The 70,788-nt window shown below is 29.7% G+C and overlaps 7 protein-coding genes, 1 long non-coding RNA gene and 6 other non-coding genes across 21 annotated transcripts in view; 3 read left to right on the top strand and 11 right to left on the bottom strand.

Annotated features, from left to right (window-relative positions):
* The window catches only part of LOC109810676 (mannosyl-oligosaccharide glucosidase GCS1), a 12,363-nt gene extending 10,858 nt beyond the window's left edge, over positions 1-1,505 (top strand). The window contains exons 17-22 of one of the 4 annotated variants that reach the window (XM_020374192.3): positions 53-109; positions 233-382; positions 494-585; positions 694-803; positions 875-938; positions 1,020-1,505. In XM_020374192.3, the coding sequence (XP_020229781.2) occupies positions 53-109; positions 233-382; positions 494-585; positions 694-803; positions 875-938; positions 1,020-1,164 (618 nt within the window). In that variant the 3' untranslated portion in view covers positions 1,165-1,505. Of the gene's footprint in view, positions 1-52; positions 110-232; positions 383-462; positions 586-693; positions 804-874; positions 939-1,019 lie in introns of those variants that run through there. The other 3 variants (XR_014431736.1, XR_014431735.1, XM_083068827.1) reach the window with 3 other exon arrangements.
* A 3,452-nt stretch (positions 1,506-4,957) lies between these two features.
* Positions 4,958-14,535, bottom strand: LOC109810674 (Zn-dependent exopeptidases superfamily protein). Of its 2 annotated transcripts, XM_020374189.3 has the most exons (21): positions 14,005-14,535; positions 13,768-13,853; positions 13,488-13,589; positions 11,671-11,777; positions 11,454-11,554; positions 11,276-11,363; positions 11,054-11,142; positions 10,810-10,949; positions 10,554-10,719; positions 10,305-10,428; positions 10,016-10,112; positions 9,625-9,754; positions 9,222-9,281; positions 9,000-9,118; positions 8,636-8,760; positions 7,449-7,673; positions 7,081-7,241; positions 6,410-6,573; positions 5,798-5,880; positions 5,380-5,465; positions 4,958-5,310 (listed from the first exon to the last, which is right to left on the bottom strand). In XM_020374189.3, exons 1-21 carry the CDS (start codon positions 14,212-14,214, stop codon positions 5,167-5,169), a joined length of 2,607 nt encoding a protein of 868 aa, XP_020229778.2. In that variant the 5' UTR covers positions 14,215-14,535; the 3' UTR covers positions 4,958-5,166. The 2 variants fall into 2 exon arrangements, with proteins under 2 accessions (XP_020229778.2, XP_082924952.1); XM_083068826.1 differs by lacking the exons at positions 13,488-13,589; positions 13,768-13,853; positions 14,005-14,535 and adding an exon at positions 12,601-13,475.
* A 6,445-nt stretch (positions 14,536-20,980) lies between these two features.
* On the bottom strand, positions 20,981-23,326 carry LOC109810724 (Galactose oxidase/kelch repeat superfamily protein). Its single transcript, XM_020374267.3, has 2 exons — positions 22,658-23,326; positions 20,981-21,750 (listed from the first exon to the last, which is right to left on the bottom strand). The coding sequence occupies exons 1-2, from the start codon at positions 23,191-23,193 to the stop codon at positions 21,123-21,125; spliced, it is 1,164 nt and encodes a 387-aa protein (XP_020229856.1). The 5' UTR covers positions 23,194-23,326; the 3' UTR covers positions 20,981-21,122.
* A 677-nt stretch (positions 23,327-24,003) lies between these two features.
* Positions 24,004-25,263, bottom strand: LOC145954498 (uncharacterized). 2 transcript variants are annotated; one of them, XR_014431737.1, is made up of 2 exons: positions 24,812-25,263; positions 24,004-24,140 (listed from the first exon to the last, which is right to left on the bottom strand). It is a non-coding gene; the product is annotated as an uncharacterized LOC145954498 (long non-coding RNA). The 2 variants fall into 2 exon arrangements; XR_014431738.1 differs by lacking the exon at positions 24,004-24,140 and adding an exon at positions 24,298-24,579.
* A 12,262-nt stretch (positions 25,264-37,525) lies between these two features.
* On the bottom strand, positions 37,526-38,339 carry LOC109810707 (signal peptidase complex subunit 1). 2 transcript variants are annotated; one of them, XM_020374247.3, is made up of 3 exons: positions 38,193-38,232; positions 37,987-38,075; positions 37,526-37,894 (listed from the first exon to the last, which is right to left on the bottom strand). In XM_020374247.3, exon 3 carries the CDS (start codon positions 37,892-37,894, stop codon positions 37,613-37,615), a length of 282 nt encoding a protein of 93 aa, XP_020229836.1. In that variant the 5' UTR covers positions 37,987-38,075; positions 38,193-38,232; the 3' UTR covers positions 37,526-37,612. The 2 variants fall into 2 exon arrangements, with proteins under 2 accessions (XP_020229836.1, XP_020229835.1); XM_020374246.3 differs by lacking the exon at positions 37,987-38,075 and having other exon boundaries at positions 38,193-38,339.
* Positions 38,340-40,824: 2,485 nt separating this feature from the next.
* On the bottom strand, positions 40,825-44,729 carry LOC109810741 (Ribosomal protein L22p/L17e family protein). The gene is made up of 7 exons (XM_020374286.3): positions 44,623-44,729; positions 44,474-44,510; positions 44,311-44,351; positions 41,471-41,701; positions 41,289-41,391; positions 41,142-41,209; positions 40,825-41,030 (listed from the first exon to the last, which is right to left on the bottom strand). Exons 1-7 carry the CDS (start codon positions 44,623-44,625, stop codon positions 40,968-40,970), a joined length of 546 nt encoding a protein of 181 aa, XP_020229875.1. The 5' UTR covers positions 44,626-44,729; the 3' UTR covers positions 40,825-40,967.
* Positions 42,169-42,297, bottom strand: LOC114916648 (small nucleolar RNA snoR74). Its single transcript, XR_003805228.1, has one exon. It is a non-coding gene; the product is annotated as a small nucleolar RNA snoR74 (small nucleolar RNA).
* Positions 42,487-42,615, bottom strand: LOC114916652 (small nucleolar RNA snoR74). The gene has a single exon (XR_003805232.1). It is a non-coding gene; the product is annotated as a small nucleolar RNA snoR74 (small nucleolar RNA).
* LOC114916651 (small nucleolar RNA snoR74) lies at positions 43,095-43,223 on the bottom strand. Its single transcript, XR_003805231.1, has one exon. It is a non-coding gene; the product is annotated as a small nucleolar RNA snoR74 (small nucleolar RNA).
* On the bottom strand, positions 43,412-43,541 carry LOC114916650 (small nucleolar RNA snoR74). Its single transcript, XR_003805230.1, has one exon. It is a non-coding gene; the product is annotated as a small nucleolar RNA snoR74 (small nucleolar RNA).
* LOC114916647 (small nucleolar RNA snoR74) lies at positions 43,770-43,898 on the bottom strand. Its single transcript, XR_003805227.1, has one exon. It is a non-coding gene; the product is annotated as a small nucleolar RNA snoR74 (small nucleolar RNA).
* Positions 43,996-44,123, bottom strand: LOC114916649 (small nucleolar RNA snoR74). Its single transcript, XR_003805229.1, has one exon. It is a non-coding gene; the product is annotated as a small nucleolar RNA snoR74 (small nucleolar RNA).
* Positions 44,730-47,275: 2,546 nt separating the features above from the next.
* On the top strand, positions 47,276-51,035 carry LOC109810684 (Exostosin family protein). 2 transcript variants are annotated; one of them, XM_020374218.3, is made up of 6 exons: positions 47,276-47,410; positions 47,510-47,550; positions 47,864-48,517; positions 49,035-49,331; positions 49,525-49,620; positions 50,191-51,035. In XM_020374218.3, the coding sequence occupies exons 3-6, from the start codon at positions 47,936-47,938 to the stop codon at positions 50,611-50,613; spliced, it is 1,398 nt and encodes a 465-aa protein (XP_020229807.1). In that variant the 5' UTR covers positions 47,276-47,410; positions 47,510-47,550; positions 47,864-47,935; the 3' UTR covers positions 50,614-51,035. The 2 variants fall into 2 exon arrangements, with proteins under 2 accessions (XP_020229807.1, XP_082924954.1); XM_083068828.1 differs by lacking the exons at positions 47,276-47,410; positions 47,510-47,550 and adding an exon at positions 47,574-47,686.
* A 10,432-nt stretch (positions 51,036-61,467) lies between these two features.
* Positions 61,468-65,980, top strand: LOC145954497 (flavonoid 3',5'-methyltransferase-like). The gene is made up of 3 exons (XM_083068825.1): positions 61,468-61,612; positions 62,245-62,377; positions 63,631-65,980. The coding sequence occupies exons 1-3, from the start codon at positions 61,472-61,474 to the stop codon at positions 63,954-63,956; spliced, it is 600 nt and encodes a 199-aa protein (XP_082924951.1). The 5' UTR covers positions 61,468-61,471; the 3' UTR covers positions 63,957-65,980.
* The last annotated feature ends 4,808 nt before the right edge of the window (positions 65,981-70,788 follow it).

Raw genomic sequence — 70,788 nt, 5'->3', positions numbered from 1 at the left:
CGATGCTACCATAACTGTGTCCATGCCTAATTTGTTCTTGTTGTCCATACAGCTGCATTTTGATGATGCACTCGGTGCTTATTTTGATTTTGGAAATCATACAGAGAAGGTAAAGTGTATAGTTTATTTACATGTAGTATTAGTATACATACTGTTGCGAGATTAACACAATACATGAGTTCCTTATTCACATCTGAGAATGAGATTTTCTTTACACATTGAACCATGCTAGGTTCAACTTAAATGGAAAGAATTGGAAGCAGAACACAATTATGCTGCTCGCCAGCTTGTCCGGCATGTTTTGGAGAGGCCTGTATTGAGATTGGTTCCTCATATTGGTTATGTTAGTTTGTTCCCGTTCATGGGGAGGATCATTCCATCTGTAAGTGATGCACATTAATTCTCGTTATCATGACCGTTTATGCGAAGAACTAAGAATTTAATCCTTGAATTATTTCACAGATCCATATTTTAATATTACTGGTTCATTCAGGGATCATGGATTCTGGAAAAGCAGCTTGAGCTCATTTCAAATCGCAGCCTCTTATGGACTAACTATGGACTACGTTCTCTTGCCAAAACAAGGTCTACAACCTATTCTCTAATGTATATTTTAATGGATTTAATTTGAGTGACATGATTCAGCATATGTTGATTATAGTGAACCAAGAATAAATAGTTATTTTTACACAGTTCCTTGTACATGAAACGCAACACAGAACATGACCCTCCATACTGGAGAGGTCCAGTCTGGATAAACATGAATTACAGAATTCTTTCGGCGCTCCACCATTACTCCAAAGGTAATATGGACTGACGTAGGCAAATTATGTGCAAATATTCAACTATATTTATACCTTCTTGAATCTTGTAGAGAATGGGCCATATCAGGCCAAAGCTAAGGCCATCTATGAAGAATTGAGAAGCAATTTAATTAGGTATTGTTTGATTTTATTCGGTACCTTTTAAATCCAGTTTAAAGTTGGTTTTTTAAATAATATATTTCCTCCGTACTGCAGAAATATTGTGCGCAATTATCAAGAGTCTGGATTTTTGTGGGAACAGTATGATCAGACTAAGGGTAAGGGGAAAGGGGCACATCCGTTTACGGGATGGACATCGCTTGTAGTCTTGATCATGGCAGAAACATATGGCAAAATTTAGGACAAACACAGCTTGGAGAGGCTATGTTATATGATGATGACATGCATTCCTTCATTCCGTCTCATCTTTCGTCCATGAGTACCACCAGGGCAGGAAGGGGCGTGCAACGTCCTTATTTTAAATATGCACACTATATTTTCCAGAATATTTTATTTTTGAAGCCCTCCCAAATGCCAATATTATGGAAGAGGAACAGATCACATGTGCTTGGTAAAATATCCTCTTGCCATATTCCATCCACCCCAAGCTAAAATATGAGAACGTTGAAAGCAGAAAACTTATTTGATAAACGTTATGAATTACTTTTGCGGTAGTTTAATAAAAAAAATGTTTTTCTTTCATTTTTATCTTTCCAACTAAACCCTTCTGGATTAATCATGCATACTTTAGGGGGTATGTTCAAGAGAATAGTTGGAAGAAATTTTTAAAATTTACCCATTTTGCTTTGAAAAACCAAATGTGAGAGATTACTCAGCAGTTTCAGCTTCGTTTTCCCTTTTGTTGGTGGCAGCTGGCAGGGACATAACGTAACATGGTATAATATATTTGGTAAGTGATTTTAAGCATGTGGTTCGATTAGAAATTCAATTTTTAAGGAGCTTTTTATATACTCGCGCGACCTGAGATTTCATTGTGCCTCTGTTAAGAGCTATTTACGTACAAGCGATCCATATCTATAGGCAAGTTCAGCTTCCCCTTCAGTTAAGAGTATACAGAAACCTTCTCCCTCCAATGCCTCTACTATTCACATTACCACCAATCACAACATACAGGAAATTAAGTTAATAAAATTGCAAGAATATATATATATATATATATATATATATATATAATAGAATTGTCTTTTCCTTTGATATGCTTGACTATAAAATCATATCTGGAAAACCATTCTTTTAACCTGAGTATTTGTGCATTGGGAGGCACCCTGTTTTTGAATTCTAACATTCGTGGGAATGCAGAATTATCTAGTTGAATTTCGAATTATATATATATATATATATATATATATATATATATATATATATATATATATATATATATATAACTAAAAGGAGGGGTCAAATTATTTTAAGAATAACTTTTGTTAAAATTATTTTATTTAATTACTCATGGTATATTTTATTTCAATAATTTAATCATTAAAATATATAAATGTTTAAAAAAATTTAAAAATCATATGCTATTTTATTATATTGATTCAAATTGATGTATAAAATTTGTCAATTTAAATTAATGAAATAAAGTATTAAATATTTTTCAATTTTTTAAAAAAAATTTGTAGACTTGATTTTTGTATTAAGAATTTTTAATTAAATGGTTGAATTGTTAAAATTTAACATATATTATAAATTATTGAGTAGAGTAACTTCATTAAAAGTCTATCTAAACTTATTTCACTCAATTATTCATGTTCTACATTAAATTTTAACGATCTAATCATTAAATTAAAAATTCTTGATGCATAAATCAAATTTATAAAGTTTTAAAAAATTTAAAAATTATTTAATATTTCGTTTCATTAATTTAAATTGATAGATAGTTGTACTTTTATGCATACTTTTGCTAACATAGAATATGAGGTATTGATGAAAATAAGCATAACCGTAAGACTTTTACTTAAGAAAGGAGTGTGATCATGTAGAAGAGATTCATGCTTGAGAGAAATGGTGGGAGTTCAAGTGTAAAATGAGTTTCTCATTGATTAAAGTTAGACATGTTGAGTAATATATAAGTGATAGAAAAACTCACTATTCATTGATAGATTGTTTTCCAATATTTAACTCTCCAAGATAAAACTCTAACAAAAAGTAAGAGAATTTCTTTATATATATATATATAGAGAGAGAGAGAGAGGTGAGTTATAATAACACCGATAACTTTTACTTAGTATTACACTGCTCAATAACTTTATATCACATATGAATTTTGTAAATCTAACTGTTAAAATGAAATTTCATATCATTTTATATGTTATACCAAATTTTGTTAAAATTGAACAACTTGAAAGTAATCAAAGTATTCATATTTTAGTATATTTTGAAATAAATATATTACATCAATTTTGTTTTATAAGAATGAAGTATCAAATCATCTTGAATTAATATAAAATTTTGTATATATGATCTAAGAGTAAAGAACTTTTAATCTAACAGTTAAATTTACAAAATTTATATTTAATATAAAGTTATTGAGCGATATAATACTTAATAAAAATTACACCGGTATAATTATAACTCTCCTCTCTCACACAGACACACACATAACTTGATGCCAATGCCAACTATTAAAAGCTAATGACTAAGAATTCCAACTAATTAAGAGGAATGGAGAGGGCTGGGAGGAGGGGAACTTCAAGACAAACAAATGTCATTTTATCTCTGTTCACTATAGCTATTTGATTTTTTTTCCTATTAAAAATTAATCATGCTGACGATTTCCATAAAAAAAAAAAAGAAAATCATTTCATTCAACAATCAGTACCACAGGTTTCCTCAAACAAAGAGACGTTGCAGTAGAATTTGTTCTTTCTGTTTCATTCTTTGTTTCCAAGAAAGAATATGAGCATCAAAATATCTTAGGAGCTGCAAAAGGCATTAGACAGTTCAATAGTTTTGTGTTTTTAAATAACTCCCAAAAGTCTTTCCATTCATTCTCAGATCAACTAATTCTAAAACGTGCTCTAGAGAGCAAGGATACCTTAAAATGCGTTGCTTTTTCGATTAGTGGGAAGATGTGGATTAACATTCTGCTCCCCTTTCTTTCAATGCCTACTCTCGGTCAGATAATCTTAAGACTCCTAACTTCTGAGGCTTCTAAGCTATTTCCTATTATTCACTAAGGCTTCATACTTCATTGTGAAACAATGTTCCTGTATTTCTGGTACTGCTACCAGGATTAGTTTTTCTGCACTCATAATTTCTGCTTGCACAAGGTTCACATTATTTCACTGAGGCTCACATTGTTGATTGCATATTGTTTCCAGAATTTTTTATATCATCAAAATCTAGTATCACCTTTCTTTTATTCAAAAATATTGACTACTGGATACAGATCAACAAAATATTAAATATCGGTGTAAAAGCTAATGACTAAATGCTCATGTGTTTGAAGAGATTTCATCTATAAAATCAAGATCCAGTGCTCAATATAAATGGTTATGATTTGCAGAGATTTCAATATTATTTAAAAGTAAAACTAAATGAAAAAGACAAGTCCAATGAAGAGTGTGTTTGAAAAAATTGTAAAAGATCGATAATTTCAATAATCCATTATGTCAATAATTGGTTATTATTTTAATTGATTATAACTAAAATAAAATTGTTTGGATAAATTTGTTAATAAGTGATTTTAAGATGAATTTTAAATAATAATGAATTTTAAAAGACAAAAAAAAAGTTGAAAAATAATAATGAATTTTAAATTTCTAACTCCATAAAAACAACTTATTTTTCGAGAAATAAAGAACTCTTTACAAATAACTTTTGTCTCAAATACACCTTTTCCTATAAACATCTTTTTTTTCCACAAAAACAGCTGAAACGGGAATTAAATCTTATCCCAAATACACTAGAACATCATTTCTGCAAAATATCAATTATTGTTCAGCACCAAAAAAGCACTTCGGTTGCAAACCATTGGTTTAACTCTCATCACCAGCAATCATTTTCTTGACAACTTATTATAAGCATTGGCTAAAACTTTGTGCCATTTTCAGTCTAAAATAGGCATGGCTTCTTCTAAACTTGTTTGACAAAACAAATTCATGAAAGAGGGATTTATGACACTTCAGATCTAGTATCAAATTTTGCTTCTGGTTTTGCATCTATAAATTCGATGTTACTTTTTCTGCTAAGAACGTTTACATAAAGAATAAATTCCTATGCTGGAAGTAGGATTACGATACTTAACGAATAGTTATAGTGTCAATTCCTAAAGCTATTATGTACAAATTTGGTCTTGAAACAAGTTAAAATGTCCTTTCAAGACATAAAACTATAACTCTTAGAAGATATAGCTAGACATATAACTAGAATAGGCAACAACATCAACCCAGTCTGGGAAAAGATCCTTCAATCTCTTTGCTGGACTAACTAACTTTTGGTCTAAAACTGCTAGGTCCACTCTTAATGCTTCAGAGCTGTTAGCCTGACGTCATCAAACAAAATAAAAGTTAGTGTTATAGTAAAGAGAAGTTAATACAGCATCAAATTTTACCTCTAACCAGAAGGTCCAATTCCCATCACTGGGTCCACTAAGACGACATATATATGATTGTGGACCACCACCATAGGTTTCAGTTCCTGCAAATGTAAACTACATTAGGCAATGGTTATAAATTTATAAACCCACTTAGAATTGTGAGTCTAACTCAACTCCAAAATTTAGTTTATATGAAGACTCTTCTCCACTTATATAAACTATTTTCATTATATTACTACTTAATATGAAATCTACAACACCTTCTCATTATGAGAACTAGACATCTCAAATATTAAATTTACAAAATTAGGCATATATGAGTACCGGTAGTCCAATAATAACATGATAGTACTAATAACAATCATTAAGATAGACTCTAATATCATCTTATAATTTTAATTTCGGACCTAAGTGGAGGAAACAATTTTCATACCTGGAAGCAAATTATCTGCAAACGACCAACTTGATAAAGGACCAGTGATGTTGAGAACAGCAACCCAGACCTCTTCCAAGGAACTAAAAGGAAAACAAATCCAGTTATACATGAAAAAAAGTAAAAAAGTTAGGTATTCTACTTTTTAATTTTCCTTCAACTTTTTTTAATTCACACAAGGTGGTGTAGAAAACAGATTTAAGACCATTGAAAACAAAAGTGCAGTTAAAAACAGTTACAAAAGTTCTTTTGTATAGGCAAAAAATTTACGTAATGTTTACAATAAATAAAAATACTTTATGGATTCAAATATCAGAGTATATCACAAGCATATTTCCCTATTAGTACACCCACCATGGACACAAGTACATGTATAAGAATCAACCGAGTTGAAAAAATTAGACCACTAATCACCTTCCATCATTCCCAGGCATTGGCTGGTTATTGTATGATACCACATGGAAAAAGTTTTTATGCAACTAAACAATTAGTATAATCAAGATTTCCACACTAGGCCACCACAATGAAAAACAAGAAATCACATTGAACATAAATTGCATTTTTTACTATGTAGATTAACTATGCTGGTAGCAAGCACAATGATCCACTCACCCCAAATAAAGCTCCAAGTGAACTCTTCTTGGTCCCTTTTCAGAATTTAAAGATGGATTTTGAACAGACAACTTGGGAAAAAATTCATACTGTTTCAAAATATCATCCCTTTCTGCAGGGAACTTCAGACTGTTTGAAAAGAGAAAAGAAACTGGAAAAATTGCCTGCAAAGAGAAATGACTTCACATTAATTTCATGAATTCACAAGCCCTAGGAATGTATAACAACATAATCATTATAAAATAAAATAAAATAAAAATAGCATTTGTTTTTGTACTAATGAATATATAGGATAACAGCAGTATATCAAGTAGTTAATCCATCTAATTTAAAAAGGTATGACAATAAATGAACAAATAAAACGCTAGTAAAGACAGCTTTTATGAATTCAATTACTAATTTAAATCATCAAATATTTGTTAAATAACAAAGAATGAGAGCAAATAGCTGTGGCAAATCATAGAGAAGTTTTAACATATACTAATGCATTCTTAAAAGTAAGCTAACATCGTCAACTCAAGAATGTGCAACAACTGAAGAGTCTAACTCAACCTTGAACTTCATTAATTAAAGAACCAATTAGACATAAAAGTAAACATGGACAAGACTCTTGTTTCACTCTTTCCCATTTTAATTGAGTGAGATCAACATAATATTGGCATGCAACTTACCATCCAATCATTGCGTTTAAACAATGATGCAGATTCAAATGAAAACTCAGAAGTAATATTCAATTCCTTTGCCACTTCAGGTGAGTATTTGAAAAGGAAAAGTAAAGAATTGGAATCAGTCACAGAAAAATCATAAGTAGATTCCCTAATCTGACTTGAGCCTGTCAAACCACAGGAAAAATGTCAGAAATTAGATCAAAACGAGAGGGAAAACAAAAGGATATATGGGGTACTACAATGATAATGGAAAAGAAAAAATTAGAGAAACTTCTATAGGCACATTACAGAAACTAGATAAGTTCATCACTTAAGAGGGTATCAAGAAAATTATAATTTCCCACCCTACTGTCATTTCTGATAATCAATACCTTCAGTATGGAAAGTATGCTGAAAAACAATCCTCTTAGGTGCAGACATGGTGTAAGGAAAAAACTGAGATGATAACGCCAAAGCAAACACACTAAGATGCAGCAGAAATTGCACGATGGATGATCTGGCTAACCAATGCCCACATATGGGCATTAGAGGGCCCGTGCACCAACCAGTTACAATTCCAATTAATGCAGCCACAATAACATCAGGAACATAGTGCCCTGCAATAAGAAGTTATGATCAGCAGCAAGCTATGAAGCACGGATACTTCAATTTGCTTCACGTATCCGTATCTGATACGTATCCGATACGATACTCTTAGATACTTAACCGATACGTGTCAATGAAGTATCCTAGCTTTTAAAAATATTATAAAAGTTTTATTCAATTTTGATACTTTCAGATACTTCACTGATACTTATTAGTGATACATATCAATAAAGTGTTCAAATTTTTAAAAAATTATGAAATATCCATTACAGCTAAATAAGATATATAAGCATGTTTAATATAGAAACATAGAACTATTGGTCCTTGATGAACTGTAAATGAAAATTGTCTTCTATATAGATAATTTCAAGAAAGGAATGATATTGGTAATATTATTTCTATTTGTAAATAATAAAAAGTAATTTATGATGAAATGATTTATAATTTATTTACTTCTAGTAGTGTACAATAAGTATGTTTTTAATTTGGATTTGCAAAATAGCAATTATATATTTAATATTTACGAATTTTGATCAAGTACATATTTATTATATTGTATGAACATTAATGCATATAATGACACGTATCTTACAAGTATCGTATCTTATATATTTTTAAATAATCGTATCGCCGTATCGGATACGTGTCGTATCCGATACGCGTATCGTATGGGTGCATCATAGGCAGCAAGTATTTTGAGCATTGTTAAATTGTTAGCATTATATTGTTTTATGAAACAGGTTTATCTAAATAGTTACCAAGTGATGAGATACAATATAGGAAACCTCAAGTGAGATAATACCATATATACACATTTGATTTTAAAAAAATATACTGATAAATGTATTTATTCAAATGCAGTAGCATGAAGCTTAGTGATTCCATCATGATGGTCTAATTATCATCCCAGGCCTTAAAAAGGCAATTCATTATGCATTAATTTAATTACTGGGGTGTGTATATATATACTAACCATATGGTGGAGGAAGAGAACCCATCATTCCCATCTTCTCTATCAGAAACTGGGCAAGAATGCCACCAAAATAAACAGAATATGCAAGGCATGGAACTAGAGGTAATATGTAGAACATTGTTGACCTGGAGAGTAAAAAAATGAAATGAAAAATATTTTACTAAGATGAATAACAGATGCCAAAAGAAATAAGATTAGATAATAGCATGCATATAAAAACAGTGAAGATGCTAGACAAATCTATTGTAATGTAAAGGGAGTCAAATGACATTAGTGGTTGTATGACCAAACGAAGCAAGAAACATTTATTTGCACAAAAATAGTACACTCAGTAGTTACAATTACATAAGCATTCACAACCAACCTGAGCGACCGCTGTCCAAAAGATTTGACTGACAAGCAGAAGGATATCCATGCAGGAAGCATGGAAGCACACACAAAAAAAGTCACAAAACCTCCACTCAAACCAGCTACAAGATAAGCCTGCTTTTACAAAACTTGTTTAGCCACAGAAAGATATTCAAGAGAATACATTAAATCATGCTGCAAAAAAATCATATTCTGACTAAATATTAAATCTGCCCACCAAAGTTAATACAGCATAGAACCCAAATGCTCCCCAGAACCTTGCTTCATCAGATAGTGCCTGCAATTTATGTGTCAAATCAAAAAGTTAGGCTTAGGCAATTCGGACTACCAACAATACAAATTGAAATCACTCACAATGAATATGCCCAAATTCAGAAGACCATGCAAAATCATTTATAAAGATCACACATGAAGGCAGCAGAGGCCAAAGTAGATATGCCAATTCTATAGACACTATTTGTTGGAAGCCTTTCTATCGGACAATATATTTCATTTGATAACCAGCAGAACCAAGATAGTGTACAGTTTTATTAATGAATCATTTTGACAAAAAAATAAAATAAACTATCAAACATGGGTCACAGTAAACTTGTTAAACCAATTTCAATATGCTGCAATACCTCTTTCGATGACTTGACAATTGAAACGTCTTGAGAAAGAGGAAAGCATCTCCAGATAATTCTTGGAATTAAAAGTCCAATAAGTGCACAGGGTATAAACATCAAGAAAGCCAAGTATGGATGAGCGAACCTGGTTTTCATCAATTATGTTAACACATGATCACAGAAATTATTACACCTCAGATAATTTAATGGCCACAAAATAAAAACAGCACTGCTAAATCTTTAGATTTAACTACGCAGTTATCAAATACTTGGGTGCTTTGTTCTTCCACTGAATAATTTGATTAATAGCGAAATTTTTCGGCACTAGCTACAAGAAACCAAAAATTGCTCAAGAAAAAAATCTGTCGCTAACTAGAAGCCAAAAGTTAACTTTAAATGAACATACCAATTCATTGTCTGAGAAGAGAATAGTAATCTAAAAATAGAAAACACAACAGGAACAATAATTGCCAATATAATCCCAATTGCATGGAACAAAAGCCCTGCAAATCCAACAAATTATAAAATGTTATTCAAAGTGTCAACAAATAATATTTAAATTCTTCTACAATAACTCACCAAAAAAAAAATCTCCTAGAAAATAGGTTCAAGGCAAAAATTTAAGTGATTAACAAGAAGATCTGTAAGAAACATCTTATAAAGAATTAAGCAGCAGTAATCATGTAGAAATTTACCTTTTATAAAATCACATAAAGCTGCTGACCAAGAATGTGATCCACCATGTGTGAAGGAAATGACAAGAAAGAAGAAGATAGGAATACTGTGAAGAATTTTAGCTACCCTTTTGGAATAAAATATCTGAAAATCAATATCTTAAATATAAGAAAACAAAAGTGCAAGGTGGCCAATTTCTGAATATCGTATTGCTAGGAGTATCAGAACATCATAAGCAAAAGAAGGAATCTACAAACTTCAGTGCATACCATAAACCATGAGAAATAATCAAAGAATACAGCCCGCTCATCATTGAACGTGCTATTAATAACTTCACTAGAATTTGTTTGATAGGAGTTTTGTAGCTTAGAAGAATTAGTAAAAGTCTTGATTATGCTGAACAAATTCTCTCCGCGTGCTTGGATGCTTCCGGGTCTGAGACAGTAATACATCAAACATGTTTTTGTGAGGATAAAAAAATTCAATCAAATATCTTGTACCAAACCAAGCTCGCAAGATACATACATTAGTCTCTCTACTGTATCATAAGAGGTATGGTAAAAATAACCACCAAGGAGAAAGATAATGTCAAGTCCAGGAATATTTCCATAGTCTTGGGAAAATATTCGAAAATCTGTATCACCAGGAATAATAGGAAAAACATCCTGCATGTTAAAATAAAAAATTTGAATTAGTAAATACAAAAGGGGAAAACAATTGCTAAGCAGCATGATAGAGTATTAAGATATAGGGAGGTTAAAGGCAAAACCTGTGCTGCACTATTAGCCATAGGATATATTGCTGCTTCTGCATAGACATTAGAAGGCCAGGAACTGGGTCCAGATTGGCAAACTAAATCTGTTAATTTTAGCAACATTATTCAGTGAAAATGTCCTACATGGAACACATCATAAATTTATGGTGCACAGAGACCTTGAAGATGTAGCTTATTATCCTACTAATCATAATAGAAATTTTACATCACATTTACCTGGCCCTCCAGTCCCGGATGCCTCCACATTTATAAAAGCTCCAATTGTGTCACGCCATTTATGTGTCTTCATGAACCCATGTGAACCCTTATGCACCAAAAGTAAAACAACTCATCAGTTTCATCATGCTAAACTCCACTCATGAAAAACATTCATCTTCTATAGACAACATCCTACCAACATGAAAAGTTCCTCAGCACCATTAAAAAGGAAAATAATTGGGCGGTAGGGAGCCCAACCAGAGTCCACAATTAATCTTGCAATTTCTAGCATAGATGCTGAAAGGGGGGATTAGATGAACAATAAGATTTAGAATGCTCAAGGTGACAAGGTATAGATTTGCCAATATAATCTCTCAAATTCAATGAAAACTTCAAATGTAACCATTACTCACCAACGCATGAACCACAGTCACCGGCCCCAGGGGAACCAAGTGGACTATCAAAATGCCCATTCACTAAAACTGATGGATCAGTATCTTTGGAATCCACAGATGATATCCTGTAATAATAAAATAAAAATGAAATCCATGTTGAACTTTGTTTTGTTTATATGATGCACAGAAAATATGTGGTCACTCAAGGTACAATAATGAAATAAGAAAAAAAAAATAACACAAGTTTCTCCATAAATTAAAAATAGCTTATGCATTATGTAATTTATAGATATGAAGCATGAACTCCAACACGGACACTTGACAGGACACGGACATGGATGCCAAGACACGGTTAATGTCCAAAAAGTAGGACATGGGGACACAACACACATATATATAAGCTTTACAATTTTTATATGATAATGACCATAAAAAAATGAACCATATCTCTTAAAAGTAGGAACATCGAGCAATTCTTATGAAAATAAGTCTCAAAATAGATATATAAAAAAATGTTTGAGCATTGAAATATTTATAAATAAGTTGGTTTTTAAAATTTTTTTATAAAAGGAGTGTTAGATTAATGTTTAACTAAGAGCAAAAGTCAACTCACTCTCTTAACTCATTCAAGTGGTGTCAAAAAGGTGTAAGTTGAATCGAAGAGGTGTTTGAACCAAAAAAAAAAATAATTTTTAATTGTGACACGATATAATTGTGTCCGGTGCATATCAAGACGTGTCTGACAAGTGTTGTGTCAAAAACATGTTAAACACACTAACACAACATTCTATAAATGTGTCGGTGCTTCGTAGGACTCAAATTAATTTCTTCAAAAACTTATTTTTTTAATTTATGGAGAAGCTTATTTTATTTTTCTTTTCTATTTCTTTCTACTATAAATGCTTTAAGAGAAATTTATCGAAAGAGGTCCCAAGAATGTTATGTTACCTTATTATGTTCACTCCCCACTCTGAAGTTAATAAAGGTATCAGTTTCCAGGCCACATGTGTGTATCAGGATTCAGGAATAATATCATTTAAAAAAATAAAAGTAAACAAAGTAACCAGACAGTATGAGATTGCATCAAAACAGCACTGTTTATTGCAAGGGTAACTTCAGGTTACCACCACCCCATGTACAGATGTACTTCATTGAGTTTCACATTACATACATGAAGTTCTATTTTCTTTTCATTTTGCCCCCTGAACATTCTTTTATCATTGAAACTAACAGACAGATGTATGATTCTAACAGTGTTGTTGTAAAGTTATTAGCACGTGACCCTATTGATAGAACGGGATCACATTATAGAACCAAGCTTATCTAATAGCTTTTTTCTCATCCTTTTTCCCCTTATTGGATCCTATTATTTCTATTAGAAATGAACTAGGCCTAACTCAAACCCAAAAGCTAAGTCAAAGGGAGAAGATTGCTCAATATAAGGAGTATTCTGCCCATATTCCTAGCTAATTTAGGACATTTTACTAAACATTATTGCTGTCATATGTTACTAAATTTAGCTTGCTTTCACGTGAACCATTTGCTTACAAATTACTGAAAATCTCTCTCTATCCGTTTCCAATGAAATTGTGCTGCAATTCTTGAATTACAGAATACATTGCCGTAACATATACTAAGTTTTCATCTTTGGTGTTGATACTGACATTTTTTTTTAAAAGTAATCACTGGTTCATCTACGCGCTTGTAAAGTCAAATGTACCCTTTAAAGTTTAAACAAGGAAATTCGAGTATGAAATGTGAAAATTGCTTGAAGTTTAGGGGGCTATCTATCTACAAATCCCAGTACACATGACTGAATCCAATTCTAATGTTACCTCATAAGAATATTAGTATGATTTCTGTATCCGAGACCTATGTTGAAGCCCAAAAACAACATATTGAAGGAGCCACTTACGGTTGTCTCCTCGACGTCAATTCTGCGAGTAAAATGTTGGAAATAAAATCAAACTCTAACAAAAAATAAAAATAAAAAATACATCCTAAAACTACAAAGTGCATGTGCAGTACTAAATATAATTAAGTGGGCCAAAAAGGCAAAGAGAAAAAGAAGTGTGAGAAATAATATTAAAAATAATAATAATGAAGTGCAGCAACCTGACATTGGAGCTAGCTCGGTCCTTTATTGCATCCAACTGACCCTTAATATACTGTGCAGCCTTTTTCAATCCAGGACGCCCTTCCTATTATTAAATGCACCAAAAGTCAACATTCTCAAATTCATATCACAAACACACTTCGATAACGATTCACATCATGTCGCACAACAAAAACCCCTATTCGCAAACAACATAATAATGATCAAGTTTCACATTTGCAATTTATTTGGCTCACTTGGCGACCGTCGATCTCCTGCGACAACATACGAACGTGTTCGACGGTTCTGGCTTCGGAGAAGCGATCGAGCGGCGCGTCGTTGCCGAGAGGGTGGACGAAGGCCATGTGGATGACGGAGTAAGCGAGCGCCGACATGAGGCCGTACGCCACCGCCAGAAGGAAGAGGAATTTGAAGGCGGAGACATCCTCGGAAGAGCCGAACGGCATGTGGAAGAGTGAAAAGGAGAAGGTGGATTGTGTGTTGTGTCGTGTGTGTGTTTGTGTTTATGTTTGTGATTGTGTCGTGTGTGTGTTTGTGTTTATGTTTGTGATTGTGTTCGTAAGCGCTGAGTATTTAAGTATTTAGAATTTAATGAAATGGTTTTTGTTGGTTACTCTGTGTTGTGCCGTAACGTGAAAGCGGCAAGAGCGGCTAAGAGGGAACAAACATGGATTACAATTTTGTTTTGTTTTGTTTTGTTTTTAACACACTGAGTCTACGCATACGAATAGGATGGTTCCTGCTCGTTGCTGTTTGCCTTTTGGTTCCGTGAGTGAAAAACTTGACGCACCCAAGTTCGTGCGAGGTGCGTCCTTTTTGCTTTTTCACCTTTGTTTTCGATCTTTGGGCTTGAAAGTGATTGCATTAATGGGTTTTTTTGGGCCTACCGAGAATGTTACGTCACCTTTGGGGGGAATTACGTAACTTAATTCATTTTACGTACGGCTCAATTTAATTTATTATTCATTAAACTGATTGAATTCTAAATTTATAGGTCGGCTAAATCATTTAGGGAGTATTCTTTTTATAAAAAAAAATCTCATAAATTTTAATGAATTTTAAAAGATTTTGAAGGAATAGAATGACTTTTAAAATTTTAATAAATTTTAATCAAGATTTTATAATTAGAATTTTAATAAATTTTAACAGATTTTGATCATTTATATTATAATATTTTAAAAAGTTTTATAAATTTCACATTAAAAATATGAATTTTAAAGCATTAATTAAAGTATTACATAAATAATATATAAAAAATAATAAACATAATTTTTTTTTATTTTTTGACAAATAATTGACTATAATATCATCTTAATTAACATTTCTCTATATCTAAAACTATTATAATTTTCCATACATTGATATATTCTCTTTCATTCTCTTGAATATAAATAATATGTTCAAAATCATGGTCTTCATTAACCGATAACATGGAAGAAGAAAATTTATTCACTAATTCAATTAAAAATTTATAAGAACGACATTTTTTACGAAAAAAGGTTATGTAGTGTTATACATGCTAATATAAGTTCAATTCGTATCTTAAAAAGAAACAAAGAATTTAACTTAAAAATTGTGAAGTGTAATTTTAAAAGTATTGACTCGATTATATTTTTTAATAATGCATAACGTAAATTAAACACTTCATTTTTATTTTAAAGGTTATAATCATAACTTGCAAAATTTTGGAGATGATATAACACACATAGAAATGAAACGAAAAATTGATATCTATTTGAAAATTTACAATATGTTAGAAAATACTTACCTAATTACATTTACAACATATAAGATTAGTATGAAAAGTTAAAAAAAAATGTGTATGTGTGTGTATATATATATGTGTGTGTATTATTAAAAAAAATTATCTTGGAGTACTTTAAGTTTATTTTTCCTTGATAAAGCATCACTCACTAAGAACACACATGAATTTCAAATCAAAGTTACAAGTTACTAATACATTTTGTAATATCTTTCTGTAACGATTATAAAAAATCATTCAAAGAAAAAATCACATAGAGAAAAAAAATCATAAAAAAATTACCTTCAACAATATAGAATTGATGTGAATATTATAAAAGTCATACAACATGCAGGAGTCTCATCATATATTATACAAACATATAATATAAAAATTATATAAATAAAAAAGTACACAAAAAAAATCACCTTCCATAGTATGGAATCGACATGAATAATAAAATAGTTAAATTATAACTATTTTTATGGATATTTTATTCTTAATGGAACACTTTTAATCTAACTGAATAAATTATAGAAAATATTATTGTGGATAAAAAAAATTATTATTACAAATAAAAAGTAAAAAAAGAAAGTAATGAATTGCATAAAAAAATGATTAAAATATTGTATGACTGCTTGTATATTTTTTAGATAGAGGGAGATGGAAATATGACGAGAAAGAAAAGTCTAAGAAAAATGAAGAAAAAGAATGAAATACAGAAAGAAAAGTCTCATGAGTTTGAGTGAGATTGTTGGAGGAGTTTGGTATTTACATTTTTCACTAAAAAAATCTAACAAAATTCATTCTATAAAAGAATCTATCAAAACCTATAGACTTTTGAATACCATAAATTTTTTTATAAGTTTGAAAAAATCTCAATTGAATACAATTGGGTTTCATTGCACTCTTAAAAAAGTTTTAAAAGTATTGATTGAATACCTTCAAATTTCAATACCCTCTTTAAAAAATCTTAAAAGTACCATTGGGTTTCATTGCACTCTTTAAAAAGTTTTAAAAGTATTGATTGAATACCGTCAAATTTCAATACACTCTTTAAAAAATCTTAAAAGTTTTGATTGAATATCACTGAAATTTTTTATGTTGGAATTTTTTATGTTACTCAAAAGTTTTGATTGAATACACAAGACTTTTGAAATCATTTGAAATCTCAATCCAATACACCCCCTTAATTTATTTCCAATGGAAGTTTATTTTATGTAATTTTCTTATTTTTTTGAGAATATTGATCTTTGAAATATTAAGATGAAACTAAACATCTTTTAAAATATTTATATGAATAACATTCATACTTGTAATATTTCTAGAAATGCATAATGATACGTTGAAATAAACGTCCAATTTTAAATGAATTTGTTGGCTAAAGTCTTTTTAGGTTGTTGTTATCAAAAGAATCTTGAGTTTGACCTCATTCTAGTAATTTAAACTCATAGCATTTTTAGCTTACTCTTGATCGAAAATTTTTGACTTAGTCTCAATTGGAACATAAAACGTTTTCAAGGTTGACCTTGTCCACAAATTAGGTATAATACAAATTTGAGTTTACATTTTCCACAAATTTTTCAATGTAATTTTTAGGACAATGATCATTAGATGTCTTATCCCTTTTAACAATAGAGGCATCATTATATCTATGATTCTCTACCTTGAATAGCTTCAAAACTCTATCTAGATAAACCCCTTGGTGTTGTCCTCCCTTTACCCATCGAAGTGTCTTTTTAAAGGTAAGACAATGACAGCCCAACAAGAGTTAAAACGAACAATATCTTAAATGCAATGACCTTAATGATCCTTGCAAGCTTGATGTTGAAACAATAATGCTAGAAAGAAGGGCAATGACACCCCTCAAATCCAATGTCTCAATGACTAAACTCCATGATTGTTCACCCAGCGACACTTTACTCGACTCCCTATTAGTAAAAATCCTCTCATTGGTCAAAACCTCCATGAGTAATGCTTTTTGTGATGTTCAACTACTTTGAGGATCAATAAGTGTCATAACAAACCAACACAAGTTTTTTAGGCATAATTTGTATCCTACTCTGTCCATACTCATGCACTTTTTGATAAACTTCCCAAAAAGTCATTTATCCAAGTTAAACATGTTTAACTATGGAGTTCTTGCATGATGAACTACCGAAAATTAGAAGCATCTTATTGGTATTGAAAATATTAATTAATTCATTTTAATTCATCCTAAATTATATAGTCTCACACTTATACAACCTCTAGATTCTTCTCATTTCGATGTGCTCGAGACATTACAAGCCTACAACTTTCCACTTAGTTTATCCTCAACCACAACTTACTAGGAGAAAGGATCTAATCTGCTATCATTTACAACACCCTACAAATTTGATGTCTCAATGACTTCGTTTTACGACTCGATGAAATATCACTAAACTCCTCGTTAGTCAAAACCTTTTGTATGTAGCCCTTTTCAAAGTGTTTAATGCTAATAGGATCAATATTTGTCCCTAAAAACTAATACAAGACTTTTTTGGTGTACTTTTTTTCTTACTCACACTTTCAAAAAAATTTCAAAAGATCATTCATCCCTAAAATGCTCTAAGTCAAGAATGCTTAACAATCAAGTTTTTAATCGACACTACCAAAAAGTAGATGCAATTTTTAGTATAAATATTAATAAATTCTTTTTAAGTCATTATCAATTGTATTGTTTCATACCTATACAACCTCTAGATCCCTCTTATTTTGCAACATGAAACAAATCTCTAAAATAAATATAATATTTTTAATTCTAAATATAACATTCTAATAAAAGTTTTTTTTTTTTGCATCTAAACAATATAGGATTTAGAGTTTATGGTTTAGAGTTAACACACATAAAACTAAGAAAGGAAAGACACAATAAATAATTTTGAAAAAAGGTAGAATTATGTCACAAGGTTAAGTTACAAGAATATGGTAATCCATCAGAGGAGTCAGTGCCAATCCTAAAATTTTATGGAGTCTAAGAGAAACAATAAATAAGGACCCTTATATTTTTTTTTGGGTGCATAAATGATAGCAATAAAGTTAAAAAAAAAAAATAGGACATTGTGCATATTCTCCCAACTTTCACTATGTTTTTTTTGTGTGTAAAGATATGAAAGATTACAAAAATAATTGTAATGGGAATTAAACCTACATATAATAATATAAAAAAAGTGATAATGATTTTAAATTATTTTAAAAAAAATTGGGCTCCTCTTAGCCCTAAATCACTACACTTGTAGAGTAAGCCCATGCCCAAATCTGAGAGGAGTCAAATGAAATGAAGGTTCGGTTGGAATTAGTGAAGGATCCATTTTTTAAACTTACTTATTTACTAAAAGTGGTGGATCATTATTTCATCTTATTTTAATTCTTCTATACGACTACAATAAGAAAAAACATTCTTAGCAATGAAGATCATTGAAAAAAGATTCTGTAATAGGATGGAAGATATGGTCATTTACATTGAGAAGGAAATAACCGAAAACTTTAGTTTTGATTCAATATCGATGAGTACAAACATATGAAGGAATGAAGGGTAATACTTTAAGTAGATTTTTTTTATATTTATAATTTTATTGCATCATGTACTCACTTTTGTATGAAAGATAATGATAGTATATGTGAGTAAAAAATCAATCCAATTATATGTTTTGAAGTTTGAGTACATTAATATAATTTACTATCCCCCAAAATAATTGGTCAAACTCTGCCACCATTTGTGATGAATTTATGGTGAGAAATTCGAAAGCAATAGTAGAAATACTATACTTGCCTTGTGTGTTAAACAAAGATCTGGGAAATATGAATTATAGTCTAAGAAAAACTAAACGAAACACTTCTTTTATATCTACACCTCATCTATGCTTGCAATCTAATAATGTGTTTGAATATCTATCAATACACATTCTAATGCACTCAAAAGAAAAAACATGTCTCTGGATGGATTGAAATGAACTGACATTTACAATGGTATAACAAAAAATCAAGTATGTATCAAATCGAATGAACTGAGTTAATGGTGTCAAACTTTTAATGTAAATAGTTATTTCATTTATACCTCTCAATATGACCAATAAATTTATCTTTTTCCTTAGAGAAGATTTATCTTAACTTGTTAATAATATAATTGTGGCTAGTATATGGCATACATATTAAAAAAATAATAATTTACTTTTTTAACTTATTTAATACCTACTTAAATTTATTTATTTAAAAAAATAATAATTATTTAAAGCATGAAATGTATACACTAACAATATTTATCATCTCATTACAAATATAAATTGTCGTTAATTTTTATAATAATTATCGTGAATGATATATCTATCCGGATGTTATATTCTTTATTAAATGATAACATAAAAAATATTATAAGATTGTGTATAAAATTTAAACTCAACTAAAATGTACTCTCTTAAAAATTTATAACGAAATATATACTCTTTTGAGTTTCAAAAATAAAATGCACATGATATTAAATTGAAAGGAAGTTGATTAATGTTTTTCAATATATTTTTATCTAACTAATAACAAACATTATGACTTTGAAATAAAAAAATTTGATGTATTTTGTTACATCAAGTTAGATAATAACGATGCGTCTCTAGAAGAGGATATGAATCTCCATTCGGTTCAAAGTGAAGAAATTTTAAGGTAGTTAGAAGTACGAGAACTTAGATTCAATCCTCATTGCGACCATCCTTATAATCTTTCTTATCTTTAAAAAAAAGAAATTGTAGATGAGGAATTAAATACTTAGCATAAGTAAGAAAATAAGAATCTTCCTAGGAATGGGAAGCAACAAAAAAATACCACTTTCTATTGGTGTAATTGTATATAACTTTTATAATTATCCACCTTCATGTCTTCAAGAAAGAAAATAACTTTCTACAAATATTCTTTACTCGTTTGATTTCTTCTTTTTGTCTGCTAATTCGATGAACTTTATTCCTGCTTGTGCCTTATCATTTAGTTCTATTTAACCTATCACTATTCGAGCAAATTCCGGCCCCATAAAATTTGACGACGTGCACCCAATTAGAGAGATTGAGTCACGAGTGCATCAAGACTTAAGTTCTCACATTTCTAATATCACCAAAAGAGAACCCAAAAAAGAAAGGAACAAAAAGGAAATGAAGCTTGCCCAGCAAAATTTGTAGTGCTGCACAAATCAATGGTTATTACATGAATAGAATTGTAAAAATAATCCAACCATAAACCAAAGACATGATATGACAATGATGACATGATAAAACTAACAAGAACAACAAAAACACTGAATTAACATCATCCTATTATGAAGTTCATCATTAATGCTATCCAAAATCGTAGTAAAATAAGAAGTCTCTTGATTTAATAGTTGTAAAACTTGTCTTAAAACACGAGTTGACCTAATACATCCAGAATCGATTACTGCAACGTAAAATAATATTTAGTTAGCAAAAATCACGTCCATAAATGCAGAATAATTCTTAATTATCAACTTTGAAACGTTGCATGGATCTTGTCCATAAATAAAAAATAAAAATCCTAGTAAAGCAGCAAAGGTCCAAAGCTCTCTCAAGGTTTCTAATTGCAGAAGCAGACAACATTTCAGGCCTTGATAGTTACACAGCATAAGCACAAACCAGATGGCCTTATATCAGAAGTCTGCCATTCAGATCCAGGGGCTGCATTTGGATCATACAACAAAGTCTTGTATGAAGGCTCTTCCTCAAGTGAGAACAGCAACAACTTACCATCCAGTATCCCAAACCGAAAACCAATGCTTGAACTCCCTGTCAAAGGAACCGGAACCATTTTCCATGAATTGTCCTCAGGATTGAATATTGCCAACTTCCGCTGATTCTTCCACTCCATACAGAAAAGCTTCTTTTCCAGCACTGCATGAGCAGTGACCATGACACACCCGTTTTTCATCTCACACCAGTTGTGCTTCTTGGGGTTGTACACATCAACAAACTTGGAGTTTCCAATTGTAAATCTTGACCTTCCCCCCATCACATACAGCTTCCCCTCAAATCCACAGGCAAAGCAACCCCATCTCGGGCGACGAAGGCTCTCTATCGGCGTCCATTTGTCGGTATCAGGGTCATACACCTCTGCACTGGAGAGACTGTCACCGTCTGTGCCGTAGCCGCCAACAGCATAAACCAAGCCATTGACTTCAGCACAAGCAAAGTCATAGCGTGCCACATTCATGTTTGACAATCTGCTCCAGCTGCAATTGCAAATGCATACTTTAATAATAGCTATAGCAACATGTATCATGGTAACCCATACAATATCTAGCTAAATTAAACATAAGACATGACCATTGTTTAAGTCCTGCAACTTCATCAATAACATAAGAAAATAAATATAGATGTAAAGCACGCAATGAAAATGAGGCTGATGCATGATTAAAGCATATTTCATGTTTCAGAATTCATGTAACAACATTGCTAATGTTTTTTCCCTGGAAAAGTTAAAAATAACTAATCATTTTAAGGCCTTACAAAACTGGGAGACTAAAATCATACAACTCAATTTGTATCAAACCATTCCAAGGTTTCTTCTAGTTTTGACTTTATTTAGTGTTTGAGTGAAACAATTCTCGTAGTAAAAGACACTTCTTCCAAAGTTAAAATCTAATAGCAAAAGACTTCTAAGCATAGACTTCAGTTCTAATTTCTGAAACCAACATTCCTGAAATGGATAAACTATAATGAACCAGAGAACTAATAGCAGGATTATTTTAGGGCAAAACTTAGATGCAGTTCCTTAATCATGATAGGTGTTGTTTTTCAACCAAAATGAGAATTTTACCTTCATAATATGCATTTTACATTTAATGAATGTATATTAATAAAGTCTGCATTAAATGTAAATGCATATTACTGAGGTAAAACTTCAGTTTTATTAAAGAACAACCTCAACCATGCTTAAGAAACTGCAGCTAAGTTTTGTCCATTATTTTATCCCTGTAGAAAAAATTATAGGCTCAAAAAATCAATATTACAGGTTTATATCTCCCAATACAGTTCACAACATAATCCTCCATTAACTCAATTATATAGAAGGAATTATCATATCAAGTGTAATAAGTTCTCAAGGCATCCAAGTAAAGTTACAGTAGAAAAGCATACCTGTTGAGGCAAGAATCATATTGGTAAACCTCTGCTGAGACAGAGGTAGTTCCATCAATCGATGAATAACCAGCCATAACAAGGAGCTTTCCATTAAGAACCACTACCCCAAAGCCAGCCTTCGCTGGACCAGGCATCAGCGGAAGAGAACGGCGATTTTGACCGAGACAATCCATGACCTCCCACTGGCTCCCATTTCCTTCACTACCTGCTGTCAAGATATAGAGCCATTCCTCATGCATCCCAGCCAATTTTCTCACAGTTATGAATTCCTTGCTTCGAATAAAGCACCTCCATCTCTTACAGACACCACCCATTGCAGGGGAGTTAGAACGAGGCACGAGTGCAAGGCAGTGCTTTGAAACATCATCAGGCAGCCCAGGTAGGATGGGGCTACTACCATCATCAACATCATCCAGAGCCTCACTCACATAATGATTGCTTTTTGTGAGAGGCCGTTCATCATGGTTGGCCAAATTGGGAAAACACATATTTGGCTCAGAAAATCTCTTCTTTTCAGCCACAAAACCAGGCATTTTTCAATTAGCAATCACACATAGCATATATACCATGAAGATATAGAGAAATCTCGTTGTTGACCAATCAACCAAACAATGTGAAAATGTCTTACTGAGTACAACTAATTAAAGAAGCTCATGATACCCTTCACCAATTGGGATTCTACAAGACCAAGGCATAAAAGATGTCGCGGAACGAATCACATGAGCAGCATAAGAAGATGACTTTCTGTGCCTTATCCAGTCTGATTCAAATTCCATAACAGAAGTTATGCTCCTACAGTAATCCCTCTTACTAGTTTTCTGTCTGTTATATCTTAAACTTCCAGATTTGTATTTTCCCTCACACATTGCCCAGGTATCTATAAATTATGACAAAAAAGTTGTTATATTTCAAAGTTAAAAATAGAAATTAACCGATGTTCATCAACAAAACTGTAAAGTCATACCAGAGTGGGCCATAGAACTTGGCAAGCCTTAGCCTCCTGTAACTTCCATTCTCTTAAGTCCTATCAGCTGAATGAATCAAACTGAGGGGGAAAAAGTAGCACAAGATTTAGAAAATTTTGACAATTCAATTTAAAGAAGTTCTATCAGCAGGACTAACAAAAACAAATCAGAGTCCCTTTTACATATATCACTCGCACAAGAAAGCATACTAAATGTTTATAAACACCATGATCTAAAATTATAGTAAGGAATTATCAATTTATCGTCAAACAAAAGTCCACCTTCCGATGTTCCCAGAAAGGCCATAAACGCTTGTGATCTCAAGACAAAACAGGTAAGAAACTACAGAGAAGAACCAAGTGAGAAACTTTTAACAAGAAAAAAAAAAAAAAAATTGTCCCTATTGAATAAAATGCAGGGATGAATAAATCATGGTAAAACCACTCAATTGAGGACTGCGAGGTGTCAATTGTTCTCTTGCAAGAAAACCCAAATCCAAAGCAGCCACCGGATGCCTTTATAAAGAAAAGCCAACAAGAAATTATTTTTTTAAAAGGGAAAAACACATCCAAATCGACCAACCCAAAAGAAGAGAACCTTTCACCGCAAGAGATTCATTTTGATTTTTTTGGTATAAGGCTACAACTATCCTTTATAAGTCGCTTAACACCATTATCAATAACAAAACTCTCTTTTATCACATCTTTACATGTAGGACTCAAATTTAAGACTACTTTTGTTTGTTAATATACAAAAAAGCTTCTGTTTTTGTATGGATTTGCAAATGAGACTTTGTCAAGGGATCCTATAAAATTTGCAAGGGTCCATAAACCTCAGTTGTTGAGAACGAAGACGTGAATGAAAAATGAAAAAACAAAAGGCATCCAAACGAATCTGGGGTTTCAGAAATCAGGAACACACACATGTTTTGAATTTGAACATTGTCCTTCGGTTCTGAATAGAAGAGAAACAATTTTAAGACAATGAGTCAACTTGGCAACAAACAGGTAGAGGAAAACAGGAATACTATATAGCCATAATAAAACAAGTGACAAGTAAAAAGAGTGTTAAAAAATCAGATTCAAAATAGCAATTTGATAGATCTGTAACAAGAGAAAACGGGAATTGGAATAACAAGAGAACTAAACAAAAAAATGGAAAATAAAGAGAAAGAAGAGGAACTTACAAGAATAATAATGAGATGTTAAGGGAATGGAAGTGTGTTAAGAAGAAGATAGGAGTTGGTGGCACTCTAAGAAGCAAAGTAGAATTTATAGGATTTTTAGGTACCAAAAAGGTCGGAGACAAGATATTAGGATAACACTGACACACTCTCACCACGTCAGGACTTATTTTACAGTTTACACCCAACTGTTTGATAAATAAAGTAACTGCAGTGTCTGCAATTGGAATTTTCTACATGTGACATCTCCTCTAAGATAATTTTTCTTATTACTAGTTTTAGGTTTATTTGAATTAGTCTATTTATAGATAGAAAAAAAAAACGTCCCAACAACTCTGTAAACTTTATAATTGATACAGATGTGAATTGTAGCCTGTAAGTGTACAATATATTATATTCTGTTTCATAAAGTCTATTAAGAATTTCGTTTTGGTCAAAAAAAATTGACAACATAACACCCAAGAGGTTATTTTACTCTAATGATTATTATATAACTAATATTTTAATTTGCGTAATATATTTGTATGTTTATTATATATAATTAAAATTTATAATAATTTTTATATAAATTAATATGAATATGTAAATTATATTTGAATTAGTATACATAAATATTTTAAATAAATAAATTATATTTTATATTTATAGTAAATAGTTTGTATTAGGAAAAAAAATATTTATTGATATAGTTTCTTTAAAATTATTAATGTTTAATTCATAAATATTTATGATAAATACAAATTAAATTAAATAAAAAAGTTAAAAAAAATTATAAATCTTATTGTTGAAGAAAAATCTCCTAAAAATACTCTCCCGCATGATAGAAAGTTTCGTATTTAATATACAGGAATTAATTTATAAATAATTATGACAAACCAAAATCAAATTAGATAAAATAAAATTTTAAAAATTCTTTGAAAAAATTCTTTAAAATATTTATGCATAAGATCAATTTTATATTTTTTTTTTGTAAAGATAGGAAATATTACAAAGATAGTTGCAATGAGGATTGAACCTATTCCTCACATTTCTAAAAATTCTTGATTATGTTTTATAAATGTCAAAAAGAAAATATTTTAGGGTTTTTGATTTATGTCTCTTAGTTAATGTCAAAAAAAATTTCGTATGCATCTTATTGGATTTGATTATTTTGTCCCATTATTCCGTAAATTAAATGAAGCGCAAATAAAGTAAATTCTTATTAGATATGTATATAGAAAAAAAAATTATACTAACAGTGTATGTAGATTAAACTTATATTTTAAAACTAAATTACTTTTAAATTTAATATATTATGAAACATTAGTTAATATATAATATTTTTTTTGCATTCAAATAATTTTGATGAAAAAATGTGTGAAGAGTTTAAATATATATTTTTTATATTTTTCGTCACATCAATTATGTAATTTGTGATTACCTTCAAATATATGTTTATTATATTTTTATATTAATAGATTGTTTTATAATTAGGTAATGGCATTAATAATTCCTACACGAACATTTTTTTGAATATTATATTTTATGATAACAACTCCGGCCATAATTATGGTTCGTACGTGATCATTGATTAGTTTAAGTGATGAATATTTTTATCGGAATAGTAATTGAACGTTTTTTTTCCCTTTAAATGCACTAAGTTGGAATAAATTTGTTAGCTCATTGTCTGAATAATCACTTACTGATTATCTTACAATCATACTAATAATTTTATTCGAACACTTTAGGAATTCAAAAAAAAATGTCAAAAAGGGTAGGGTAAATGTTTGCTATGTTGAAACGGATATGACAAGTATGTTACATTATTTATCCACAAAATTTAGGGAAAATCAGTGTAAGTTTGAGTATGATTATTATAGCACCTATTCCACTTTGTACTCGCACCAAAATATATATGCTAAAATATCTAATATATAACTGTTTGTATTGAAAATAAATTATAATGAGTATGATTTTTATTTTATTTTTTGAAAAGGAGGGCTAACTTTTTTTTTTCTATCAAATTAACTTTTTAGAAAAATAAAGTAGTACATCTAGTTAAGACTTTATGTCAAAGACAAAGAATTTAATCTTAATTTTTGATTAAATAGTATAAATGTCAAATCATTTGAATCAATAACATTTAATAATGAGAATGAATTATAATTAATATTAAAAAATTTAATTTAATTTTTAAAATACATAAAGTAAAAAAGAAAGTTTAATTTTGTTAGATACATAATATCAATTGATTTTGTTTATAATTAATCATTGTAAAAAAAAATACTTATTATTTTTAATAAAGCTTTTTCAATTTTATTTTCATCCACAGTACTTGAACTTAAAAGAATTTTATTTTCATTCGAATAAAAATTTATCGATAAAAAAAATGTAATTTATATGCATCATTAATATGATATAATTTTAAATATTTATCCAATAGGAATTTTGCATATTGTCATATCATATTATTGAATAGAATAGAATGATGTTTACTATATGTATATATAAAAAATTTTCCAATAATACTGTATTTAAATCAAGTTTTAAAATTAATATATATTTCACTAAAAATAAATAAATTATATCAAAAGATTATATACTTTTTTAAATATATGCATTACTTCCAAAATATGATTGATCATATTTGTAATTATTGTTATTGTTAAACATAATTTAAAAATATATATTCAAATTTTATTTAATATTAATTATATTAAATAATAGGTTAAAGGAACTTGTCTTTTATATACTGATAGTAAAATTTTAGAAAAATTTAATAATAAGATTTTATAATAAAAAAATAATTATAAAATTTTGATCAACAATTTTGTAACTAATAACAAAAACAAAATGAGATTTGAGAAATAATATTAAATTATTAATATAAATTTCACCTAAAACTTAAGAGTTTTTTTTGTCACGACTGCATACAAATAATGAGTATAAATACAAGTATATAAATATTCTGTAAAAAAGTGGAAATTAAATTATTATCCACACGAGTATAAAAATATAAAATGAGATAAGAATATATTTTTTCAATGGTGAGTTTAGAGGGGGTAATATAAAACCCTAATTATACCCTTTTACTTTGTGATCCATATACAGAATATTTTATCTACTACTACAACTAATATTTTCCAACTTCAAGCAACCAAAGTTAAGAGTCAAATATTCCATCTTTGTCAATGTTCATCAATAACCACGGATTGATCTAGTCATGTGGTGATGAGCCATTGGTGGATATATATGCGCTATGTCTTATCTACTTTCTCCACTCTTTCCTTTTCATTGTTGACATTGTCACCTTGTTCCAGCAATTTTTTTTTTTACTTAAAATTAGTAACAATAATAATGCTATTAACGACCACATACATTAATTAATACGAAGTTGTTCAATTAATTATTGATTTTGAATCTTAAATATACTAATTATGTTAAACACTTAAGTTATAAACAATTATAAACAAGTTTCATTAGTTTAATTTAGTACAAAGTAGAAACCGATACAAGTGAAATGGTATGGTTGAATTCATCGAATTAGTTCAAATCAATAAACATCCTTAATTTATAGGTATTTTAAAAAACGACAGTTGTCTTAATAAATGCTAAAATCCAAGTGCACGCGATAACCAAATAATTATTCTCCTGAAGGAATATCATAAATAAAGTAAAAATTGATTATAGTTGACAAATTAATGTTTCTTGTTATAGTATTTATTTTTTATGATTTGCAAACTACAAGGCTATTGGATTTGGATTGGTATTCCAGCTCAGCTAAATGTGTTTATATTATCATTAGCTAAATCCTTCCTTAGAATGAAATATCTTGACTCCGAATTCACAACTGCAACACAATTCATGATGATGACACAGATATGCCCTTTTTTTATTCACAAAATTATCTATCAACTGAAACTTGGAAATTAATAATTTTGTGGTGCAAAAATTATCAAGATAACTATTATCTCTCTCAACAAAATCTTCACATATAAAGTTAAATTATGAGCTTGCTTTAGGGTATAATTATATGTTAATTGTATCGGATTTTCTTAATTCCTTCTTATGCCATTAAAAAATATTTTTACATCTTTTTAAAAATGTTAAATTGGTTGGTATAAAGAAAGTGAAAAGGGAGCACATGGTCAAACTAGTAGCTGGTTTTGCGTAAAGAAAGTGTAGTAGAAGAAAATAAATAACGATAACATTTCAATAAATAAAAGTAAGTAATAAATAAAGTGATATGAAATAATTTTATGTATATATAAAAGTAATACATCAACTAAGTTTCCAAATTACAGACATCAGTTAACTTAATTCTTAAAATTACGAAAATAACATTTTAACACGAAGTCGTAATAATAAAGACTAAAATATATTCAATAATTTTAAAGATTCAAATAATAGTTTTATTATAATTTTAAAAATTGAATTCACTGATACTCATTCTTTCAAGTTTCAAATACTAATTTAGCATATTAATCTTGAATATCCTGTAAACGTACACACATATACCAACAATTATAAGTGTACAGGATTGCTCTTTCCTTAAATAAAACCAAAGAAATTATGACAATTTTTGTTCATAAAAAAAAAAAAAAAAAAAACCTGTTCTGGTATGTTCCGGTGTCCCATTAAAATCTATGATTTTGGTTCTCTTGCTATTACGTGCCGATTAATAAAAACCATTCACTCCAAGAATCAGAATTCAGAATAATGTTTCCATTTTTGTGAAACAGAGGCCAATCAATGGCTGATTCTATAGATGACCACAGATTTTGAGATTCCAATTAATTGATGTGTTGAATTTGTATGGCAGCATGCGTTGACAGCTACATCGTAATTTGGTATAGTTCAAAGTGTGGTTCATCTTTGAAGTTAATTACTATGATAATATTGTTGCATATCAATGTGTGTGGTGAACCTAAGGCTCCCAGATTATTGGACATTGAACACTCTTGTGTTGTGTCCAATTAACATCAACTACTCTCGTGGATCATACTATTTACAACTACGTTTGTTGATGTAGATTAACACTCTCGTCCTGCTGTCTCCATCTCTATAATTCTTGGTGCATATATGCCTAAGATATGTTTGGAACACACATTTAATTATGACATGTTTTGAAATGAAGGCTTGGTTTGGATTTATGGGAAAAGATGCGATATAATATGGCATAAATTAAATTGAAATGTAATGTGAGGAATAAAATCAATTCAAGCCACGTGGTTGGTTAATCAAGAAATTTTTTATTTAGGTGCGTACCGGTACAGTTATAATTATAATTTTATTTTATATTTTATATTTTAAATAATTTATGTAAATAATATTTATGATATTTTATTCTTTCTTTAAATTTTTAAATTATTTAGTCATTTTATTTTTATTTTATATATTTTAATTTTATTTGTAATAATATTATTATATATTTAAATAGTTTAATTTTAATAATTTTTTAAGTATATTTTTTTATCTTTTCACTTAAAATTTTTAAATTTATATATTTTAATTTTAATAATTTTTTAAGTATATTTGTGTCCTTTGCTTAAATTTTTGAATTTCTATATTATAATTTTAATAATTTTTTATTTTTACTATTTATTAATTCTTTTCTTTTTTAATTTTTTATAACATTATTAAAATCTTATAATTTTAATTTTTATAATTTTATCTTACTTTTTATTTTATAAATATAATTTGAATTATTTATTTTATAATTAAATTAGTTTTTTTTAATAATTTTTATAGGTTTACATAAAAGAATGTATCGAAACCCCTCGATTTTTGAAGGTACCATAGCAACTCCCTTAAGATTATATTTCAATTTCAAAATTCAATCCACGTTTTATAAGAAGTTGCTTATTGAACTTATCCTATTTTAACATCTATAATAAAATCTATAATAAAGTGTTTATTTAAGGTGTATTCTTATTTTGAATTACAAATTATTTTTATCTAATTGAAAAACTATTTCATAAAACTTTGTCGTTCGACAAATAATACAAAGATGTTATAAGTTATCAAAAAAAAATTATCACTTTTGCCACCAAGTGTCAAATATTAGCCATTATAAATTAATATTCTTAAGTTGTTTGTCAGGAAGATCTTCTATTAATATTTCTAAATGATTATAATTGTCTCAGTAAATATATAAATTAATTCAAAAAATATTTAAATATGCAAGTGTTAAAATTAATATAATTTGACAGACTAATCTAATGAATTAAGTTTGACTAGACTCGTAAATTAGAAATTTCAAAGAAAATTAAGTCAATTCAATTGGTTCATTTTGTTGAATTAAATAGAATTATATTAGATTTATGAATTTTAAGTCGAATGTTATTCTAATTTGTATGCAAACAAATTTTAAGTATTTCGATACTTGTTCGTATAAAAATCAAAGATCAAAATTCAATCTTTAACTTAGATATACTTTATTTTTATAAGAGTCGTATAGTCAAAATGATGGATATCTTTTTTATAAAAAAGAAAAGGTGTCAATCAATATTACAAAGATAAAAAAGAAATTATAAATTATAAAAATGCTATATATAAAGATGCTCGAGACTAAAAATAATTGATGGGCAAGGAGTTTTTTCCAAGGTAGGTAGAGAGAAAGTCTTTTCTAGTTTATATTCAAGAGAGAGTTTTTTCTCATAGTTATTTAATCCATGCTTTTTTAGTTATGTAATTAAAAGGTGTTCGGTAAATTTATAAGACAAGATAATTGAAATTTAAAGCTAAAAAAAGTTAGCTTGAAACTAAGATAACATAATTAATTACTTGGCTTTTTTTACCATATAATTAATTACTTAGTTAGATCTTCAAATTTAATAATTATATATTTTAAAAAATTATTATAATTTTCAGATTTTAATCATCTATTATCTTAAAAATTAGGACAGTACTAATTTAGTTTTTTCTCTTTTACTAATATTTTTATTTAAGCGAATGAGATGATATAAATAAATTGTAATATTATTTTAATGTTTATATTATTGAAAAACGATGTTTGATGTTCTTATCGTATGTTTGACAAGCAATTTTAGCTACCTTCTCGCTTGAAAAGCTTATTCCAATTATATTTTAATAATTTGTAACCTTTTTTTAAATATTACTTCAAGTTACATTTTAGCTTCTGACTTTTAAATGTTTAAATTTTTTATTTTAAAATTATTTATTAAAATTATTTTTTTTATCCTTTTTATTTAAGATATAATTTTATTACTAATCAACAATATAAAGTATGATGTCAAGTGTGTTGTTTTTATTTTATTTTTAATGTGATTGAAAAATATTTTAAGATATTACATAAAATTACTAATTGAATGTACAATATGAAAAATATAATAATTGAAACTAAAAATACAACTAAAATAATTTATATTTAAATAAAAAAATTATAAGAGTTCAAAATTAGTTAAAAACTAAAATTATAATTAACTATAATATATTTTTATCCATTAAATTAAATTATATGGGTTTTTATATAAATATATATAGAGAGGGGTTCAAACGATACCGGTATAACTTTTACTCAATAATTTAATATTAAATATGAATTTTATAAATTCAACCGTTAGATTGAAAGTTTATATCACTTTATATGTGTATATCAAATTTTATTAAAATTGAAAAATAACTTGAAGGTAATCAAAATGTTCATATTTTATTAGATTTTGAAATGTATATATTATGTCAATTTTGTTTTATAAGAATGAAATATCAAATCATCTTGGATTAATATAAAATTTTATATATATGATATAAGAATAAAGAACTTTCAATTTAACGGTTGAATTTATAAAATTCATAGTTAATATAAAGTTATTGAGTGGTGTAATACTTAGTAAAAGTTATACCGATCTCGTTTGAACCTCGTTTATTTCAATTGACAGTTTTACCAAATATTTATAATTTAATAAGATAACTTGTTAACTTTTAACTAACAACCTTCGATTAACTTTTAAGCTTTTCAGTTATTTTTATCAAACATAAGCTATTTTTTTTTTCACAAATATTACTCTATTACTTTTGAAAATTTTAAATGTTGTAGCACTGCTTTATTTTGCAGAGTGATTTTTCTTTTAAAAAAATACATTAAATTTAATTAAATGAACATTTTTTTTGTGTTTAAATAGAATTTTAAACTTCGGGTTCGCCAGGTATATTTGAGCTAACCCCCTAGAAGCTACAAAATTTTAAATTAAGTTTCGTTGAAATAATTTATTGTGAATTAAAAACTTATTAGTATAGGATAGTTATACACATTAAATAGGCTAGCCCACGAGTTCACTTTTTTTTCCTTTTGAGACTTTACTTTTAAAATAATTGCTTGATTCAAATATATTGTAGTCCAAATGATTTATATCAATAATAAACATAATATATCATCTTAGTTTTTACTTTTTCTTTATTGTGTTAAATAAAAAGAATTTTTATCCATAGTAATTTTATATAATTCTAACAATATTGTCTCTAATAAAAAATACATGTGATTTATACTAAAAACAAAAATAACTAAAAATATATGTGTTTATTTTTCTTTTATACTTTTTAATGAATCCTTATTATTTTTTATTTTTATATTGAATAAGTATTGACCAATCGAAAACTGAAAGTCTCTGAAATACTTAAAATAATGTATAATTAATATAAAGAAATATTGTTTGGACCTTTCAACAACTAAATATGAAAGTATTTTTTACTATACTACACTCCTCGAAACATTTGACAACTGGTTACTTGTAAAAAGATTAAAACGAAGAAGGCATAGACTATGTAATATTGTATACATAACTCACATGACATGAGTCATTTAATTTTTTTGATTATATTAGGTTAAACTAAGATATTAACCAAGTTTTTTTTTAAAAAGTCTAACTCATTACACATCGAATTCTTTGAATTAATCCCACTTAACTTGATGCGACTCATTTTCAACGTATACAGCGTGAGTGGAGAAAAATTGAAAGTGGGCACATTGCATTGAATTGATGGAGGAAAGCAAATAGTCCAATGTTTCATTTTCATCATATTATGACTGCAACCGCCCAAGGATAAGGTGGCCACCCCACCCAGCTCCAACAATTCACTACAATATTTGACTTTTTCCTATACACACACACACTCTCTCTCTCTCTCCATATATATATATATACTCAGTTTTATTTATGGTTTTAAATTGTTGTAAATAAATTAAGAAAAACAAGTTTTTTTTTTTGTTTTTACTAACTTCTTAAATAATATATTTTTATATCTCTTATTTTATTAGTTTGACAATTCATATACTATTTATTATTTTTTTATTTTGTTTCGTAAAAGGTATAATTGAGAAAATAATATATAATGCTTTGTTAAAATTTTAAAATGATAAAAAAAATAGATAAAAAAACAAAGGAATTACTTATTAGACAAATTTTTTTTAAGAATATGTTTTGACTTTAACTCAACTAATTTTCTTAAGGTTACTACATTTGAAGTATTGTTTGTTTTGTTAATCAATGGATTATTACATTTTGCATCTGAAATATTAATTATTTTAACACTTAGGGGATTGTCACACTATTTTTCATATTATATATGTCAATAAATCAAAGAAATAACATGTTTATAAATTATTATTGACTTTGATTTGCGATTAATGAAATTTTTGAACATATAAGACATAATATTTATTAAACATACTAGGTTTAAAGCGTGTTTTATTTTTGTTTATTTCTAATAATTATAAAAAAAATTAAAAGATATAATTTTTTTAAGTAACCAAACCAATAATATAGTCACTTTGTCAATTAAAAATAAATCATTATATTTTATTTTAATTCTTTACATAAATCAATTGTTTTTTAATCACATTAGTTGAGATAACTTTTCTTCTTCTTAAATTACAAGAGTCATTTCTTCTTTATTTTAATTATTATTTTTTATAGATTATATTTATCTTCCAAAAAAAATTATGCTTAAGCTAAATTAGATCGTTGTAGGAGATAAAATTTAATTTTTTTAGTATATAGTATAAATGTATGTGCAAAACTTCAACTCAAAATTATTGACTAAATTGTAATAACTCCATGTCAGTTAATTCATGTTCTCCCTAGTAGTCAACTCTTCTAAATTCCAGCACTTAGTATATAGAATACACCTTTCAAAATTAAACGATTTGGAAAGAAAATTGATGTTTCTAATTCCTATCGTGATTTGATTCTTTTAAAAATTTCCCATAAAAGAACTCAATTTTAATTCTTAACTCTCTTTTGATGGTCCCTTTTGTTACCATATAATAGCAGAGTCCAACTTTAGATTTTAAAATATTGTTAGAGTTTCATTTAATCTTTTCGCTCACACAAGAATCTTTGTTTTGACTTAGAAAATTATTTTTAGTTTTAAGTAACCTTGGTGATAGTCGTTGCGTACAAAAGCAATTTCGATAAAAACTTATTTGCTCCAATAATATTTTCAAATTGTTTGACTTTAAAAAACAACATAATTAACAACCCTTTAAAAAATGCTCTTAAAGTGATGCAATTAACATATAAGTATATAAGGAAAGTGATTAATTTAAAATGTATGAGCATTTAATATTTGGGGGGAAAATCTTAACATAAGAAAAATTTAGGAAGGAAATGAAGAGAAAAAAAAAAAAGAAGACAGAATTGAATCAATCAACTTCCTTCAACCGTCTATAACAAATTGGACTTTTCCGAGTACGTCCTTTGAGACTCTTAACCATTGCTTTGATCTTTCTTGCATCGTTTCCAAGGCTTTGCTAGATCAATCTAATTAAAACAAAAAAAAAATCCAAAGAACTATGACCCCATGAATTAAATATTAATGACTTAGTATCGGTACCAATTTCGTTGATATCAAACTTGCATGAGATTTATAATATTTATGTATTTTAGTCAACCATCTAAGTCAGTCTTTATTATTATTCACAATCTCACATATATGATAATAAGATTTGTATTTAAAATCTTACGTATATTATTCTACTCAGGTTAATTTTAATCTTCAATCCAACCCATCATCTCTATAATGGTCCAGTAGATTTTTGATATGATTAAAGTTGAGTTGAAAAGGAAAAATCAATTGGGATCATAAGTGGCCCTATTACACCTATTATTGAGGATTAAGTGCAATATTATTTTAGGATTAAAATGAGATGAAATGTCATTTCTTTAAATTTGAAAAGAAATGAATGATAATTCGTAGTTGTTCTAAATATTATATTTTTATTAAATACTTTTATTTTAATCTGCTCATGAATACGTTTTAAGATACCCATTAGCAAAATCATTAAATTATTGTCATTTGAAATTTAACTCAATTTGGGGTTTGATAGGGTACTTGGTTAAATAATTAGTTATAGAAATTTATCATTAAACTCTTTTATAAAAATATTAGAAGTCATAGTTTTTTTTATTAAAAAAAACTAAGTATGTCCTAACTCAAAGTTAATGTTAATCTTTAATACTAAGACTCATTTAAAGAGTTGATTTTTCTTAACAAAAATATTTGTTCATATACAATGAACAAATATCAAACCCCTAAAATCACATTTATGTTAATTATGTTTTTTTATATATAAATTAATAGTTAGTAGCATTTGCCTTTAATTTCTATGAAATGCATTTCTCTCACTTTAGAGGAAAGCAAAAAACACTCAAACTGACAGCAAAACAAGAAGAGCACATTACCAACAAAAACTACAACAAAATTGCTTCTCAGTCTGCTACTTGCATAAAACCAAAGCTAGAAAACACCCTTTGGCCTGGAGATATAAAACCAATTTCTTTGAAATCCATAAACAATGATACACCCACATTTCAACCCAATCAATGAAAGTAGCACTAAAAGGAACAAGAAAAATGAGACACAGTTAGAGAGAAGACTGCAGTTATGGATTCAGAAAACATTAATAAAAGAAAATGTGTGAATTCCGTTAAAATTAAAGATCTTCGGCAGAATCCATAAATCAACAATGTATATCAACCATTAAAAGTATAACAAGCAACAAATCAATTCATGACTGTAAATAGGTTATATTTTGAATAGCTTATGATATCATTTCCATATGATCTCATGAGAATGATTAAAATTGTACACTAACACTAAAGGGTCAGCAGCTAATTGTTCCTCTAACCTCATCAAATCTGTTCACACTAGAACTCAAGAAATCTAAGCAGGCTCTCATACAGCATGATCTCATGTGATGTCCTCTAACGGTTCCCACCCATTTTAGAGGGGTATGTGACATGTATGATATCTTTCTCATGGGTGAAGGAGGAGTGGTACCTGTTAAGACAATGGACTAGGAGTCTAACTCATTTTTATGCACTATTATGGTCTTATCAATAGTGAATGTGAGATCTCTGACTTTTGCACCTTAGTTTCGTGTAAGAAAGGTTTAGAATCTGAGCCCAAAACCCATAGCCCTTTATGGCCCTATGATAGTTGTGTAAACAGGTTGCAGTGATCTACGGGCATAATTTAGCCTAAGTATTGTATTTGTTAAAAATTTACTCAACTACAGCCTTAGAATTGGCCCCACTGAAGGGCCTAATTCGTCAGCTATGCATGAACCTCATCCCAGTAGAACAGTCCAATATCAACAAAATGTAACATCTAGAAAACGAGGAAATAAAGGGTAAATGGCTAACCAACACAACTACACAATTGTTTGTAGTTGTACACTGTAATATGCAGCGATGGGGGAAAGGGGTGAGAAGACAATAAGATGTTAAGACTGCAATTTACTGTCAAAGCATCAAGTACTTTAAAGATATATCAGTGCCAAAAAAGTTTTTAACAATAAAAAACCTACTTCTTAACGGGTTTCTTCTTTTGAGTTACATTGGCAGATGGTTGAGGCTTGGGATGCTTTTCCACCTCACTTGGATCCAACCACGTGAGAGGATGGCGATTGAAAAACGGCCAATTGGGAACAGTGAGCAAAGTGGTGAGAACCACACCAGCAGCATATATGAGAATCATCATTTGGAAAGAAGCCATAACATACCCACTTGCAAATGCAATCACAGCAAATGAAAGCAGCATTATCTGCATCAGTTGCTCCGCTAACTTCTGCCCTTGCCAATCCATCTAATTAATAGGGGGGAAAAACAGCATCAGCAACCCTACATGCTAATCGAGATCATAAAATAGAATACTAAAGTGAATGATTGAAAAATTACGGCGAAATTTGAAGTATTCTAAGGAATTGTCTCAAATTTATGGATCAGATCTGGGGCGTGTGATGTTTGATAAAAGGCGTGATCTAGGTCTATACTTTAAGAAACAAAGATCGTATAAGCATGGCAATGTTTAGTGAAATAAAAACCCTAAAAGAGTGTCGTTTAGTGAATGGTAAGAGTAAAAGGGGAAATGAGAGAAATGATACCTTTGGAGAAGAGAGAAGACGAAGGTGGTGATTTCGATTGAGCGCCCCAACGCACACAGTGAACCGCCGAGTTTTAATGTCACAATTTTAACGTCCACTTTATACTTCCACAAAATTTCCACCCCTTTCTTCCAAATTCTTAATAATAAATTTAAGGTTAATTAAACTACTAACTAGAATTACAAATTCTAAAAAATTTAAATAGATTTGTATACTTTATAATTTGTCTTATATCTTGCTCAGACTAAAATGTTGTTTTTAAATTGAATTTCCGAATTTATAAAATTATCAATATTATTTTTAATTAAATCCATAAGTAAATTTTTCTTAAAGTCCACACAAACATAAATATTTAATTAAAATTCAAATAATTCAAGGAATATTTTATTGGTTTAATCATTTAATAAGTTTTTAAATTATTCAAAAAAAAATTAGATAACTAGAAAAAATTGTGACAAAATTTTAACGAAATCTTCAGTAAAATATAATTGCAAAATGTAAGATTAATTTCAGTTTTGTGTTATTACTTTTATGTAACACTGTTAAGAAAAGAGACACTAGTGATTGTGTTGTACCTTTATTAAAAAGTAAAACAAAAATTAAAATAAATGGATAGTTATTTTTTTTTTTACATTGTTGTTTCTTATAGTTGATTAAGGTTCTTATTTCTTATAATTAATAAAGGACACGTCTTTAAAAAGTAGAAATTAAAATTGGAGATATCTCTTTTATATAGTTATAGATATTTATTTTTATTTTTATGACTAAACACTTTTTAAAAATTATTTTCATTATTATTTTACATAATGCAAATTTATATAGAAAAAATTAATTAAATGAAAATTCAAATACTATTTATTTATTAGAAAAAAAATAGTTACATGAAAAAATAATTAAATGAAAATTCAAATACTATTTATTTATTACTAACATCATCAACTTACTCTATTTAATACATAAATTAACTAGTGCAAACTTATGAATAATACTATCATTTTTTTATTTGTATGTATGTAATGTTAAGTTCAAATCATACTATATTTATAATTATGACTAATAAAAAAATTAGTATATATTATTTTAATTTAATTAATAATATGCATTATCTTAAATGAAAAATATGTATAACTTATATATATAAGAGAGTTCAAACGATACCGATGTAACTTTTACTAAGTATTATATTGCTTAATAAATTATATATTAAATGTGAATTTTATAAATTTAACCGTCAGATTGAAAGTTCTTTACTCTTAGATCATATATACAAAATTTTATATTAATCAAAGATAATTTGGTATTTCATTCTTATAAAACAAAATTGACATAATATATTTATTTCAAAATATAATACAATATGAACACTTTGATTACCTTGAAATTATTGTCAATTTTAACAAAATTTAATATATACATATAAAGTGATATGAACTTTCAATCTAACGGTTGTATTTACAAAATTCACATTTAATATAAAGTTATTGAGCGGTGTATAACTTAGTAAAAATTACACCGGTATCGTTTAAACCCTCCTTATATATATATATATATATATATATATATATATATATATATATATAAACCAAAAATAATAATGTCAATTGAATAAATTAAAAAACTTAAAAAAAAATGAATAAACTTTTCTGGTAAATCAAAATTAATTCAACATTTTCACGCTTTCACGTTTTGGGCTTAAAAGATAGAACATCACAATACTTAATACTAATATGTATTTAATTTGAAAATGTTATTTGTGATAAAAAAAAATTGTCAAAATGCACAACTACCTATATCTTTTGATTATTATTTTTTTTTGAACTAGCAGTTTTCTTAAATAAGATTTGTATCTCTTAACTAAATTACTAAATTTGAATCCTAATTTTAAACATAGAATAAATTATATCAGAAAAAATATTTATTTGTCATTATTAACTACTCACAAGATTTAGTCACTATTTTTTTACAAGTGAATGTTTCGTATCAATACTATCATTGAAAATAATAATAATAATAATAATTTTTTATACGAGTTTCAAAAATAGTTTGGTCTTTTAAAATATTAAGCATTTGTACATGTTAATTAATGCACCATTGTAATTTGCAAAAGAAAATTCCTATATATTCACTGCACTGTATATATATGTACTGCTTTATATAAAAATTGCTCTATATTTATTACTTAATGAATCTTTTATCTTATAATTGCTGATAGTTTAAAAAATTAATACAAATGTCGCAAAGAAAAAAAAAACGCTACCCTCGAATAAGCTTAAAAAATTCAAACAATTCGACAAGAATAATAAATCTACCTTACCGATACTCATTTTAACATGAAAATGAAACTATTTTTAAAGGCAAATCTTATGAACATAAGTTGTTAGTGTTTATCGTAAATATTAAATATTTAATGAAGTTACAACAAACTCTAAAAATTTTAAATTCCATTGAGAATATATTTATTAATATAGTAATTTTGAAGAAATATAATATTCGTAAGCGTTATGCTAACAAAAATTAAAAAAAAACTCGGTACCACTTAACCATCGATTATTGTACTAATCTTTAGAATCCTAATGTTAATTGTTAAATATTGAATCCGAGAGAAAAAAAACGGCAATAAGAAGTCCAAAAAGACTAAATAAAATATTCCAATTAACTCAAATTAATTCGAAACACAGTATGAAACTTGTTCCAAACAATAACAGGAAAATAAAATAAACAAAAATCTCTTGAGATTATCTAGGAATATTGTGCCTCAAACAATTAAGTAGAAACTTAAGACGAAGCACCACTTCGGAGAGCTTGGGACTTCTTGCTTGTTGTCAACTTAGTCTCGGGCTACATACCAACAAAGGAATAAGATTTAGATATAAAACAACAAACTTATTATATTATTAGAATCATCGAAGAAGAAATGAAATGAAAACAACAAACACAAGAATCAAATACCTCCTTCTTGACAGGTTCTTCCTTTTCAGATAATATCAACTCTATGTGGCATGGAGATGACATATAAGCTGCCAAAACAAACTCCATAAATAATAGTGTTTAAAAGATAACCCCCGTAAAGCATAAACATCTACATTTGAAACATACGATTGATTCTTCCATGGGCTCGGTATGTTCGGCGTCTTTGCTTCTGTGCTTGATTGACTTGAATGTGAGAAATGTACAGCGCATCAACATCCAAACCTTTCACCTGATAGGAAGCAATTTCAGTTAAAAGTGTTCGAAAATAGAAGGAATAATATAATATATATATATAGGCACAGGCATACTTCAGCATTGCTCTCAGCATTCTTAAGCAAATCGAGGATGAATTTCGCTGATTTAACTGGCCACCGTCCTTGGCCATTAGAGTGTCTATTCTTAGCTTGGGCTGTCCTTCCAACGCCACGGCAGAAACGTCTGAATGGAATGGCCTGTTTATGTGCAAGAACATCTTCCAAGTATCTTTTAGCCTTAACCAAGGGCAGCTTCCTGATTGCAAAGGCAGTTTCCCTAGTGTTCTGTAGGTACAATTTAAAAGGTAAATTCTCATGTCTAGAAAAATAATATAACCCAGAATAAAATAAAATTAACAGTATTTTTCTATCATCAATAAAACTTCAATAACTTGGGAGAAACAGATATATTAACCCAATAATAACACTACCCATGCAGCTGACAGATACAAGGGAGTTGTGCCCTAACATATCAGACAAATGCTTCTATTGGGTAAAAAATCAATTTTGTAATGTTTTAAAAACAAAACAGAAAAAAAAAAAATACATATATATATATATATATGCACCGAAATGGCAATGCACTTTTTATTTGTTAATGGGAAACATAATATAGCAACAATATTAGATGAAGGTGATAACAATGTACTCTACCAAAAATCACTGTGGAAACTAACACATTATTCTACATTAAATATCATGTTCCATCGGTAGGACTGCTCAAATAGAAAACAGACTATTATAATTAAAAAACATGTTCCATCATTAACTGAACCTTCAGTCACAGAAAGGGCACAAAGGTTCACCCAAAAACAATGGATACTATATCCCTGAAGCTATAGAGAGGACTGCTCACATAGACAACAGACCACTGAATGTTTCATCAGGTTCTTTCTGACATGACACTTTTAATAACTAAGTAGCCTCTATATATTACCTTTAAGAAAATATGTGCAAATTAAAAACACAATAATTATACTAACATTTTAAAACACTAATAGATGAACATGAAAGCAGTGTCCTTACCACAAAATACTGCAGTAACAAACACAAACTATTATAATTAAAAAACATGTTCCATCATTAACTGAACCTTCAGTCACAGAAAGGGTTCACAGGTTCACCCAAAAACAATGGATACTATATCCCTGAAGCTATAGAGAGGACTGCTCACATAGACAACAGACCCCTGAATGTTTCATCAGGTTTTTCCTGACTTGTTACTTTTAATAACTAAGTAACCTCTATATGTTACCTTTAAGAAAATAAGAGCATATTATAAAACAATAATTTTACTAACATTTTAAAACACCATTAGATGAACATGATAGCAGTGTCCTTACCACAAAATACTGCAGTAAGTAACTCCAACTATTATAAGAACCTTAAGTCACAGAAAGGGTACACAGGTTCACCCAAAAACAATGGATACTATATCCCTGAAGCTATAGGGAGGACTGCTCACATAGACAACAGACCCCTGAATGTTTCATCAGGTTTTTCCTGACTTGTTACTTTTAATAACTAAGTAACCTCTATATGTTACCTTTAAGAAAATAAGAGCATGTTATAAAACAATAATTTTACTAACATTTTAAAACACCATTAGATGAACATGATAGCAGTGTCCTTACCACAAAATACTGCAGTAAGTAACTCCAACTATTATAAGTAAAAATCATCTTCCATCATTTACTGAACCTTCAGTCACAGAAAGGGTACACAGGTTCACCCAAAAACAATGGATACTATATCCCTGAAGCTATAGGGAGGACTGCTCACATAGACAACAGACCCCTGAATGTTTCATCAGGTTTTTCCTGACTTGTTACTTTTAATAACTAAGTAACCTCTATACGTTACCTTTAAAAAAATAAGAGCATATTATAAAACAATAATTTTACTAACATTTTAAAACACCATTAGATGAACGTGATAGCAGTGTCCTTACCACAAAATACTGCAGTAAAAAACTCAAACTATTACAAGTAAAAATCATCTTCCATCATTTACTGAACCCTTCAGTCACAGACACGGTACACAGGTTCACCCAAAAACAATGGATACTATATCCCTGAAGGTATCGAGAGGACTGCTCACATAGACAACTGAACCCTGCATTTTTCATCAGGTTTTTCCTAACTTGTTACATTAAATAACCAAGTACCCCTTAGATGTCATTTTTAAGAAAATAAGAGATTATTGAAAAACACAGTCAATTTTACAAATATTTTAAAGTGACGAGGTTAACAAGGCAACTAGCCCACTAGATAAATGGTAATAATACATATAACAAAACAAGACCACCACCAACAAGCCTAGCATGAATCAAATTCATTATGCAACAAATGCACTGTGTTCCATCATTTACTGAACCTTCAGTCACAAATAAAGAACAGAGGTTCACCCAATAACAATGGTCATTATATCCCTGAAGTTTACGAGAGGCCTGCTCACATAGACAACATGCCCCTGCTTTTTTCATCAGGTTAATTGGACTTCGTTTTTTTAAGGAGAGACGTCAACAAGGAAACCAACATTACCAGCCGGATCACAAGTGTCATGCAATAAAAAATGCAATATTTTCCATCATTTACTGAACCTTCAGTCACAAAAATACAGAGGCTCACCCAAAAACAATGTTAACGATGTCCCTGAAGCTAACGAGAGACATGCTTACACAGGAAAAACATGCCCCTGCTTTTTTCATCAGGATTTATAAGCTTAAATCTTTGTTTTCATTAATCAACAAATCCATAGTTGAGTTAAGAAGATAAAGGGTACACCAAAATAAATTTAAAACACTGATCTAAGTCGACACGCAATTGGTCCACGGATGAATTCGCTAATCAAATGAAAAACTACTTATCAAATTCCGAAAAATAATACGTTACCTTGAAATGAACCCTAAGGTCGGCGCCTCTAGCCTTGCAAGCTGCATATGAAAAACGATGAAATAATCAGAATGATACCTTAAACGCAGTCGTTTCAGAAGCGAACAAACTGAGAGTGAATTCTACGATAGCCACAAAAGTAGTGAACACTAATGGAACTTACACTTGGTGGGATTGTCAGGTTCCCTTGAATACTTCACCTGCGAAACAAAAATTCAAACCATGATACCAATGATAATGATATGAAAACAAATCAGAGATCTGATACGAAGCAAACGAAGAGTGTAGAAGCAGAAATATAAGAGTTCATACCATTGCGGCTTAATTGGGCACCTTCAACAAACAATGGCTCTCGGCAACTATGGAACAAGGGTTCGCGGAGTTTATATAGCAGGGTTTAAAACCCTAGCCTCACAGAGTTCAGTCATATGGAACAAGCTGGGGCGATAAGGCCCAACTTGTATTCTGGCCCATGATCCAATTCATCTCTACCGGTGAGCCGTAAAAAATATTTTATTGGGCTCAACAGAAAAAAAATTAGTCTAAGGGGCTGCTATTGCGAACCCTTTTTTTACTTTTCGCACTACCTGCTACTAACTGGTAACAAGTTCAAATTCAAGTTTAGAAGAGGATAATTTTGTATTTTTACACTTTATCTCATCTCAGATTTTATTAGGTTCAGATGAATTTGCAGGAAATTTGGCACATTTTTTTATAATTTAAATTTATAAATAATAATTAAACTGTATTTTTACCTAAATATATAATTCAAGTTTGTTATTAGTTATTATTATAACCGGTAGAAATAAAGACACTATGTACCTACTTGAAAAAATAAAGAAAATAATTTTTTATGTCAATTTTTATTGTTTTAAATAAAAATTCTTTGATGTTTAGTTTTTATTGTTCTCAACAAGACAAACTCTTAATGAAGTAATTCATTTTTTTAGAAAATTAAAATACTTTACTATAAAATGTGTTGTTTGGATAAGTTATTTTTAAATAATTTTTAATTTTCTCATTTTTATGGAGTTTTTCAATTAACTCGGATAATGGAATTTGAAATTCCAACTTAAAGTGAGAAAATTAAAATTACCCTCTTTTACTCATGTGGAGCACTCAATCTTTTCCTCATTGGCAACCTTTATTTGGGTCGAAACTCGACTCTCTTGCTTTCTCTTGGTTTGCAACCATAATCTTTTTCATGATCCAAGCTCTCATGCAATTCTCACTTACTCTCTTGCGTTTCACACTATGACTTCGCCTTAGGTTTGTTTCTTTTCTCTTTTAAATTCAGGGTTTCATTTGATTTCTTATTGAATTTGTTATCGATGTAGGGTTTTGTTTTCAATTTCCATGATTGATTTTATGTATGATTTCATTCACTTTATTTTAATTAGCTTTTTGCCTTATAATTCGAAAGATTAGAGTTATATTATTGATAATTATAATTTATGGGTGACAAATTTCTTCTTGTTTTTTGCTTTAGGATTCACCTGAAATCTGAAAGAAAAAAATTAATAACAATCTCCTTGACATTGTCTCCTTAACTTGGAATTTATATATAAATAAATAAAAATCGCAAGTTTTAGTTAGTCTTACATGTATGTTAGAAAAATACTCATTAAATGAAACTCACAAAAATGTGATTGATAATAATTTTTCAACCAAAAATAAAGATTATAGATTTTCGGTAGTTTTCTTTTTGTTTGGAATTATGGGATTGTGCTACTTCTACGCCCATAGTTTCACATAGGCAATAAGTGTAGAAGAAAATTGAGTGATTGTTCTTTGCTTGAAAGACTATCTTAAGGGAAATATAGGTTATTTGTGTGGTAGATGACTTTCTAGTTAACATGGGAACCACCAACTCTTTAATCATTAACTTTTGAAGTTTTAAATCTCATTTACAACTACACCAATCTCTTTGGGAAGGGTCTTTACACCCACCGAAAGATTCTGAAAAAGAAAGAAGAAGTTCTAACTCCAAAACTCTCTTTAACTTTTTTCTAATTTTTTTGAATAAATAAATTAATAAAATTCACTTTTTCAAAAATATGTTAGACACCTTTCTCCTAACAGTCTAACTTGACATTTGTTAACAACAAAACTCATTAAGATTTATAAATTCTTAGAGGTTAAGGATAACTAATCAACTTATCATAACAACATTTAAACTAATAAAATTAATAATATTAATAAAATTGCACAGTATTAACAATTTTCTTGAACAAAAAAAATTTTCATTCCAAAAATTGACTTAATTAGGAAGAAAAACAAATATTAATCTCTTATCTTGTTTTTCAGTTCCCATGTAGTTTCGTTAGTGGTCACATTTCAGACAACATACAAAATATTGATGAACTTACCCTTCAACTCTTTTCCTTTATAATCCAAAATTGCAATTGATTGTTTTCCATAAGTCAGGTTCTTCTTCACCATTTTTTAAAAAATATTTAGTTTCAAAAAATATTTTTTTATTTTTATTTTCTGTTTTCATTTTCTAAAAGTAAAAATATTGAAACTATGTTTGATTTAATTATTTTTAATAAAAAATTCAAATTCTTTTTCATAAAGTTTACAAACAAATTTTAAATGATAACAATATAAGCACGTACTCATTAATGAGCATTTTATGAATAAATAAATTTATAATATTTCTTATACATTAAATATGAATAATTAAAGATGATCGCTTCACATCTTCTTTCTATTATTCTCGGTATAATACATTTAAGAAGTTTAATAAAAGACATAAAAATCTCTGGACTAAAAAATTATGTTCACTGTCATCGCATTTTCGAACATTGTTGCCATTTTATAAAAAGTCTACAAAGAACATTATTTTATTTTCAAATTTTGACTCTTTTTACAAATATTTTTCTGTAAAATTATTTTCAGAAAGTGAAACAACTATGTTTATACGTTTTAATTTTATTTTCTATTTTCATTAAAAAAGGAAATAGAAAACGTGCAAACCAAACTGCGACTTATATATATTTATGCCTCTCCTCTCATCGTTGGCTTGGTATCAGATCTCCGATCTGTTTTCACTTTTCACAGCATTGTTATTAGTATCCTTGTGTGAATCCCACCAAATGTAAGTTCCATTAGTGTCCACTGTTTTTCATTTTATTCGCCTCTGAAACGACTGCGTTTAAGGTCTCAATCTGATTATTTCATCCTTTTTCATATGCAGCTTGCAAGGCTAGAGGCGCCGACTTTAGGGTTCATTTCAAGGTAACGATTCCTGTTTCTTTGAATTTGGTTATTCTCTTTATTATTTTTCGGAATTTGATAAATAGTTCTTCATTCGATTAGCAAATTCATCCGTGAACCAATCGCGTGTCAACTTAGATGATCAGTGTTTTGAATGGTGTGCACTTTATCTTGTTGACTCAACTATGGATTCGTTGATTGATGAAAATCGAAAGCATAGATTTAAGCTTATAAATCCTGATGAAAAAGCAGTGGCCTGTTTTATTAATTTTGATAAATGAGTTTGTTTATTTCTTATATAAATTCCTTCATTTGCGTCACTTGGTGAATACAGAAACGCATAAGCTCAGTGTGGAAGAAACGCATCTTGGTGTGCCTGGCATACATTACATGGACAGGCAACTGAATGATCGCAGAGCCAAGAACGCAATTGGCAACAGCAGCAGAAGATAACATTACTAACGTGAGGGTCTGGAAAATATTTGAAAAAAAGGAAGAAGAACGTAGCATAGGCTCCATGTATGGGAAAGTGGTTCTCTCATTCATATTCGTGTTCCTTCTCGTCCTCTCCTACTCAATTTTCATAGGCTCTCTCGACATTCGGTCTTATTTCTTCCCGCGCTTAAAGTCACTCACGGGTGCACTCGCTCCCTGTGCACCCGACCCGCCTCTCCGCGTCTACATGTACGATCTCCCTCGCCGCTTCAACGTCGCCATGATTGACCGCCGCAACACGACGGAGAACCCCGTCACCGTCCGGGACTGGCCGCCCTGGCCCCAGAACTGGGGCCTCAAGAAGCAGCACAGCGTCGAGTTCTGGATGATGGGATCGCTCCTCCACGACGACGGGGACACCAGAGAGGCAATTAGGGTTTCGGATCCGGAACTCGCTGACGCCTTCTTCGTCCCGTTCTTCTCTTCGCTCAGCTTCAACACGCACGGCCACACCATGAAGGATCCGGAAACGCAGATTGATCGCCAGTTGCAGGTACCTTCCTTCGAGTTCATTTGAATGCAATGCTCTGCGAGCTAATGTCAGCTAGATTTTTGTGTATGTTATATGTTGAAGACATTGAAGACATATTCACCAGTGCTATAGCCAAAATATAGTATATAAGTGGGGGAGTATTCACCTTACTTGTTGGTTTAGGAAAAATAAGTCTGACTTATAACTCACTTTTTTAAAATAGTAGCACTTGATGAGTCTATTAGGCCGTCTGCCGTCAGACCATTGACAGATGTCTAGTCCCATTCTCAACAGTAGAGGAGATGTGTTAGAGATCCCACAATTCTCACCTTACAAGTCGTTTTTGTAGGATTAAGTTAAATTTATAAACTAGTTTGTTGAGATTATATAGCGTCTTGCCATGCTTGCATTGTAATTTTTTTTCTGAAATGTAGGGTGTTGTATATACTAAGTAGATGAACCTGTATCTTTGCATCATAGCTATTGTTTTTCAAATATCTGTTTGTTAATGTTAAACAGGGCTTGTTTCTGGTGTCAGGTTGATTTAATGGAATTCTTGAGGAAATCCAAGTACTGGCAGAGGTCTGGAGGTAGAGATCATGTATTTCCCCTGACGCACCCCAATGCCTTTAGGTTCCTACGAGATCAATTAAATGAGTCTATTCAGGTTGTTGTGGATTTTGGCCGCTATCCTAGGGGCATGTCTAATTTGAACAAAGATGTGGTGTCACCTTATGTGCATGTTGTGGACTCTTTTACGGATGATGAGCCTCAAGATCCGTACGAGTCCCGCTCCACGCTGCTTTTCTTCCGAGGGAGGACTTATAGGAAGGATGTATGTCTAACTGCGAGTTATAATGTGTTTCTTAATAGGACAAGATTCCTTTAAAGTGAGTTTGTCTTTAAAGTGAGCAAGTAAGGCCATATACAGATCCTTGTTCACTTTAAGAACAATATCACTTTGGAGGAGTTTTTTCCTTTTTTAAACTCCATGAAAATTGATTTTGTGGTGTCTTTGATGCTTGCAGGAAGGGATTGTCCGTGTTAAACTAGCAAAGATATTGGCTGGTTATGACGATGTTCATTATGAGCGAAGTGTTGCTACAGAAGAAAACATAAAACTGGTATGCAGTATAGTTATGTAATTAATCTTTGCTTACCTGTAGTTGGACTGTTTTTGGTTGGCCGTTTATAAGATTTGATTTTACAATTATTTTTCTTCTTCATTGTAACTCAAAGGCTAGGATTTCTGTTTAAAAGCAAAAGATATTTAGATAACTTTTCAACAAGAACTGACCATGTGCTTTACTTCGCTACATAATGTATTCCCCGTGCATTCTGACCGGGAATTTGAATGTTGAGATACAATTTTCTTTTCGTGGAGAAAATGAATTGTTTGCGAGGAGCCTTCCTCCCCCCTCCCTCAATTTAGTAAATCTTGCATTGGTGAAAGAATACTAGTTTTATATTTTTCTCTTTCTCTCTCAAAACATTCATATGATACCCTGAATCAAAAACATGCTTCATTTTGAGGGTGCAGAGACTTTGAAACTTTCTTTGCAATATAACCAAGATGGGTTACTATCTTTGTTAGGGGAGAGGAATTATTGTCATTTTTTGTTTATGTTCCGCCTTTCTTATCATGCTAAAATAATTAACCAGTGTTCCTTTATCCCCTGTTTCTGATACAACAGTCATCTAAAGGGATGCGTTCATCGAAGTTCTGTTTGCATCCAGCAGGAGACACACCATCATCTTGTCGTCTTTTTGATGCTATTGTGAGTCACTGTGTTCCTGTCATTGTCAGTGATCAAATTGAACTCCCATTTGAGGATGAGATTGACTACTCTCAGTTCTCGGTTTTCTTCTCTTTCAAAGAGGCATTACAGCCTGGCTACATGATTGATCAACTTCATAAATTTCCAAAGGAGAAATGGACTGAAATGTGGAGGCAGCTCAAAAACATTTCCCATCATTATGAATTCCAGTATCCTCCAAAGAGAGAGGATGCTGTTGACATGCTGTGGAGACAGGTCAAGCACAAGCTTCCAGGGGTCAGACTTTCTGTTCATAGAAGCCGGAGGTTAAAAATCCCAGATTGGTGGCGGAGGAGATGATTTTTGGAACTTTCATGTTGATCTTGTACATTCTTCAGTTACAGCAACAATCCATGAAAAGGAGGAATATTTCATTCGCCCTCTTACCTCAGCTTTCTAAAATCGAGATTTTTGTGTAAGTTCTAATCTGTGATTTGTTTTGGTCTTGGCCACTTCCTAATATGCAATTTTTGATATCTTTTGGGGCATTTCGATTGTATATGGACTTTCTAGTTGTGCAACCGAAGATGTGCTCTCAGGATGGGGAGAAAGATATGAGAGAAAGGGATTTTGATTTTATTTATTTTCTCAAAAGCTTAGGTAATGGAAGAAATGAAAAAAGGAAATGGAGAGGAGCCTTTCCCCTTAATTTGTACTTCTCCATTCATGTTAAAGAACTCAAGTCAATTTTAAAATTCATTTGAATTGATTCACTTTTATGATATGGCTGCTAAAACTTCGAAGGTGTCGAAGTTAAATTTTTTGTTCATTTTCCACGCGACGCTGGTTGGTTGTAAACTTTTTTTTCTTCAGTTAGATGCAATTCGAAGCAGGTAAAAGGGAATGAAAGAAAACAGATACAGATAATTTTTTTTTTACCATTTTTAGATAAATTTTTCAATAATTATTAGATATTAAAATTTTACCCTTAACGGGGGGTAATGGAAGTTGTGGGTGGAAAACACATATAAATGAAGGCTTTTTGACTTCACTAAATTAAAAAAAATTAAAAATACATAAAATAAATTATAAAAAAAAACTATTTACTGAAATAGGTGATTTTAGACACGTAAGAGTACACGTGGCATGGAAAATGCATGGGTGTGGGCGTTTTTTATAAAAAACCTCCCCCCAGGCGCCTTTAGTTGCTGATGTGACAGCTGTTATACTTTGAGAAGAAAGAGCAGGGGAGACAAACGTTTTTTAGAAAGAGTCTTCCCCTGGACGCCTTCTATTTATGGCAAGTTTGAAAAGAAAGAACATGGGGAGTAGGCGTCATCTATTGCAATGCGCCTCCCCCCGGTCCCCGGAACTAAATTTTAAACAATTTAAAATATGTAATAATTAAATAAATTTTTTTTATTAATATTTTAAAAAATTAAGTTAATTTTTAATTTAATAAATAAAAATGTAATAAGTTATAATGTTAATAAATAACAATTTTAATAAGTTATATTTATAATAAATTAGAAACGTAATAAATAATAATTATAATAAGTTATATTTATATGTATATGTTTAAAAATATTAATAATATATACAATTAAAATATCTTTATAATTACTAAGTTTAATAAATTAGTATGTATTAAATATATTAATTATATTTACAATGGAATAATTATTAATTAATTAATTATTAATTGAAAATTTATAAATTTAATAAGTTAGTATGTATTATAAATAAATGTGCTTAAAAATATTAATAATATTTACGAATTAAATATATTTTTATTAACTAATTTGAATAAATATTATTTGTATGTATAACTTAAATATTAGAAGAGAAAAATATATAAGTTTAAATTAAGTTTAATAATTTTTAAAATTAATAACATAGAAAATTTGTTAATTAAATTATTAATCATAATAAGTTTAATATTATTAAATATAAATGATTATGAATTGTTGTTAAAAAAATAAGAATAAAAATACAAAAATAGATAAAAGTTATTCCATTGTAAATATAATTAATATATTTAATACATACTAATTTATTAAACTTAGTAATTATAAAGATATTTTAATTGTATATATTATTAATATTTTTAAACATATACATATAAATATAACTTATTATAATTATTATTTATTACGTTTCTAATTTATTATAAATATAACTTATTAAAATTGTTATTTATTAACATTATAACTTATTACATTTTTATTTATTAAATTAAAAATTAACTTAATTTTTTAAAATATTAATAAAAAAAATTTATTTAATTATTACATATTTTAAATTGTTTAAAATTTAGTTCCGGGGACCGGGGGGAGGCGCATTGCAACAGATGGCGCCTACCCCCCATGCTCTTTCTTTTCAAACTTGTCATAAATAGAAGGCGCCCAGGGGGGAGGCTCTTTCTAAAAAACGTCTGCCCCCTGCTTCTTCTTCTCAAAGTGTAGCAGTTGCCGCATCAGCAACTAAAGGCGTCTGAGGGGAGGCTTTTTATAAAAAACGCCCACCCTCCATGTGTTTTCCATGCCACGTGTACTCTTATGTATCCAAAATCACATATTTTAGTAAATAGTTTTTTTTTTAATTTATTTCATGTATTTTTAATTTTTTTTAATTTAGTGGGGTCAAAAAACCTCTAAATGAAAGTCATAAATCTTAGCACAACTTATTTATATATTAATTGTCTTTTTACAAAGTCGTAATTACATATACGACCTCTTTCAATTTTTAATTAAACTCATTAAATAATATACCGCATGTTTTTATTTGTTTAATTTAAGTGGTAATAGTAAATACAATGTTACATTTTTTTTTTATTGTTTTTAATTGAAATCATAAAAGTGAATATGCCTTTTATTTTATTTATTACTTCAGTTTTTATGCAAGTCGTACATTGAGGTATGATTTTAAGGATGATTGATCATATTGAATTATTGATACCGTTTAGAAACAAATGAGGCAGTCAACGTTGAAAAAACGCAAGTTAATTTTGTGTTTTTTTTATATCACGTATATTTTGCTGTTTTATTTTATTCAACTTCAAGATGTATGAGTTTTTGGAAATTCAAAATCCTTAAAAATTCATTATAATAAATAAAATTAAAAATATCAACATACAAATTTTATCTATTTATTTTTATCAAAATAACTATGTAACTATGTTTTTTTCATTACATTTAGAGATATGTACAAACAAGATACAAATTTTGTCACGATAAAAAATAAAAAATATTAACTTTTTTTTTATATAATAATAAAAAAAATTAGTCTTCGTCAAAATAAAACAAGTTTTCCTTTATCATAATTAATTTTTAATAATTTCAAAATAAGATGATGATGATGTTGATGTTTTAGATGCTATCATGAAATAATATAATTGTGTATGAGTTGTTTGACCGACAATTTAAGATGTATAATTTATATTTATAGGATCATTATATCTATATTATATATATTTAAAATAATTATTTGTTTTTATATGCAGATTATATAATACATATTTTCATATTTATAAATATATAATTTTAAATTAGTAATTTTTTCGTTATTAGTTATTTATAATGTAAAGATTATGACTAACTAACTGTTACATACTTTTAAATCCAAAATTTGATTTTGAAGATCTTTTTCTTTTAAAAAAATTCCAATTTCTAAATTAATTTTATGTCCGCCGCAATTCCGTAGCGACACCAACCTTTCATAGTTTGAAATTGTTAATAAAATATTTTATATTATATCTAATAAAAAATATTAAAAATTATAAAATCGTGAATCTCACCTTTAATATGATAAGCTCTATTTATAATTTTATAAATTTTAACTGGTAAATCGCTGTCAATTCATAGAAAAACATTGTGTGGTCCAGTGTCACATCCTCTGCGGTTAAAAGTCTCTACAGCCAATATCGTGCAAAATCTGAATCATCGATTGGTTACAACAAAGTAGTTAAAGAAGATAGAGGATGTAATGAACGACTGAGATTTGTGCGGTAGCACAATTCTTGCTCCAGAGAATCTGAGATCTATAATGATTGCTTCCCTAAATTGGAAACATTACCTATCGCTATCCACAAACACTCTTCAATTCGCTCTCTGCGTTGACCATGGAGAACTTATCAGTACAGAAGAACATCCTCAAAACTCCAGCTCTTCTTAAGGTAATTCAATTTACCCAATTGCTTCATCTATGAATATTCTTCAAATTGATTTATCAAAATTGTATAAGAGCATTTTTCATTAATCATTTATCAATCTAGCTTCATAGAATTTGCAAATTTTCATCTCGATTCTGAAAATCCAATTACTTGCAAGCTCGTGTGATCATCTTAAGATGTTGTACTTCCCCATAATTTACATACTAACTTTAATTTTCTGCATATTTTTGTAACCAGTACATCTTTGAAACGAGTGGCTATCCCAAAGAGCACGAGCAATTGAAGCAACTCCGAGAAACAACAGTGCAGAAATACGGGAATAAGTTATAGTCACTCACAATATACATATTTGCATATGCGAAAGAGGAGGGATCCTTTTATTCCGGGAATAAGTCTACTTAGAATTACTTCGTTCAATAATTCATGTTTTACATCAAATTTCAACGATCTAACCGTTCAATTTAAAGTTTTTAATACATAGATCAAATCTGCAAATTTTTAAAAGATTTAAAAATTATTTGGCAGAGTATTCTAGCGGAATATGGAAGAAATTCCAAAATTAAGCCTTCTAGATAATTAGTCATAAATCTATATTGTTGAAAGTTATGAATAATATTAAAGACTTCATTGATATCAAATTCAATAAAAAAGAAAATAGGTGTAGAGTATGAATATTGATACAAGAAAAATTTTATAATAACATAATGTTCATGCTGATGAAACCAAACATCTCCATCTAAGAAAAATAAAATCATTTAAAGCTTGTAAAACTTACAAAGATGTAGAATGGCGAAACTTTGAAAGAGGATTTTTATTTCTGAACTCTATTTCACTCTGATTACAATGGAGGAAAACTCCTCCTTTTATAGAAAACTTAGACAAACTAATTTACAACTAGGGGTAGTGACTCACTACCTTTTATAAGGGCAAACTAGTAAAGATAAAATAGTACAATAATTTACAAAGTGACAACTTCAGGAGATAAGGTATCGCCAAAAGTTGTTTGTCTTTTTGCACAGCTGGTAAACTTATCTTGATTATGCGTTGTCATTTTTAATAGTGCTGTCTTTTCTTGTCGTCTTGAAGTGACCTTTTGCTTTTGTCTTGAAGGTATTGATATTATTTTGTTTTTAGTAATAAATATATCTTTGTTGCGGAGATATGGGTTGGTTGAAACGGATTCCGAAGATCCCGTTTCTTCTTGAGCTTCTTCATCTGGGAGTGCTTGTATCAGTCGAAGTCTTTCTTCAAATTCTTCTTGTGAGGTTGCCGAGGCTAATTCAGCCATAATTTTGGATTTATTGGCTAAAAACTGATTTTCTTCACCAGATTTCTTGTTGTTATTAAGGGTCTTGAACAATGGGGCAGTAACTTTTGTCCATTCATCAATTCTTTTAGAGCTTAATAAATTAAGGTCAAACTTTTTCCACCATTTAACCTTAATTCTTCTTGAAAGTATTCTTAATGGTAACTCATCATAAGGAGCTCGGAACAGTCCCATGATACAATCCAATTGATATTCTGAGAAGCTACATACGAGATGAGCTTAAAATTTGGTAAAAATGTTGTTTTATTTTTGAAGTACTCATAATTTTCAGAAACCTCAGTAGGGAAGATTTCCCTAATAGGTCCCCAATAATAGAACCATTGTAAAAACCATTTTGGGAATTTGAGAGAAATGCCTCTTCGGAACCAAATAAACCATGAATGAGTTTTTCGCTGTAGATATAATATATGGGTCCAGGCACTCATATAGTCATAATATGTGAAGGTTTGTGGAGAAAACTGTCTTGAAAAAGTTTTGGGTTTATGTATGGGTTGTCCCCAATCTGCTGGAGTCATGATTTTGAGAATTTTTATTTTTGAATATATAATATTGTTTTCATTATCTTGATTGTGGGTCAACTCTATTGATTCTGTGTCGACAAGAACGAACTCATAGAATAACCTTTCTGGGTAAAATGGAGGATGATGATAATGTTGAGGTTTCCGTTGAAGTACTTTTGTTATAATTGTAAATCAGTGTAATTCTATCAACGGTCTCAAACACGGCAAGTATACCGGCCGTTCAAGTAGTAAAAATATCATATCCACAGGGATTAGAAGGTAATATAAGCATTTATTGACTATTCGTGACTAAAGAATAATTCCAATTTCATAGTTTGTGCAGTGAATTCAAAGTTGTGACTATTGGAATGAAAGTTGTAAATAAATATTGTTTTGTGAGTGGAAAAGGTAAGGAATGGTATTGTGGTATTGTGAGGTTGTGGGGGTCAGATTTCACCAAACGTAACACTAATGCATCCTTAATCTCTTGTTGAATTCATTGCTTAGTCAACCCAAGAGTTTACTCAAACCTAATCCCTTAGAGAAAGAGCCTAGGTGCGGATATTGAATATCAATCCCTTGAGTACCCAATATCTACACCCGCATTACGGGCTAGGGTTTAAGACTACTAATGGGTCAAGCTCTATCCCTAGATACAATCACCACTAGGCATATGTTTCAGAACTAGTTTCAAAGGTTATTTTCCAATACCCATGGAACCTTAAATCATGCAAAGGGTGATCAATCCAAAGCAAGCATTACGAATAGAAACAAACACAACAAAGAATAAAACAACATGTATATATATCATTAAAACCATAAAGATTACAATAGAATACGTTGGTTACATCTAACCCCACAAAATGGGTGAAACCACTCACAACAATGAGGGCAAATACAAAATAGAGATGGAAGAGGAAGTGAAGAACCAAAGGAAAGATCCGCACACGGACGATCCCAAGCCCTGGGAATCCCTTCCGCAGCTCCTGGAGGCGCCCAATGTGAGAATGGAGAGAAAGATCCCCGAAAATGGCTTCAAATACGAGCCTGGGAGATCAGATTAGGGTTCCGCGCCCGGCGCACAATTCTTCGCGCCCGGCGCAAGTTCTTCCAGAGAAGTCAAGCACTCTCTGTCTCAACACAAGCCCGGCGCAATTCTTTTTGCGCCCGGCTTAATTCCTTTTGCGCCCGGCGCAATATAACTGGCAGAGATGAAATACTCTGTTTTTGTCACGCCCAGCACAAGTTATATTGAGCCCGGCGCAGAACCTCTTCTCTGCTCCTTAGCTTCTTAGGTTTCCAATCCTAAGAGTCTTCAACTTTCCACTCTTCCTCAATACCTGCACAAAAAATGAAGTGTATTAAGGTATTGTTAGCTGAATTTGGGTTAGTTATATTTGCACACAAAATGAACCAAAAAGAGAACAATTATATTGCAATGGTTCAAAGGATGAGTGAAATTTGTTCAATAAGTCTCATCCAAAAAGAGGTAAAATTGAGACTTAACAGATAACCTTCTGGAAAGATAATAGGAATAAGTTCTTCTATACTTAAACCTCTCCATTCAGGTTCAATGGAGATAATATCTAATGATTGTTCTTTTTCAATATACGGGTCTTTTTCATAAGATCCTGAAACTGTCTTGGCTGGTTGGGTTATTTTTGAAGGATTTGGTGATGGAGAAAAGGATAGTTGCTTTGATGGTGATGGTATAGAACTGGGTTCCGGGCCAGGTTCTAAAGATCCTAAAGGTGTAAATTTGTTGAGTAATAAAGGAGACCTCAAGGTGTCAAGGTAGGAGCACTCCCAGATGAAGAAGCTCAAGAAGAAACTGGATCTTCGGAATCCGTTTCAACCAACCCATATCTCCGCAACGAAGATATGTATTATTACTAAAAACAAAATAATATCAACACCTTCAAGACAAAAGCAAAAGGTCACTTCAAGACGACAAGAAAAGACAACACTATTAAAAATGACAACGCATAATCAAGATAAGTTTACCGGCTGTGCAAAAAGACAAACAACTTTTGGCGATACCTTATCTCCTGAAGTTGTCACTTTGTAAATTATTGTACTATTTTATCTTTACTAGTTTGCCCTTATAAAAGGTAGTGAGTCACTACCCTTAGTTGTAAATTAGTTTGTCTAAGTTTTCTATAAAAGGAGGAATTTTTCTCCATTGTAATCAGAGTGAAATAGAGTTCAGAAATAAAAATCCTCTTTCAAAGTTTTGCCATTCTGCATCTTTGTAAGTTTTACAAGCTTTGAATGATTATATTTTTCTTAGATGGAGATGTTTGGTTTCATCAGCATGAACATTATGTTATTATAAAATTTTTCTTGTATCAATATTCATACTCTACACCTATTTTCTTTTTTTTATTGAATTTGATATCAATGAAGTCTTTAATATTAGATCAAAAAACAAAATCCTACCTTGACACCAATCTTCATGATGGTCCTGCCTTCTTTATCTGTTATCCAAATTTTTCTATGAATATTAGAAATCATAAAACTAGTAATGCTTTAAAATTATATGTCAAAATTCCAGAAGAAATATTAGACGAAGATTCAGGTCCAATCCAACTTATTTTTAGAATATATTATAAAGTTACAAAAATTGATTATAATTATAAAGCCTTAAGATCTTCACCCAAAAATGAAACTATTTTAGTAGAAGCAAATTTACGAAAATCCTCAATACAAGTACCAAAGCGTTTAAGTCACGCTGAAATTATTTATAAAATTCCCGAAGATTGGTTATTAGAAGATATTATTGAAGAACCAAAAGTTTATAATACTAAAGTTAGAGAAATAATTCAAGAAGGTACATATATTAGACTAAGAATGAATAGATCATCATCCTTTAGAAATAATTTACCACAAATGATTTATAAAGGAAATAGTGCGAGACACTCTGTTGATGGCTCCACTATCAATATAGATTTAACTAAACTAGATATTAACTCTAAAATAACAAGACCTGTTTATGAAAATAATCAACAAGAAGATGATTTTAATCCCTCTGCTCTGCCATATTGATATCAGAGCCATCTGATACCCTATTACTTTGAATTTTTAATATAAATTGATCATAACTAGGAGGCTCTGCCACCTTTAATTGATCTGATTTATATTAAGATCAAAATTATTTGTATTGTTTAAAGTTTTGCTACTATTATGTTCTTTTGTTTTCAATATATTTGAAATTTTGATCTTTTTTGGGGGGTATAGAAGGCCAAGTGTAGTTTCTTTTGGTGTTCCCGGTAGTAAACCCGTTGGTAAACCGTATTAGGTGTTCCCGGTAGTAAAACCGTTGGTAAGCCATGGATAGAACTCACACTACAACCTTCAAAACCAACAAAGAACCATCAAAATTATCAAATTTTATTGAAACAATTAGCAGTCTAAGATGCAAGAACCATAACAAGCAAATAGTTATGAGAAGCCCAACAACATCAAAAGAAACCCCTAATACTTCCCAAGATCATTCACAAACAGAAATTCAAATAGCTGAGATAAAAAACTCATTACATAATTGGTCAATACCCATAGTTAAAAAATGCGAAGTTTATAAACAACATAGCATATTTTCTTCAAATCAAGACGAAATTCATATTTCTGAATATTGTTACCCAGGCACAAGAACTAATAAAATTATTAATTTATTACAGCAAGATGTTTTGGATGAACATATTAAAAAGGGTTATAATTATATGCATCTAGGATTAATTCAAGTTGCAGCAAAACCAAATTATCGATTAGGAATTAATAGTCCAATATTATTACTTTTAAGAGATATAAGAATGAAGCAATTTCAAGACTCTATAATTGCTATATTAGAAAGTAATCTTCATGATGGTCCTGCCTTCTTTAACTGTTATCCAAATTTTTCTATGAATATTAGAAATCATAAAACTAGTAACGCTTTAAAATTATATGTCGAAATTCCAGAAGAAATATTAGACGAAGATTCAGGTCCAATCCAACTTATTTTTAGAATATATTATAAAGTTACAAAAATTGATTATAATTATAAAGCCTTAAGATCTTCACCCAAAAATGAAACTATTTTAGTAGAAGCAAATTTACGAAAATCCTCAATACAAGTACCAAAACGTTTAAGTCACACTGAAATTATTTCTAAAATTCCCGAAGATTGGTTATTAGAAGATATTATTGAAGAACCAAAAGTTTATAATACTAAAGTTAGAGAAATAATTCAAGAAGGTACAGATATTAGACTAAGAATGAATAGATCATCATCCTTTAGAAATAATTTACCACAAATGATTTATAAAGGAAATAGTGCGAGACACTCTGTTGATGGCTCCACTATCAATATAGATTTAACTAAACTAGATATTAACTCTAAAATAACAAGACCTGTTTATGAAAATAATCAACAAGAAGATGATTTTAATCCACGCTTTACTCATTTTTCCTGTAAGAATTCTCTTGTTAAATAATCTGGTAAAGTGTTTAATTCTCCTCTAATATGCTCAATTTCGAAGTCAAAACAGGATAATAAAGCTTACCATCTTGCAAAAATATGTTTAGAAACTAAATTTTTAACACCTTTTTGTAAAATTGAAGGGGCTGCTTTGCAGTCGGTTCTAATTAAAATTTTTTTTTGAAAACAAATCATCTTGAAATTTTTGTAAACATAATACAATAGATAATATTTCTTTTTTGACAGTAGAATATTTTTGTTGAGCAGGATGCCAAATACCTGAGTAATACCTGACAATGTATAAAATAATTTTATAATTATCCATCAATTTAAATTAATGAAATGAAATATCAAATGATTTTCAAATTTTCTAAAAATTTGCAGATTTGATCTATGCATTAAGAACTTTAAATTGAACGGTTTGATCGTTAAAATTTGATGTAGAATATGAGTTATTGAACGGAATAAGTCTAAGTAGACTTACTCCTGGAGTAAAATGATCCTTTTATTCTATACCAAATTAGTTCATGGCACTAAACTGATTAAATCTTACGGAATTTTCCTTTTATTCTTTTCAAAAAAAAATATTAAGAATATAAGGAACATATTTGGTTTGGAATGTGTATTGAGACTAAAACCACACATTTTTTCTTTTGGACATCAGCTAAAAAGCTTCTAATTAATGGAGTTAACTATGTATATATAAATTTAAGTCTATTCTTTTATTTGAATGATTTAAGACTGTGTATATTTGCAGGAGTTTGATGAATGTGCCAGTAGATGAGGCCCAGTTCATGTCTATTCTACTTAAAGTCATGAACGCGAAGAAAACACTAGAAATTGGAGTTTTCACGGGTTATTCTCTTCTTTCTACAACAGCTCTTGCTCTTCCTTCTGATGGCAAGGTATAACCTTTTGACATATTTTTTTTAAGTTTTTGTCTGTATATATAAAATAAGTCAAATAATCAGAAATGATTGATAAGTCAATTAACTTTTTTTACTTAATAGTTTGTGATTACATAATGTTGGTAATATGAGAAGGAGAGAAATAGAGATCATAGATATAAGTCAAATAGAGAGAATAAGTCTCAAGAGGTATCATTTTGATTGATTATAGAATGCAGAAAATTTGCATGGTGCTCTTATTCATCCCCTGAATTGAGCACTGACAAGTAATTAACTATAATAAACTCATTATGTGGGTAACTAACTGTATCAGAATTTTAAACTCTAATAGCCCTCCAGGAACAGGTAGTGGTGGTAAAATTAACCATGACCAGCTTGAACACATAATAACCTGAATGGTAAGGCTTCATTTCCATCATTTTTTCTGCTACGTATTCCCCATCACTGTATTTCCATTGATTTGACAAGCTCCTGAGAGTGGCTCACGTTGCCGAAGTTGGCTTGTATTGTCATAATCTCCTTTGCTTTGTTTTAGAAACCAACCGTCCAACCCTTATATATAAAGTATATAAAGTATAGTGTTACACTAATATTATTATAATTATATATATATTTTGTAAATGTGGCAGATAATAGGAATTGACGTGGATAGAGAAGCGTATGAAACTGGATTGCCCTTCATGCAAAAGGCAGGAGTGGAGCACAAAATTGACTTTATCCAAGCGGATGCATTATCGGCACTTCATGATCTTATAGATGTAAGTCCTTTTTTTTTTGGGCTTAATAACATTTTTAGATTTCATACTTATGTGCCATTATAAAAAATTAAAAAAAGGAGAGTGCTTGTTCATATTTAGAATTTATAACTAATTAATGATTTGATTTTAACAATTAGAAAATTATGAGGATTAAATGTAAATAATTAAAATTAAAATTATACATTGAATAAAGAGCGCGATTACACATCAACGTGGTTATAATTGAGTTCATGCTTAAGGAATTTTTATGGATTGATTATTATGATTCTATCATAAATTTATGGTCGACCCAAGGTCTATTAACTTTGCATGCAGACGGTTCTATTAAAAATTCAGATAAGCTATGATAAATCGCTTGACGGACAATATACAATTGAATAAGCTACTATAGTTTATGTTAGTTCTAAAATAAATAATATAGTTAAATAATGTTCCAGAATTAATAGAGTGGAGATTTATTGAAAAAGTTTTAAAGATATAAGGATTCAGTTATAAATAGTTAAACAATAAGAATTTAAAACTGAATTTATTTTTTTTTATATATTGTCAGTATAATTTTATACAGTATTAACCGGACAAAAATTATCTCAGGTGCGACTTTTAGAGTAATTTTATAATTTATACCATTAGTTCATTCTAATCATTTTCTTAATAAAAAAAACCAATAAAAAAAACTTACATAATACATATTACTATGGACTGTGCATTTTGGGCTTTACGAGTTTGATTTTGTGAGTTGCATTATATCTTCCTCCCAAAAGAAACAACCTTAGGATTTGTTTGTTAAAACTTTAAAATAAGTGTTTTTAAATAAGTACTTTTAAAAAAAATTTAAGAAATAAATAAGAGTTACTTCTTAAAAAAAACAGAAAATCACTTATGTTTTTTTTTTTTAAAAAAAACTTAGACAAACGCATAATTTTTTTTTAATAAAAAAAGTGCTTATTTTATTAAAAAAAAAAGTTTTTAGACGAAAAAAAATTCAAACAAACAGACCGTAGCCACCTCGAAATTACATGGTATTACATGTGTAGACTTCGTGGGCGCAACGTTGGAAAAATAAATAAACCAAAAACCAATGGTAGAAAATGTGAGAATCCCAATAGTATATACAGTACCATGTTTGAAAATTTAATTTGGATTCATTGTTATGTAATAACGTGGCAGATAATATATGATTGTATAAGAAAAGTTTTATTACAAACAACACATTGTAATTGAATCTTTTTATGGTAAAAAATCATATTTTAACAGTAGTTCTGGATTTTCATGATAATAGTGTACTGGAGAAAGTCACTGGTGTGTTCTATTCAATATTGTTTTTGAATGCGAAATTGGTGAAGAATGGTGGAATAATTGCATTGTGGAATGGTACAGTGGCCATGTCCGAAGAGGAAAAATTTGAGGGCATACTGTGGGAAAATAGGAAGCCTACAATGGAATTCAACAGCTACATAGCGAATGATAAACGCATTGAGTCATCAATTCTTGTCTTTAATCTCTTCAAAGGGGACGAACACAACAACAACAATAATAAAGGCACAATAATTATATTTATATCAATAAATTTTAAATCGGTCTGAGTTTGTTGAAAATGGGTGATCAGTTTGTCATTATAAATCGGGTCGTAATATACTTTAACTCTTGTGAAATTCTGCATATTGTTCCACATGCTCATTTAATTACCTTTCAACACTCACGATACACATTCTTCTGCTTTAATTATTGTTGCGCATTCATTAGTGTAGAACATTCAAAGTGTAAGTTCTCCTTTTCTTATCCACTAAACCTAGATTTTATAGGCTTGTGCTTATATATTGAAATTCCATTTTTTTTTTGGTGGAAAAATTTGTCATGTCAAGGAGTGATTATTTCTCATAAATTTGGATCATAATTTAGTTATGTTTTTATAACCTATCATATTGGGTGCTTATCTAAACTTAAATTAATTCAAGAGTTTTAAATTAAATTAATTGAAATCTTTAATGTATTTATATTTAATGACAATATTCAAAAGTTAAATAATAATTTTTAAAATTAATGAACATGACTCATATATTAATTGTCCAATAAACGGATTCACTTCATGAAAGGTGGGTAATTGACTCATTAATAAACTTATAATAAATTAAGGATGTAAAAGTAATCTTATCATCTTACCTTTCTTATAATTAAGACAAAAATAAGGCTCTCATTTATTCCTTTTATATAGCAAAGTGTTAGATATAGAAACAAAGTATCTACTATTGAAATGAATGACTATTCTTTATTAGGTTAGAGACCGGGAATGTACACAAGATGAGTATTTTTTTAGGGGTGTGCAAAAAATCTAAATTATTTTGAACCGATCCACAACTAATTTGATCCACATTGAAAATTTTGATCTATTTTGAAAAAAAAAATCAAACCGATATACTTTACAAAAATAATTTAGTTATTTAATCCATTTTTATAAAATAGGTAAGTTCAATTTGGTTTGACTTTTTTTTTTTAAATCAATCCATATATAAGTAAAAAATAGATAATTACATCGCATCAAATCGATCAAGCTTCAAAAAAATTGATTCATATTTTAAAAATCAAATTGATTCACTTTATAAAAAACAAATTGGTTAATTGATCCATTTTTATAAAATGTATTGGTTTAATTCGGTTTAGATTTTTCAAAAATCCAATCCATGAACACCTCTAATTCTCCTTCTAATGCAGTTGATTTCATACTAACTTAGTTAAGATAAGTCATTATCACTTATGTCATCTACTATTAATATTACTTGTTATAATCTAATGTCATTTTTTACTTTTCTCGTAAGTTCTTTAAGTTGTATTTGATGCATACTTCTTTTTTGACAATTATTTTGTCCTATAGTCAATACAATTATAATTTCAAGATATAATATAAAAAAGTGTTTTTTTTTATTAAGTCCAATATTTTTTTAAAGTTGGTCAACATCTTTATCCCATCAACTTGTGATGGATTGAACAAACTGATTTTTTTTTTATAAACTTGCCAAAAAGTGAGGGAATTAGGTTGACTTATCTCTGTCAACTCTACCCACACTTCCACTCCACCAAATACACTCCCTCAACTTTTCCTCACTCCTATATTTTTACTTCCTGTCCATTCAACTTCCATACAATCAAACAATGTATAAGAAATTTATCCGAAGAACTTGTATCCCAAGAAATTTTAAAGTTTAAGAAAATATCACATCCAATTTAATTTTTATTATTTAAATTATAAATTATAAGTATTTGGGTTTAAATATTTTAATTTACTATAATTTTATTAATATTTTTTGGTCATTATTGTTTTTGGCTTATTAAAAGAGTAAAACATAACTTAAACATATACGCAATTTTAGAATATGTTAAGAAAAAAACCTTAACAACAGTTCAAACTTTATTTTATTAAAAATCCCATCTTTATTTTCATTAATGGCTGCATAAAAAATCTCATAGATTCAAATATTAAATATCTACAACATTATAAACAAAGCAAATAATGTGACCCATGTTTCATTGACAGTTAAACGTATAAGTTCGGCTCAAGAATGTCAAAATCTAACAGACAAGAAAAAAGACCAAAAAAAAAAAAAAAAAAGAACGAGGTGAGTTCAAGCTAACCATTTAGGGCCCTAAATTTTAGTCCCAGCTTTTCTGAAAAGATAAAATTTTGGATCTAAACATGAACAAAATAAAAGATCAGGAAACAAACTGGACCTTTGTTTGGGCCAAGCTTGTATCGGTCCAATATAGGGGTATTACAAAAAAGATTCATAGAAAAGAAAATAATACAAATAATAGCAAGAATAAAGTAATGTTCAAACCAAAAATATACGCATGATTAATAAAATAAAATAAAAATAATGAAAAAAACAACATAGTTACTAATTAAGAGATACATGTGACATACCGAAACGAGCTTATATTTTTTAAACAAAATGCATTTACTCTTAACACTATCTATATATATTACTTGATATAAGTAAAAAATATTAATAATTATTTCAATGATTTTTACCCATAATTTTTGGAAGACTTGAAAAACTAAAAAGGATTTTACTAATATACTAGCAAGTTTTTAATACAATTTTCTTAAAATGCACTCACAATATTATATATTGTAACTTGATATAATATTTTAATGATCAATTTCGAAAATTAAAATAATGCTTGATCAGTGAAAAATAAATTTCATAATAATAATTTAGTTATTAGCTTTAAAAATACTGTATAATTATGTTCATATATCAATAAAAACAAGTGAATATAATAAGCTAATAAATAAGACATTTTTCACATTTATAATTTTCATGTATATGAATCTAAGATATGTTTTATATTTTGAATTGGTGAAAAAATAATTCAAAATCGTGTATAAATTCATAAATTCTTTACTGTTTTTAAAGGACAAATTAAATTAACTTAAATATAACAATTAAGGAATAAAAAATAATCTTTTAAAAAGTAAATGACTGGAACGAATTTTTACATTTAGATAAAGGAAGAATATCATTTTAATTACTTGCATTGGTGACAAAATTCTCAATGAAACAAAAAATTGAGTAGCTTGGCATGAAAATATCAAGGGAATGGGTAATGGTGAGTAGAATGCAGCTTTTGATTTGCTATACTCTGTAATACACGTATCTGTAGGAAATTGGAAGGATGATAATAACTAATACTATTCTGAGTTTTGGCTTGCTGGTCATGGTCATGGTCATGGTCATGCCCCCACCACTTTCTTTTAGCAGTAAGATCTCCAACCATGAAGAGGTCCCTTTCCTATTATGGGAACCTCATTTCATATAAATTTTTATTAATGGCCATTAATAATGTTCACATATATTGGGTCGATCATGGGGTATGAGTCTATAACCTTTCTATGATGCACCTACAAACAATTACATTAAAATACTCAAAGTTGGAAAAATGATTCCACTTAGGTTTTTCTTCCAAGGCTCTCCCGAAGAATCTACGTACTACAGCTACCTTTCTTTTTCTTTTGAATTCTGTTGGTTGTGCTTCTGTTCTGTGTTCATCATCTTTCTTTTCACCCATTGTGTAATAATATTGGTCTCTTTTTACATTTTTTTAATATTATACTTGTCTCAAATTTTAGTATTTTATTATAATATTTAAATAAGACGAGAATTTATTATCACGCTCAACAGGCCAATCATCACTTCAATGATGGGCCTCTGAGTTAACGGGGATTCTAAATTCTAGTATTTTAGATCCATGATTGATTTCGTGCACTATACAACAAAACGACAAGAGTGTTTAGATTGAATGGCTGCGAAGATAGCCACGCGTCTTCTTCAACTTTATGTTAAAAAATAATGAAATGTTGCTCAAGATATTTTACTTGGACAAAGGACAACATTAACAAAAAAATAAATACACATAATTGCATAGACGTGGAATATTTTTTGGACGCTATCGTCACCCAAAATCTTCTTTGCTTTTTTAAAAGATCACACTCCGTTCTGGAAGTTGGAACACGGTTATAATCTTGTATCCACAATATTTATATTATTTAATTTATCTGTGACCCATAATAGTTTGATTTGTTATATGTAACGAAAAATCCTCAGTGGTCCAATAGTATGATTTGCTGGAAACTATACAATTCAAAGCCTAAGAGTGGATTTCTCATTTTGGCCAATAGGATTAGAATATACAATACTCCCTTATAATTAATTGCAGTATCAACATAACTAAGCCTTAAATATGAATTTCTTCCCCAATTACTTGGATGTAGTAGACTCATCAATTTGTACTATATGGATAATGCATAAGGGTGTTTGAGATTTATGATTATGACCACAACTTCCACGCGAGGAGTGCTGGTAATAGTTTTTCTAAAACTCTTGGTGCACGATCTTCTGATTCAGAAGAGAAGTTTATTGGCCAATGTTAGAGGTAAAACTGATATAAATGTCAGTTAAGTTGTTTTATATATATATAGTGTAGCTTTTCTATTGTAACACATTCAGATTTATTTTAGCAATAACAAAAGAAGTTTTTCCTCTCTGTTCTCTCTGTTCTCTCAAACGGAGATTCACACATTCACATGGTATCAGTTACGCCACGATCCTAGGTCTCTCTTATGGTTTCCGCAGAAACTCTGTTTCACCCTCATGTCTTCTCCAATGCGATCTCATCCAAACTAACGGATGATAATTTCCTCACCTGGATGCAACATGCAGAAGCGACGATCAAGGGTTTCCGCTTACAAAGACATATCGATGGAGCCACATCAATCCCTGCAAAATTCTTGACTACGGATGATGAACGGAAGGGTTCGGTAAATGCTGCATTCGAAAATTATGAGCAACAAGACAACCTATTGAAATCTTGGTTGCTTGAATCTATGGATTCACAATTTAAGATCCGCATGGTTGGGTGCGTATGGTCGTATCAAATCTGGCATGCCTTGAAAGTGTATTTCGCTTCTCAAACGCGAGCGCGTGTCAAGCAATTAAAGATTCAACTTCGCAACATCAAGAAAACTGGATCGATCGCTGAGTACCTTGTCCAGGTGAAACAAATCGTTGAAACCCTAGCTGCAATCGAATCGCCGTTATCAGTTGAAGATCACATAGACGCAATCTTTGATGGTCTTGACGAAGACTATGATGGATTCATCACTTCGTGTATCACACGGACTGAAGCATACACTGTTGCAGAAATTGAAGCTCTTCTGATGCATCAAGAAGAACGTCTTGAGAGGCATAAGAAACGTGAGTCGCTCACTCCTCAGGCAAATATTGCTCAGTCTCAACCCAAGAAAGGTAATCTTGTGACCAATCGCGGGCGTGGACGTGGTCAGAATCGTGGAAGAGGCAGGTCTGGCCGCTCGAATCAACATAGCTTTGGTGGAGGTCGAGCGCAACGAATTCAATGTCAACTGTGTGGCAAATTGGGACATTCTGCCTATCATTGCTGGTCTCGTTTTGATGAAAATCTCCCAGACCCCAAGACCACTCAGCAGAACACATCTGATGTTGTTATACAAGAACCTCTCCATCAAGCTATGACAGCAACCTCTGCAACTTAATCTTCTTTGGATGAAACTTGGTACTCGAATACAGGTGCATCAAATCATTTTACTAATGACTTCTCAAATCTAATGATCAAAACTCCTTTTGTAGTAACAGAAAAGGTAGTAGTTGGTAATGGTAATTGCCTACCTATCCACAATATTGGCACTTCTAAACTCAAAAATCCTTCCAACAATATTGCTTTTACTCTTAATAAGTTGTTACATGTACCACATATAACTAAAAATCTATTAAGTGTTGCTCAATTTGCCAAAGAAAACTCATGTTTCTTTGAATTTCATTCCACTGATTGCTTTGTTAAATCTCAGGGCTCTCGGAAGATTCTGCTACAAGGGAAACTTAAAGATGGTCTATATGCTTTTGAGAATCTGCAAATTGTTCATCCTAATAATGATTTTCCTATTTCAGCTTTATATTCTTCTACCACATGTAATAGTTTACCCATATGGCACTCTAGGCTAGGCCATTGTGCAAACAAAATTGTCAAGCATGTCTTAAAACAATGTAATATCTCTGTACCGCTTCATGACAATGCTACAGTGTGTGGTTCTTGTTGCTTAGGCAAAATGCATAAATCTTCATTTCCTATTTCTGAAACTGTCTATACTGAGCCATTGCAATTAGTCTATTCTGATATTTGGGGACCATCACTCATACCTTCAAAAGAAGGATATAGATATTATATTGTGTTTCTTGATGCATATTCGAAATTCTCTTGGGCTTACTTCTTAAAATACAGGTCTCAAGCACTAAACTCTTTTCTTGAATTTAAAAAGATGGCAGAGTTACAATTTCAAAAGAAATTGAAAATTCTCCAAACTGATGCTGCAAAAGAATATCAAAGTTTCAGTTCTGTCCTCAAAGAGAGTGGCATAATTCACAGATTCAGTTGTCCTCACACGCATGAGCAGAATGGTTCTCCTGAGAGGAAGCATCGTCACATTACTGAAACCGGTCTCACCTTACTAGCTGAATCTGGTTTGTCATTTGAGTATTGGTACCATGCGTTTGCCTGTGCTATCTTTGTTATAAATCGCATTCCTACACCTGTTTTGAAATTAAAATCTCCTTTTGAAATTCTTTCATAAGAAACCAGATTACAACATATTTAGATGTTTTGGCTGTAGGTGTTACCCATATCTTCGACCTTATAATCAATATAAAATGGATTACAGGTCCAAACGTTGTATATTTTTAGGCTATAGTTGTAATCATAAGGGTTATAAATGCCTTGATGCAACAGGAAGAATTTATATTTTTAAGCATGTTGTATTTGATGAATTTGATTTTCCTATGCTTAGTAACAGGCACGGAAATCTGAGTTCTCTTCCTACTACTAGTAACG

The sequence above is a fragment of the Cajanus cajan genome, chromosome 2 (assembly GCF_000230855.2).
Source record: "Cajanus cajan strain Asha chromosome 2, NIPB_CcT2T_4, whole genome shotgun sequence".
Lineage (NCBI taxonomy): Eukaryota > Viridiplantae > Streptophyta > Magnoliopsida > Fabales > Fabaceae > Cajanus > Cajanus cajan.
The sequence above is the reverse complement of the archived record's forward strand: the minus strand, read 5'-3'. Positions and strand labels throughout refer to the sequence as shown.

Excerpts from the sequence above, each read along its gene's own strand:
- LOC145954497 (XM_083068825.1), top strand. The coding sequence starts at position 61,472 with ATGAATGTGCCAGTAGATGAGGCCCAGTTCATGTCTATTCTACTTAAA. Across the intron at positions 61,613-62,244 it reads CTCTTCCTTCTGATGGCAAG|ATAATAGGAATTGACGTGGA; the intron begins GTATAACCTTTT and ends TAAATGTGGCAG. Across the intron at positions 62,378-63,630 it reads TCATGATCTTATAGATGTAA|TTCTGGATTTTCATGATAAT; the intron begins GTCCTTTTTTTT and ends TTTTAACAGTAG.
- LOC109810741 (XM_020374286.3), bottom strand. Across the intron at positions 44,352-44,473 it reads ACCTGACAATCCCACCAAGT|CTTGCAAGGCTAGAGGCGCC; the intron begins GTAAGTTCCATT and ends TTTCATATGCAG. Across the intron at positions 41,210-41,288 it reads AGCCCATGGAAGAATCAATC|CTTATATGTCATCTCCATGC; the intron begins GTATGTTTCAAA and ends TTGTTTTGGCAG.
- LOC109810674 (XM_020374189.3), bottom strand. The coding sequence starts at position 14,214 with ATGCCGTTCGGCTCTTCCGAGGATGTCTCCGCCTTCAAATTCCTCTTC. Across the intron at positions 13,590-13,767 it reads CGAGCTAGCTCCAATGTCAG|AATTGACGTCGAGGAGACAA; the intron begins GTTGCTGCACTT and ends TTTTACTCGCAG. Across the intron at positions 11,364-11,453 it reads CTGAGGAACTTTTCATGTTG|GGTTCACATGGGTTCATGAA; the intron begins GTAGGATGTTGT and ends TTGGTGCATAAG.
- LOC109810707 (XM_020374246.3), bottom strand. The coding sequence starts at position 37,894 with ATGGATTGGCAAGGGCAGAAGTTAGCGGAGCAACTGATGCAGATAATG.
- LOC109810684 (XM_020374218.3), top strand. The coding sequence starts at position 47,936 with ATGATCGCAGAGCCAAGAACGCAATTGGCAACAGCAGCAGAAGATAAC. Across the intron at positions 48,518-49,034 it reads AGATTGATCGCCAGTTGCAG|GTTGATTTAATGGAATTCTT; the intron begins GTACCTTCCTTC and ends TTCTGGTGTCAG. Across the intron at positions 49,621-50,190 it reads CAGAAGAAAACATAAAACTG|TCATCTAAAGGGATGCGTTC; the intron begins GTATGCAGTATA and ends CTGATACAACAG.
- LOC109810724 (XM_020374267.3), bottom strand. The coding sequence starts at position 23,193 with ATGCCTGGTTTTGTGGCTGAAAAGAAGAGATTTTCTGAGCCAAATATG. Across the intron at positions 21,751-22,657 it reads TATGATTCTTGCCTCAACAG|CTGGAGCAGATTGTCAAACA; the intron begins GTATGCTTTTCT and ends TTGCAATTGCAG.